Source organism: Cajanus cajan, chromosome 7, assembly GCF_000230855.2.
Source record: "Cajanus cajan strain Asha chromosome 7, NIPB_CcT2T_4, whole genome shotgun sequence".
Taxonomy (NCBI): Eukaryota; Viridiplantae; Streptophyta; class Magnoliopsida; order Fabales; family Fabaceae; genus Cajanus; species Cajanus cajan.
Window position 1 is genome coordinate 35,990,714 of NC_138523.1, and position 72,089 is coordinate 36,062,802.

A 72,089-nucleotide genomic window follows, 5' to 3' on the forward strand; every position below is an offset into this window, starting at 1 on the left:
AATGGATTCTATCTTTGTGGTAGTGGATCGTTTCAGTAAAATGGCTCATTTCATTCCATGCCACAAAGTAGATGATGCAAGCAATATTGCAAAACTCTTCTTTAGAGATGTGGTTAAACTCCATGGGCTTCCTAGGACTATAGTTTCAGATAGAGATACTAAGTTCCTAAGCGACTTTTGGCGTGTCTTATGGTCAAGACTAGGAACTAAACTCCTCTTTTCAACTACTTGTCATCCTCAAACAGATGGCCAAATTGAGGTAGTGAATAGATCTCTGTCTACTATGCTTAGGGCAGTCCTAAAGGGCAATCACAAATCTTGGGATGAGTTTTTGCCTCACATTGAATTTGCCTACAATAGGGTAGTTCACAAAACTACCAATATTTCTCCTTTTGAGGTTGTGTATGGGTTTAATCCTTTAACTCCTTTAGACTTGATACCTCTTCCTGATGTTGAACACTTCATTCATAAGGAAGGGGCTTCAAGAGCTGAGTTTGTTAAAAAACTTCATGAAAGGATTAAAACTCATATTCAACTCCAAAATGAGAAATATGCCAAACAAGGAAGTAAAGGCAAGAAATCTATGATCTTCGAGGAAGGTGATTGGGTTTGGCTTCACTTAAGAAAAGAACGTTTTCCAAATCAAAGGAAGTCCAAACTTAGTCCTAGAGGAGATGGTTCCTTTCAGGTCTTACAGCGTATCAATGATAACACTTATAGAATTGATTTACCCTCTGATTATGGAGTCAACACTACTTTTAATGTTAGTGATCTCAAAACTTTTGTAGGTGCTAGTGATGAAGAGGAAGAGTCTTCAGATTCGAGGACGAATCCTTCTCAAGAGGGAGGTAATGATGGAAGAGCATGGGCCAAAGGCCCAACCACTAGAGCTATGGCCAGGAGATTACTTGAAGACTTGTCTGCTTCAGAGCTTAGTGGACTCAATGGGCTTGGTGGGCCTAGGGTGCTTCTCACATGGACCTTACTTGAATAAACACCATGTTTTATTGCATTTTATTAGTATAGGAAATTACGTTGATTTTGGTCTTGTATTTTGACCATAGATTAGGTTTTATGTTCTTGGGCTTATAGTTGGGCTTCTTAGGCTTTGGGCTTTTGACACCCAATATTAGGCTCATTCTTCTTCTTGTAATTTTTCCTATTCATTGTATTTCTTAGGCCAATGTATTTCGGTCAATAGATTAGGTTTATATGAAGTATACATTAATAGGTGCATTAGGGTTCATTCATATGACATTTAGAAGTAATTTGAATTGAATTTGAGTCACATGGAATGCATGGAGAGGTTCCGGCCATGTGAGCTTCAAATTCAATCCAAATCACTCCCAAATGACATTAGAATGAGGTGCCTATCCGGATTTGTCTCTTGGTTAAGCCTAAGTTTGAATTTGAAATTCAAATTTTAAATTCAAACTTGGCGCCAACTAAGCTACACGGATTGGCGCCAATTTTGACCTAGTTTTCACTTATAAATGTATCTCTTCCACCTTGTACAAACACTTTTGAACATATATTGAATTTATGATTTCATATTCAGCAATTCTTCAAGAGTCACCGAAGTTGAGAGAAAACTAGAGAGAGTGCCTTCAAACACCATAGGAAACCTTCATTTCCTTCCCTTTGAAGTGAGCAATCTCTTGATTGTTAAGCTCGGATACTTCCTTCTAGGCTTAAGCCTCTTCAATCCGCGAGTTCTCATCCTTCTAAAGTGTGCAACACTTTGGACCTTTCTCCTTTGAAGAAGATCCGTGCTTAGGAGGAGTCCACTCTTCACTTCTTCTACTTCTTCTATCATTATATCTACCGTTTTAGTATTGAATTGATAACATGATGTGGCGAATGGTATATATGACTTAATTGTTCAATTAATTATGATGTGAGTATGTTGACATGAAATGAGATGTTGTGTTGAATGTGAATGTGATGTGATTGTGGTTCCTCACACTTATGTCAGGGATGGCACGACCTTGGGTAAGTGATGCTACAGGGATGGCGTGACCTTGGCATAGTGTGGGATGTGTGAGGCAATTAACATGTATCACTTATGTCAGGAGTGGCACGACCTTGGGCAAAGAGATGCTACAAGGGTGGCGTGACCTTAACATAGTGTTAATTATAAGATTTGTGATGATTATGAATAAATGTGATTGTGGTTCCTCACACTTATGTCAGGTGTGGCACGACCTTAAGCAAGAGATGCTACAGGGGTGGCGTGACCGACATAGTGTGGGATGTGTGAGGCAATTAACACGTATGTCAGGGGAGGCGCGACCTTGGCATAGTGTTAATTGCAAGATTTGGGATGGATGGGTATGATTGTGAATTGTAATGTGAATATGAGGCATGTTTGATAAAATTAGTGTATATATATATATATATCGAAATGGTTGTGAATATTTCATTAAGTAATAAGATTATGTGGTGGTTTTTCCTTGTGTGCTTTACATATAGATGTTTTCTTTTCTCACCGTACAATTTGTGGGTATTTAAGGTGAGGAAGATTTGGTTATGAGTGACATCTAGAATGCCAACAGTTGAATTGTGGGTATGCTTTGATATTGTGACATCGGGGCAGAGGATTTCTAGGACATGGATTTTTTATATGGATTTGAAGTTGTACTTATTATTTTGAAAACAATTTGTAAACTCTTAGGTTTTATTTTCCAAGTTTTATTTTCCATTATTTGGGATATTGAAGAACAATTATGAAGATTTTATGTGAACCCTTTTTACCAACGTTGAAAAATTTATTCGTTAGTTTTATTTACATTATTACAATATATGTGCAGGGATAGTAAGGGTGTCTCATCACGTGGTAGAAACCAAACATGGCAAGGGGGGACAAGTCCCTTCGAGTAAGAAAAAGAAAAGCAAGTTGGCACAGGGAAGGCGCCACTCTGTTACTGTGTATGTGGCACGTATTGAGTGTAGGTGACGCAGGGAGGGGAAAGCGTCATGTGGGTAGCGTAGGGGAGGGATGCGCCACTCAATCACTGTGCATGGCTGGTACAAGATGTGCAGCATTGAAGAAAGCACAAGGAGTTTGCTTAGACCTGCCCTTCATTCTCATTCTCCTTTTCCATGCTCCTTAACCTCTATATGACTTGATTCAAACAAAAGTTTTCAAGGTAACTTTGTTAATCAATTACCATTTAGGGTAATAGATTACCAACTCTGTTACTAGAAAAGGATATGTAAATGTCCTTTGAGTTAATAGATTACCACGTCTACTACTGAAAAGTGATTTTCAATGTGTTTTCTAAGGTAACAGATTACCAAAGTTAGTAATAGATTAAAATAGAGTCTCTTGGCTGAAGAATCAAAGTTTTCATCGTGTTAATCGATTACCACATTAGATAATCAATTATCACAAACTGAAAGAAAATCTTGGATCTTAGAAAGCTTGGGACAATTGATTACCATATCTCGTAATCGATTACCCTGGTGATTTTGTGTTTTTGGTTCATTTTTAAAGAGCTGATAACAGATTACCATATCAGGCAATAGATTACCTCTGTTATTACTCTTTATAACTGAATCATGTCTTGCACTTTAAATAACTAACTTTTATGAAATTAAAAAATAACTTTTAAGAGACCTTTTTGAAAATCTTTTAAAAGAAGAACATTTGAGAAAAAGATTACTTTCAGAAATATGAATCAAGGCTGATTAAAGAAATTTTCTGAAATATCAAGAAGTGCAAAGATTGAACATGACTTCTTGAAAGAAGAAAATCAAGAAGTATATTCAATTGTGAAAGATGAAAATCTACTCAAAATTAGGTGATATCTTTCTGATCTTTAAACTTGTATTTTCGTTTTGAATGGTATATCTCTTGAGATAGGGTGTCTCAACAAGAGCTTTTGAAATCTTGAGTAGGATTTCTCAAGTAATTTCTGTGGGGTACAAAAATTTTGTATGTTTTCAATCTTGTGGTGTCAAGGTTGATGTTTGTATGAATTCTTGTAATATTATATGTGCAAGGTGTTTGTAAACAATATTATAGTGAATGATCTTTGATTTAGTGGGGTGCTAAATCAGGGAAAACTGGATGTAGGCCAAGTGGATGGCTGAACCAGTATAAATTTCTGTGTTCTTTATCTTCTTACCCTTATCTTTAAGAATCTTGTTAATTTCTTGGTTAAAGGATTTAAAGATTTGTGAGATATGAAATTTCAATTGTTGTACAAATTCTAATCATTATTCTTGTAATTGAAATTGATTAAGAAGAAGGTAATATAAAATCAACCTTGATTACAAGTGATTATTTCACTGCATTAACTTTGATATTCGGATACTTTGGTAATAAACCTTCTACTGTACTGTTATTTGTTAAATCAAATTAAGTAAAGGTTGAGTTTTAGATATCTTGGTAGGTTTTTATCAAGAATTGTCGAAAGTTTAGTCATCTTAGGGTAGAATCTATTCAATCCCCCCTTTTAGATTCTAGTAAACTGGGACCAACAACCAATAGACGTGTCATGTGCACTACCATACCCATACTATATGACTCTCCATAGGGGGTTATTGTAGTGGGATAATATGTCCCTACAGGCAGCTCACTCGGAGGAACTGACATCTCTAAACCCTAGTGATCATCCTGTCTTCATTGACGACTTAGCCCTCTTCCTTCTCGTCGACCTGCCTCAATATGTTCCACTTCCATTGGATCAGGATGTGGTAATGCTACAGGTGGAGCCAGCGTAGAAGGGAACCTCACCCTAGACACCTCAACCTGCAGCTGCAAGCACTGGTCAATGCTCTCATGTATTGACGAAAAATCAAAGGAGTCCCAATGTTCCAAAACATCGATCTAAAAATAAGACAAAAAATATCATCAGAAAATTTAATTTATTAAAATTACTAAAGTAAATAGTTTAATATATGCAAAAACTTTTACTCACCACATATCCTTTTCTTGCACTTGAAGGAGATATCCATCATCTCATGTGCTTTGGAAACCACACCATGTATTCTGAGTTATTACTCAAGTGTGGTATATCAAACGCATCTTGTGTCCAAACGCATTCAAATCGTGATTGCCACTCCTACACAAAGTGACCATGCATGACTGACCAATCCGTGTAATCCTTAAATCGCAACAAAAGATCATGCAATTTCTCTGGATGAATAGGAGGCACAAGAATGTGCTGGACCATGTCAAATTGTTGCATGAAACAATCTGCATAATGATACTCGACGATGTAAAATTTAATCAGGGGGATAGTTAACCTCCAAACTCGTGAGTCCTCAACACAATAAGGAGGCAATGTAGGCAATAACTCCAAATATGATTGTCATACAAATTGCGATACAAAATAAGAAATAATTAGTAACCAACTATGAATTATTAATATAAATAACTTTTGATCAATTTTTTGTGTGTATCAAACTAAAAATTAACTCTTGCATCCCAACTCTTCATATGGTCAAGATATTTTGTATACTTAACAATTTTATCTTTTTTTTTTCATCTTTAGGTTTATGTAAGGCACTAGTCCACCTATTATAGAAAGAAAAAAAATATTAGTACTTCAATATACAAAAACAATTTTCATAATTAAAATGTTAAGTGTATCACACGTAATAAACTTACTAACCTTGCACTTAGAGGAACATGAAATGTAGATAAAGATGGATGAGGTGGTGCAAATACAGGTAACCAGTACCATGCCCGTAACTGTGCTAGAATAGTTGAACCACCAATTTCCTTGTGGTCGTATTTAGTGCACACGCACAACTCCCTGTACATGTTTTCCAACACGCATGAGCCCCAACTCATACAACCACAATCATCCAAGTCTTCAAGCATAACCAGGTATTTAAGAGATACAAACAAGCTTGAGTGATCAGTTAATAAATATATCCTGATGATTCGTAAAATGAATGCTCTAGTATAGCGTTCCAACCGTTCCTAGCTATAGACATGCTCAGAGAAATCAGAGAAGTGGCGGTCAATCCAGCTCATCCTCAATCGACCACCAACTAGCACCGAATCAAGGAGTGTAACGCCCAAAAGGCATTGCACAAGACCAACTCAATCCATAGTTGTATATCCAATAATGGGCACATTTGAGATCTTCAACCCAAGTAAGATAGCAATATTCTCCAACGTGATAGTACACTCACCTAAGGGCATGTAAAAGGTGTGGATCTCTGGTCTCCAATGCTTTACTAGGGTAGAAATCAAATGATTGTCGACTAGAAAGTAATTGATCTGAGCCACCCCCAAAAACCCAACCCTCTGTAATAAACCTCGAATATCATTTGGAATGTGACCATCATGCAACTCCATTTGCATTGCTCTCCTGACCTTCAAAACTCTATCTTTTACTCCATTCCATTTATACTCAGATATATGAAATGGTTGAAGCCTCAATAGAGAATCCTCAATAGGTCCTGGATGAACAATCTATCTAGACATCCTGAAACAAACAAACAAACAGATATATAATTATATTATAAACTTAATATTACACACCAATTTAAATAATAATTATACAACACAAAATCTATTATTACACTTAACTTTTTTAAATAAATCCTAAATTAAGAACAACACAAAATAAATATTTAATAAAACACTAATACATATTACACACAATTTCATCTAAAATGACCTCATAAATTAATTTATACTAATTTCTATAAAACAATATTCATTCTAATTATGAACAAGTTATTAATATTACTCGAATACAAACAACAAAGTTATTCAAACCAAAAAAAATTATTTACATAAATACAAAAATTGCATCAAAATAAATATTTTCAATAAGATAAACAAGTATTCATAATATTCTTATCCAAAATTAAAATATATAAATAAATATTATTATTATACATTTTAATCTAATTATTCAATTATTTTGTTTACAAAATTAATATTATTTAACTAATCCAAATAATTCAATAGTCCAACATTTATATTATAAATATTGTACAACTATTTTTAAAATAATTACAACATACAATATTTAAAGCAACTACACTTAAAATTATTTTAGTAACATTTTGATATTTTTACATATGATTTTGACATTTTATTTTTGAAACGTTAAAACACTTAATATTAAATATTAAATATTAAATATTAATTATTGTAGTAAATTATATGATATTTTTTTCAATTTATATTAAGTTATTTATAATTTTAAAACTTGATTAAAATATGTTTTATAAAAAATATCAAAAAATAAACGTTGGCTAATTATTATTAATTACATATGTTTTTCAATTATATTAAGTAATTAGTACTTTTACAAATATGTTTAAATAGTAGTTACATATATTAATTAATAATTAAAAATTAACACAAACATATGGTTAAAATATCCATTATAATAAATATAAAATGATAAACATTGAAAAATTATTATTAAGTATGTATTTTTCAATTTATGATTAAAAAATATATATTTTTATAAATATATTTAAATAGTACTTACATATATTCATTAATAATTATTAATTAAGACTAAAATTTAGTTTATATATAGGTTTTAATAAATATAATACACTAAACATTGGCCAATTATTATTAATTATATATTTTTTTTCAATTTCTATTAAGTAATTAGTAATTTTAAAATTATTTTTAAATAGTGCTTACATATATTAATAAATAATTAATACTGAACAAAATAATTTGGTAAATATATGTGTTATAATAAATATGAAACAATAAACCTTAAGTAATTATTATTATTTATATATTTTTTCAATTAATATTACATTTTTTTTATAATTATATTTAAATAAAACTTACATGTATTAATTAACAATTATTAATAATTGCAGAATTTTTGTAAACATTTCGATTATAATAAATTTTAAAAAAATAAACGTTGCCAAATTATTATGAATTATATATTTTTTCAATTTATGTTATGTAATTAATATTTTTTATAAATATGTTTAAATACTACTAATTAAATATATCAATTAATCGTTAATACTATAATTTGATTTATATATAGGTTTTAATAAATATAATACACTAAGTAATTAGTAATTTTAAAATTATCTTTAAATAGTACTTACATATATTAATTAATAATTAATACCGAACAAAATAATTTGGTAAATATATGCGTTATAATAAATAGAAAATAATAAACCTTCGATAATTATTATTATTTATATATTAAATATTTATTATTTTTATAAATATGTTGAAATAAATACATATAGTAATTATTAATTATTAGTTATTACCGAATTTTTGTTAAATTTCGATTATAATAAATACAAAACAATAAACGTTGCCACATTATTACTAATTATATATTATTTCAATTTATGTTATGTAATTAGTATTTTTATAAATATGTTTAATTACTAGTTATTAAATATATTAATTAATCATTAATATTAAAATTTGGTTTATATATGGGTTTTAATGTGACACCCTCTACCCTGCATACCATAACACATAGATAACAAAATTTGAATAACATAATTTTTCATAATTGAAATACCAAACGTGTTTAGATAGAGAGTACCACATCCATAAACTTAAACAAATAACTTAATCAGCGAAAATTACAAAGAAATGATGTTACGATTTCCAAAATAATTTAATAAAAAGAAACAACATCCTAATTTAATCCTATCTACGCCTCAATGTCACATGTCCTATCAGAGCAAAACCCAACATAGAAGCCTAAGCTTCATCACCAACATTCTTGGCCTCATGCTGATGATCACCTGTATAATAGTCAAAGGAAACAACACAAAAGAAAAGGGAGTGAGAAACATCTCACTTTGGCTCACGATGTAGGAATATACACCAGATAGTCAAACACAAACAAGACAGATATAACATAGATATATTAACAACAATATTACATCTCACTCATTTAAGACATAAAAAAAATATCAACTTATCATATAACATTAAAAATGCACATGTATGGACACGGACTACATATTATCATGCATGTGGCGCTAGTAAAACATCACATAGCATATTGCCGCTAGCAATACACGAAGAGTAGTCTAGGAGTACATGTCGTCTCACACCCTCTACACACTCTCACTAGAAGGACATACTATCAGGGTCTGGTCGGGATAGCTAAGCCTGTGCGAGATACATCCCATGCACACAATGGGCGAGACTAAGACTTCCAAACCGAGCTATCCCCAAGGACTAATCCCCAAAGCTTTTACACTAGGGGTCTTCCCTGGCGGTGTATTCCATATCGTACCCTTAAAAATATTTATGCAACTGATGCATGTCAATCAAGACTCTATGCATTCTCATATTACATTATCATATCTCATTGTCATATATTCACATTTCACATTATCATATTCACATAGTTTCCACATAGCACTTTAATTCATATCAAAACTTGTCTATTTTTAAAAATAAACACATATTTATACTCAACAAACATCACGGAATATAGAAAACTCAGAAGGTAAAATAGAAAATATTAAAAATTTATTATTTTTCATAGGGTTCCCATAGGAACCCACAGAACACTCTAATTCATACAATAAACATTTAAAACAGTACAACTAACTCATACAATTACCCCTTCAAACCATCTCCTCTTACAATCACCAATGCATTCCCTTAGGGTTTCCCATAGGAACCCATAGAGATCTCAGATCATACAATTAGTTACATATAAGAAAAAAAATAGGCGAAACAGATACAATTGGGGAAAACCCCTCATACATGAGCATACAAAAAATACAATAAACAGAGGATTGGGGGCCAATCCCACTACCCAACATAAATTCCCACACCCAAAGCGAGGTTTCTCACTCCCCCCTTACCTCGATAAGCAGGAGCTGAAACTGAAGCATGATCTTCCTGGTCTCCTCCTCTGGGTTCCCCTTGGTCTTCAGAGAATGTAGAAGAAAAGAAGTTAGAAATGAAAAATGTGCTTTTGGGAGTGTCAGAGCATTCTATTTATAAAAGTCACATCCGGAACGACCCGTTCTGGGGTTGAGTTTAACCCATAATGGCCATGTTTAGAACGACCCGTTCTTAAACTAGAACGGCTCGTTCCCAACTAGGGTTATAAGTCATTTTTGTAGTTTGGAACGACTTGTCCCAGTTTCGGAACGGCCTGTTCTAAGCTACTAAAATTCAAAATATTAAAAAATAATTTTCATAAATATTTATTATTAAAAACCTCTAAAATATTCTATAAAATCCATTTAATTAATTAAAATAATTATAAGAAACTTATCTCCATAAATATAACAATAAATAATAATTAACCATTGTATTAGTAGAAAATTTGGGATGTTACATTTAATAAGTATAATACACTAAACATTGGCTAATTATTATTAATTACATATTTTTTCAATTTTTATTAACTAATTTGTAATTTTATAATTATCTTTAAATAGTACTTATATATATATATATATATATATATATATATATATATATATATATTAATAAGTAATATACTGAAAAAAATAATTTGTTAAATATATGTATTATAATAAATATAAAACAATAAACCTTCACTAATTATTATTAATTATAAGAGAAAAAGTATATTTTGACCACAACATTAATGTGTCCTAATTTTAAATTCAATTAAAATTCTGCATATATATTATTAATTTTTAATTTAAATTTTATATTTGAGATAATTCTCAATTACACAAAATTAAAAAATATTATATTATTTAATATGAATGTCAATTAAAATTAATCATTATGTATTTCTTAAAATAATAATTTAAATTTTTAGTTATCATATTTAAAATAAATAAATATAAATATCTTATTTTGATACCTTATGATTTTTTTTATATTTTCAACAAATTAAAGTAGAAATATTTATTATTCAACAAATTCTATACTTACTTGTAAATACTTGTTAAAAATATATAGAGATGTTTTCTAACCTGCAAAATAATACACTAAAATAATAAACAAATAAATACATAATTAATTCATTTAATAACTAAATTATTTTTTCATATATTAATATATAAATAAATTAAAAAAAATAACTTACAAGACTCAATGGAGGAATGAATGAATTACAAATTACAGGAAATAGGAACAGCTGGAGAAGAAGCAATGACTCAATGAAGTAAACACCGACAACTAGAGAAGATCATTTGAGAGAATAGAAGGGGAGGGGTGGGAGGGATATAGCAACCAGAGAAGAAGAGAACGGGAAATGATGGGGGGATGGGTATTTATTAGGGATGGCAAAAATACCCGCATCTGCGGGTAAAATCCGCTACGGATAATAAATGGATAGACTAATTGGGTACCCGCAGATAATGGGGACGGATAATTTTTTACCCGTTTATAAATGAGGCGGGGGCGGGTATGATGATATCTATACCGCGGGTACCCGTTTAATAATATTTCTTAAATATCCTAATTATCCTTGTACTACATAACCCTAAAATACACTCTCTCTTCTTATTTTCTTACAAAAGTGAGGTTGATGAAGTTACCAACATGTGTTAAGCATGTTATAGAATTATGTTGGTTGTAATTTGATTAATTTTCTAGCTTTGATTGAACCAATAAATTTTGATGTATTTTAAGTTGTTTACTTTCGTTTGAAATTATGAGATTGAATTATTGTAGCTTTGTGATGAGACTTTAACTTACTTGTGAGATTGATGTATTTTAAATTATTGATTATCTTGCATTTTTATTATTATTTCAACAAAATTAACGTTAAATACAAGTTCAAAATTAACATTAATTTTTTATTTTTTAATATTTCAATGACATTAAATATAAACTTAAAATTATTTATAATATAATTTTTTTAATTTCTTACAAAATTTATAAATATCCATGGATATCCACGGATATCCGTGGGTATTCAAGAAATTCATGGATACCCGCGGATATGGGGTGGGTACAGGGCCGATTTTCATCTAGCGGGGCGGGGGCGGGTTTACTATTACCCACCCCCATGGGGCCCCATTGCCATCCCTAGTATTTATGTAGGGGAGGGGGAGGGAAGAGGAGTAGTTGCGAGACAGAGGGAAGCGCAAGGCGTAGGGGGCCCTATGCGCCACTTAGTCACACAAAATGCAGGCCCCCTGTGCCAATTGGTGGTCAACGTTGCTACCTCTGAATGTCTAATGCACGTCTAAGACATGTCTGTCCGCATGCAGGGGACAAATGGTGTGGTAAGGAAGGTGCATCCCCCATGTGCCAACTTTGCATGGTTTTGTCTTCTCTAAAGACTCCACCACCCCTCGCGTCTTCTGTTCTTACTGCCACGTGACAAAAACAACTTACATTAGTAAATTGTTTTATTTTTATATATTTATTTTGTGTATTTTTTTTATTCATTTATGTCAAAAAGCCAAATAAATTAAAAAGGAAAAAAATAAACAAAATAAATTTTAAAAAAAAACAATTTACCATTTTAGGTGATTTCTGCCACATGGCAAAATTGTTAAGTGGCTCAAGGGGGACATACGTTTTGTAAATGAACAAAACATGAATGCATGACGCACGGGCTCCCTACTCCATCTATTTTCTGATGCTTTGTCACACCTATCACGTCTGCGTTAGTTTTTGACTAACGTGATTGAGGGGCCCCTACGCTTTGCTTGCCTTTTATTTTAGATGGCATATGGGGCCCCTACTCCATCCATGTAACGTCAGAAAATATATGTAAATTTTATTGAGTTTAAATATATTAGTTAATATGATTTGATTGAATTTGTAGTAAGTTATGTAACAAAAAATAGATAAATTTTTTAAAAAATAAAGGCTATCTTATGTTTATATAAACTTAGGAATCCAACTTAGAAAAAATAATGTAGGCATGCATTATGAACATTATTTTCCAATTATAAATTTATATATAAAATAAATTATTTGATTTTTTGATCTGTAAATAAATTTTTTGATTGATATAAAATAGATTATTTTTAAAAACCATTCTTTTTTACGAGCTCTAATTGGTTTAGTGTAATTTTTTTTACAGTGTTAAAGCACCTCCAATGGAGGTTTCTTAACCAATTTCTTATATGTAAGCACTGTATCTAATAAGAAATGTCCATTGGAGTAGGCTTATGTGACACAAAAAGGAGAAAATTTTTTAGCTCTGTCCCTTGCTGAAGTAATAGAGCTTAGGTCTATGGATCTTTCACATGGAGTGTTGTGATTGGTTGGAGAAACATCTCCCCTCCATGTTGGAACGACAAGAAAAAACTAAAGATAAGTATGCCTTCACAAGAGCAAGCTTTCCAAGCGGCCACCACCCTCCGGTAGCCCAAATCCGACCTCCCCGCCACCCATAGCCACCCACACCCACACCACCCACCACCCTTCGCGACTCGAATCCAACCTTCTTGCCATCCATAGCCACAACTACCACCCTCCGACATCTTGAATCCGACCTCCTTGCCACCCACAACCATCACCCACACCCACAGCCACCCTCTGTGGCCCAAGAATGAGAGAGAAAGAGAGATGTTGAGAGGAAGAGATAAAACGAGAGAAAGAGAAAGAGAGAAGGCTGGGAGACTTTTTTTAAAAAAAAATTCAAAAAGTGTAGTGTGAGTTGTCAAAAAATATAGTATGAGTTATCAAAAAGTGGAAGTGCTTATAAGTAATTCTCATTGGAGCAAAAATTGTAAAAATATAGTATGAGTTGCTTAAGAGTGACGTGACACAATGGGACCCATTTAAAATGGATGGGAGTTGTTGATGCTCTGTAGATGCTCTGTATAAAGAAAATTAAATTCTATTAAAAGCATTTACAATGGGAGTTGCTTATAAGCAACTCCCAACCACTTTAAATAGGTCCCACTGTGCCACGTCACTCATAAGCAACTCATACTATATTTTTACAACTTTTGCTCCAATAGAAATTGCTTATAAGCACCTCAACTTTTTTACAACTCATATTACATTTTTTGACACCTCACATTATATTTTATGATAAATTTTTATAAAATTAATTATTATAAATAATATATAAATATGAATAACTAATAATTAAAATAATTTTCATAATTAAAAATTTCAATAATAAAAAAATACCAAAAATTACAATAATAAAAATAAATTTATTAATAAAAAGAAATACAAAAAATTACACTCTCTATTCACGTCTCACTCTCTCTACACTCTATCTTCACTCTCGGTTCACTCTCCCTTCACTCTATTCATTCTCTCTTCTCCCACCGCACTCTCTCTTCACTCTCTCTTCTCCGACGGGCACGCGGATGTGGTCTGGGCAGAGGGGTCGCGTAGGGTTCTGGCGGAGGTGGTCGCACGCGGAGCCGCGCGGTGGTTCTAGCGCACGCGGTGGTTCTGGCGCTCAAAGTGGCACGCGGTGGTTGCGGAGGTTCTGCTCGCGGCTGACGGGGTCGGTCAGGGGTTGCACGCGTGCAACTGGGGTGTTCGGTGGGGGGTTTTCGCGCGCGGCTGACGGGGTTGGTCGGGGTTTCCGCGCGGAAGAGGGGTTCCGGTCATGGGGTTTCGCGCGGTGGAGGTTTCCACCGGAGGGAGTCGACCAAGAGCAGTAACAGGTGAGGAAAGTTTTATCAGTTTTTTTGGTTTGCAAAACCGTTCCACCTTGGATGACCCTCATCCAATCAAATCTCTTCATTTTCAATTTTACAGGGTTAAGAACCGTTACTTCTGCAAGCAACAAAGAGAAAAATTTAAGAACCGTTGCTGCCACGTAGATTTACTCCAACGGGGATTTCTTGTAAGCACCGTTGCTTGCAACTAAGACACGCAACAAGCACCTCCCGCTGGAGGTGCTCTAATATTATTTGAATTACTCACATTTATAATATTAAGTAAAATAGTCACATTTATAATATTCAATTAAATACATATATTCAATTATTAAATTTAAACTATATATTTTTTACATTTAAGATTTTAAATTTTTTAAATTTAAAAGATAATTTAATTTCATAATGATTACTAAAATATCCACATTAATTTATAAAATTATCTTTCATCATTTTAAAAATTGAATCACTAAATCATATATACAGATTTTTAAGTAAAATAGGCACATTTTATAATATTCAACTAAATAGATATATTCAATTATTAAATTTAAACTATATAATTTTTATTTTTAAATTTTTTAAATTTAAAGATAATTTAATTTCATATGTTTTAACAATTATTTTTAAATTAACAGATAATTATTTACATATATTTTAAACACATATTATATTTCTTTAGTTTACAATATACAATGAATTTTAAAAAATAAAAATTATATATTTACTTGTAACCAATTTGTGACAACATATATAATTATATTTAGTTATTTAACCTATAAAATAACAAAAAAATATTCAAAATTATAAACAAAAAAAATTAACTTACAAGAATAAGGGAAGGAGGTTCGGAACAAGAGAGGAGGGTGAGAATGAATTTATAGAGGAGAAGGGGGAATAGGACGTGCAGAGGAGGATAAGGGACGTTATATGGATGGAGCAGGACCCTCATGCACCATCTAAAATGCAAGCAAAGTGCAGGGGGCCCTTGCGTCACGTTAGTCAAAAATTGACGCGGATGTGACAGATGCAACACAATGTTAGAAAATAAATGGAACAAGGGACCTGTGTGCCATTCATTCACGTCTTATCTGTTTACAAAATGATTGTCTCCTTGCACCATTTAACAATTCTGCCACGTGGTAGAAACTACCTAAAACGGTAAATTATTTTTTTTAATTTATTTTGTATATTTTTCTTTTTTTAATTTATTTAGGCCAAAAAGTCTTTTTGTGTAATTACATTCTATACTATTTTTTTATAAATATTTTTACCTTGTGAAATTTATTAAGCATGCATATGATACATACATTATAAAGTTTTATAATAAAGTTAGACAATGTTCCACTTGAAAATAATTAAGTTAACAAAATAAGTTATATTTAATACAAATTATTTTATGGAAGTCCAGTAAGTTATAATTTATTATTTTGATATTTTCTTACTTTTAGAATTTTATTTCAAGAGAATTATAATCTTTTTAACTCAATTAAATTACAAAATTTATTAAATCTAGACTAATAATAAAAACAAAATTATTTGGTGTTTTATACTCTAAACAATACATATACTTAGAAAATTGTACATGACTATGATGAAAAATATCCATTAACATAAATCACTACTATTCTTACTGGAAATCTGCTGTAGAGCTGATCCGCCAGGTAAGATCGGTGAGCCTCCTTCGCTGGTACGCTAGTGCTCCAAGATGGGGGTGGTACCTGCAAAAGAGACTCCGATGCTAAATTTAGGGTTTGTGTGAGTATGAATCTCGTATATGTAATGCATGTACCTTGGTGTGATTTAGGGTTGTTTTGGGCCTTGGGCCTAAGATAAGATATGATAAGATTAGATAGTGGACCTCGTCCGAAGTGAGATCCCTCGAGATTAGTTATGATCTGCTTAAATGCCGAGCTGATGTCACGTAGCGTGTGCCCGACCTCATCTTGTGCTGTGATGCCGAGCTCGGAGCTCGGCTTCGCGGTACGGACAGTACACTAGCCCCCCGAGCTCCGAAGACCGTAGGTCGAGGAGTTAAGACCGAGCTCGCTGGGGGGAAGTGACCTTTTGCGTACGTCGGCCTGTTGAGATGCCATGTGTCGTAACTGTTCATTTTCCGAAAACGTGCAAGTGGCGCATTAAGGGAAATGACGGTTATGCAATGATGGTCTTGCAATTAATGTGTCGTCAGTGTGCCCTTAGGTTGACACGTGGCATGGCCATTTTGAAACTTGGGGAAAAAAGCCCTTTTCTCTTTCTCTCCCGCGTCTCTCCTCATCTACTCTGCTTCCTTCCACTCTTTGGCTTATTGGGTACGATAGTCCTCTTTGCCTTCTCGTTCCTTGCCTTTTCGTTTCCGTTCGCTTTCCATCTCCATTTTCACAGTTCCTCTTCGAGTTTTACTACTCCTCTTGATGGCTGGTGGTCGTGGCGCCAGTTCTTCTGCACCTGCCAGGGGCAAGGCGCGCAGCAAGACGGTGGCTACCGGGAGGGGCGTTGCCGAGAGGAAAGACCCGCCTCCGCCCAAGGACCTGGAGTCGGTGTTCCTTGCTACGACTGGGTTAAGCGCGAAATGGGGGGGTCCAAAGTGTGTTCAGATCGCCTCTGGAGGTCAATGCGGTTTGGAAGACGCACTGGATTTGCGGCCCTTCCGTTTCCTGGATGATTCGACTTGAGCCCTGTCCGGCCGGTGAGGGTGTGTATATGGGGAGGTCTACCGACCCTCCTTATTTCTATGTCTATCAGTGTTTCTTCAAGGACCTGGGCGTTTGTCTTCCTTTCACTCAGTTTGAGTGTGATTTCTTGAACTACATCAACGCGGCTCCTTGCCAGCTACACCCCAATAGCTGGGGTTTTTTGAGGGCGTTTCAAGTCCTGTGTGCGGTCCTAGGGATAGAGTTGTCCCTCCGCGTTTTCCTTCACTTTTATCAGTTGAAGCTGGGTGTTCTACCTTATGGCGTTCTTTCTTTGAACGGGAGTAAAGAGGGGGGGTTTATTCACTCTTTACTCCCAGTCTTATAAAAATTTCAAAACCGAGTTCTTCTGGGTTGCCCTCATGGACGTTGACCCTTTAGAGGATGGGGGCTTCTACTTCGGTGGATTGCCGAAGTTCCCTTTCTACTGGTGTCCCAAACCGTCTAGGTTCCATGGGGTGGATCCTTCACAATTGACGGCCTTAGAGGCTGCCGCCATTGGGAATCTTTCGGCACTTCCTCGCCCGTTGGACTGCAAGTCAATCTTGTCGCTGGCGAACTCGGCGCATAGGGAGAGGGGCCTCGAGGGTGAGTATCTTATGTTTTGGTAGCTTGTTGAGATTTGTGTAATTCTTCTTTGCTGATGTGCCTTATTTTCTGTCTGTAGGCATTATAGGGGAGGATTTGTGGCTTGAACTGAAGCATTGCTTCAACGTGACCGAGCTCGAGGTCTCCAAGCCTCCAGAGGAGGAGGTTTCCCCCCTGAAAGTGAACCGAAAAAGAAAGAGGGGCAAGAGAGAGGTCGGGGGGACCTCTGCCCCTCATGGAATAGGGGAGGTTGCCTCCGAGGCTGCTGAAGTCGGCGTGGTGGACCTTGCTGGAAGTCCGCCGTCGGAAGGGGCCGTTCGTGTGGCCGCCGAAGAGGTGGCGTCGGCTATTGGGCCTGTCGCTTAGCCCGGCGAGGTGCTGGCCCGAGTTGCTGAGCGAGTTGTCCGGGCCGCCGTGGTGAGTACTTTTCTTTTCTTAGTCTCGTTTCTGTTTTCTTCATTTTATGTTGTTTTTCTCCGTTTTGACTTGAGGTTGTTTTCTATAGGCAGGGGATGCCACCGAGGAAGTGGTCCTTGCTGCCGGGCAGGCCACCTCGGCTGCCAAGGAGATGATCCGGGGTGCTGTACCTGCTGCTCCAGTTGGCGACGTAAGCGGTTGGCCCTTCTGTGACGTTGATGTTTTACCCTTCTGTTTACCTTTTGTTCTCAGAAGAGTATCCTCGTTTCTTGCAGGCGGGGAACGACACCTGGGTTTCGGGTCCCCCGAGTTCCGGGGCGTCGGAAGGGAATCCTTCCGTGGTCGCCCAGGGGGTGCCTGCGTCTACTTCTGCCGAGGCTCGTAGGGAGGGATTGAGCTTTGGGCTCCCTACCTCCGGTCCAGTGCCGAAGCCGAAGCGGCCGTATCTTGCGTACCGCTATGCGCAAGAGGGCACGCCCATGCGGTTAGAGCATTTGAGTGCGTCGGAGGAGGTCGACTCTTTATGGAGTGCCGCGGTGACTCCGGAGAAGTTTTTCCCAAAGGGGTCGCTGAGCACGGCTGATCAAGCGATGATCGAGTTGGCCGGGCCGATGGGGAGTTTCGATGCCGCCCAGATCTTCCTGTAGAGGGGCACGACCATTGTGGATTACTGGAAACACAAGTGGTCGAGGCAGCAAGAGGACATGGCGAAGCTGAGGAGCCTTGTTCAGTCTCTGAAGGATGAGAATAGAGTCTTGAGGGAGGAGAACGGGGTTCTGACTGCCGCCCTTGGCGAAGCGAATATGCAGGGAGCCGAGCTCCGGGCGGCGAGGGGGGGCCTCGCCAGGGCCCATAAGTCATTGGAGATCGCCTTGCGCTCCAATGAAAACTATGCCTCCCGAGTGGGTGAGTTGCGGGGACTTGTTACCTCGTCCCGAGGCGAGGTGATGTCTTCTCGGGAGCAGGTTCGCTCTTTGGAAGATGAGGTCGCATTTTTGAAGAGCGAACTGGTGTTTGTAATCGAGGAGCGTCTTCGCGATGAGGTCATCATTGGTAGCAAAAAGGAGGAGATTACTGCCCAGAGAGTAGACCTTTCGTCGCTGGAGGCCGAGAAGGCAGCGCTGGAGAGGAGACTTGAGGAGGTAGAGCGCTCCATCGTGGTGGAGCATAAGAGGGGCTTCCTCAAGGCTGCTCGCCAGGCCAGGCTCCTTGCGCCCGGGTTTGACTTCTCCGACATGCACGTGGAGAAGGTCGTTCACTTTGGGAAGCTGGTCAAGGAGGATGATGTCGAGGACAACTCCAGCGAGAATGCATTCATTTTGTATTTTTCTAGTGTTTGTATATTGATTTCAAGGTAGGTTACTTGGAGAGTTTAACTCTATTTAACCTCCCTAGTTGATACATTCATTTTGTATTTTTTTCAGTAGAGAAAAGGGGGTGACAATTAGCAAAGCTAGGGAGTGTGACTAGTAATTGGGCCAGAACTGGGCCTAGGCAAAATTTTGCATATTGGACTCATTTTGCTCCTAATTTTTCATAGATTTGATTTAGCTAGGTCTCATCATCATATGATGAACCTAACTAAACCAAATCAAATATTTTTGAATTAATTCATGGAGCAATTTTGAGCCAAGGCCGCCTAGCCTTTCTTCCTTGTTCATGGCCGAAATTCACTTAGTCTTCCTTCTAGTTTTGAAGCTTCTCCTCCAAGTTTCTAAACCTTGGTAGGTTAGGTTGACCTTACCATGGTTCTTAAGTGAACCATGGTCAAGGCTAGCTTCTCCTACAAGTTTTAGAAACCATGGATGGTTAGCTTCACCTTACCATGGTTCCTAGTGAACCATGGTTAAGGTTAGCTTCTCCTAGAAGCTACCTCTCCCTATATATTTGTTTTCTCTACACTTGTACTCACTTTTGAACAATTTGAGAAATGAAATCAGATTTTCTCTCTCACTCAAGAGTCACCAAACCGTAGAGAATTCTCTCCTAGGTTTCCTATCCAAGGTTTTCAACCTTAACTTTGGTTCCTTAAGCTTCTACACAAAGCTAGAAGTAACCGAATCACCTTGAAGACTTCTCCTCCATGGAAGGTTTCTTCGTGGAGCTTCAAAGTCTCTAAGAACACCTCAAGAGTTCACGGTCCTAAGCATGGAACTAATGAAGAACTTCAATCTTCTTCAACCTAGCTCCATCATTTTTGGTATCAGAGCCTAGTGCTCTTGAGGTTTGTCTCTAATTTTTTCTACTTGAATCCGTGTTGTATCTTCCTTGTATATGTCTAAACTTGTGTTTGCTGCAAGGATCTAGTTCTAATATGATTTTTGATGGATCCTATATGTCTAATATGAAGTAATTGATTCATGTTTTCTTGTTCCTATTCTTATGAATCAATTTCGGTTTTGTGCTTTAGGAACTCTTGAACTTGTGCGTTTTTTATTTGAATATCTCCATTCATTCACACGTGTCCGTGATTGGACAACATGCATTGAGTTTAGATTTTGTTTTGAATCAATTGTTTTGTCTTAGAAAGTCATGTGTAGTCCTTTGTATGTTAAAACTTCCTAGACTAGCTTGTTTGACCTAATTTTTGTTTTGTGTTGTTATATCCGAATTTGTTGTGTCTTTGCTTATTAAATCTGTACCTTACTATATGTGCTTTTGCTTTACATGATTGAGTTCCTAATTTTCTATTAGTTCTAGCAAGTTTCCTAGAGTTAGGTTTCTATTATGTCTTATTAAAAGTTTTGTCAAAAAAATTGTTAAACACTTTTCCTATTAGGTTTCCTTGAGTCTTGTGTTGTGGCTGAAACCTTGTGCAATTTTTTTTGCCTTAAAACAGAGACAAAACAGAGGTGTGAGTGTCCTAAATGCATGAGAAAAACAAAAGAATGAGTGCTTAAAAATTTGACCTAAAAACAATATAAAATAGTGAAGCACTAGCTACAAAATGCATGTGAACACCTCTTGTTTTGTGTAAAAATTTTACTGCAGTAATTTTACATTAAAACCGAGACATATTATTGTTCAAAAGGCATTAAAACTCCTGAAAATTAAAAGAATAACAAGTGAAAAATAATTTGCCAAAAAGAAAAGAAAGAAAAAGCCAAAGGAGTGAAAAACCTAGTAAACATTGCTCTCGGTTTTGGTGTGTATTTGCCTACATATTTTGTTGGTCCATCCACATATTTGTGTCTTTTTTTTGTTTATAATCTTAGCTTTTGATTTTGTAATCCATTCTAGTGCCTTTCCTAGGTTACTCTTTGTGTGCTAGCTTTCAAAATTCACCTTAATTTTTTGCTTGTCAATTTTGTGGAATTCTTTCTAATCTTGTCTTAATTTTCTTCTACCAATTGGTGTAGCTTTTCTAAATTGTTCCTTTTCAGTTTTAAACTAATATTCAGTCTTGAAGGTGGTTGAGTGCTTCTTAAAAGGTGTAGGAGGCCAAGGCAAAGGACATCCACTTGAAGGCTTTGGTGGTTGCTTAGGGAGTTTGTTCTCTCTTGGTGGCTAGGCTCTTGAAAACACCTAGAAGTGACTAAAGTCAAAGTTGCTTCTAAAGAGGAGTGAAAACACCTTGTGAGGCTGCAACTTGGTGGCTGGATTGAAGCAAGAAGGAGCTACATCATTTGTGAAAATTTAGAGACTAATTTAGTGACGGAATTTTTGGTTTCTAAAACTAGTTTTCCTTACAAAATCCGTCTCTAAATTTGTTTCTAGATTAGTGGTTAATTTGTTTTCTTTGAAATTAAGTGCAGCCACTAATTTCATTTGAAAGTGAATTTACATTTCATTTGGAGTGTGAATTTACTTTTCATTTGAAGAAAATTTGAATTTTAATTTTCTTGTAATTTTTTTTTTGTTTTCCAAATTTTTGTACAAGGCCTTTATTAAGGAGTGTCTTGGAGTGCCTTTGGTATATCTCCATCTCTCCTTAAGAGTTCTTATAGTAAATTTCGTTTAGTACTTGTGAGAGTGGTCCTTGAAGGTCTTTGGTACCTTTCAAGCTCTCACCTAGGTTTAAATTGCTTACCACGCCTAGTTTATGTTTTCTTGTCTTTAAGTTTTCAAGTCATTTATGTTTTAAGCAATTTATGTTTTCAGTCATTTAAGTTTTCAAGCAATTTATGTTTTCTTGCTCTTTATGATTTCAAGCATCATATAAATTGTACACTTAGGCACTTGATTGTTATTTTTCTTTGAGAAAAGAACTTTGTGAAAATTGATTTGTGCAAGGCAAAAGTACAAGGGGTTTAGAGATTTTTACTTGAAGAGGCTTGGTTATTAAGTGGCTCTTTAGTAGCTCACCTCCCTCCAAAGTTCAATTTGTACTCTTAGACCTCCAAGTGCCAAGTCTAAAGCACTTCAAAAAAAAAATTTATTTTCATAAAAACTATTTTTGTGTGAAAATATTTTCTTGAATTAAAATGTCTCAAGATTCCTCCCATAGTGAAAGTGATGGCTCTCCAAAAAGTCTTTCATATATCACTAAAGAGCTAAAATCACTTAAACTATGGAAAAAGCAAGAGTCCATTCAAAGAGAGAAGGAAAAGATTGAAAGAGAAGGACAACTTTCTTATTTAGAGGAAGAGTTGAGGATTTTAAGACAAGAAGAAGAAAAATTGAAAGAAGATATGAAGAAACATAGGAAAAAGAGTAGGAGCTCACATTCCCAATATACATCCCCTAATGAAAGCATGAATCAAGGGAATCACTACCAACACACTCCTAGAAGGTCCATAAGACCTAGGGAAGTCAAATTTGACCTTCCACAATTCTTTAGTAAAGATGATGTGGAAGTATACTTAGATTGAGAGATGAAGGTTGAGCAACTCTTTGCTTGCCACAGGGTAGGTGAAGAGAGAAAAGTCCCTCTGGCTACCCTTAGCTTCCAAGGGCATGCCATGTATTGGTGGACTGCTCTAGAAAGAGAGAGACGCCTCCACAATGATCCTCCTATCCAATATTGGAATGATCTTAGGAGTGCATTGAGGAGGAGACACATTCCCTCTTACTATGGCAGGGAGCTTATGAATAAGCTCCAAAGGCTCCAACAAAAAGATATGTCTGTAGAACAGTACAGGCAACAAATGGAGCTTTACATGATGAGGGCTTGTATAAGGGAAGAGGAAGCCACCACAGTAGCCAAATTCATGAGTGGTCTTAACTTAGAGATTAGAGACCAAGTGGAGCTACTACCCTACAGGAACCTAAATGACTTGGTCCAACTTTGTGTAAGGGTGGAACAACAAATATTGAGAAAATCTTCTAAAAGAGAAAGCTCCCACTCTAGATCTCTTAAGAAAGACTACATGGAGGAAGAAAAACCTTTTGAAAAGAAAATTATTTCAGAACCCTCCAAAGAATTGGCTAAGAGGAAAGAGAAAAACAAAGATAAGGATAAAGATCTCATCACTCCACACACTAGCACAAAGACTAGTGATATTAAATGTTTCAAGTGTCTAGGGAGAGGCCACATTGTTTCTCAATGCCCTACAAAGAAAGTCATGATCTTAACGGGGCATGACACTTATAGTAGTCAAGAAGAGACTACTACCTCCTCTTCTAGTGAGAGTGAGGTTGAAACAAAGCTTCAAAGGTCCAAAGTGGAGCCAATTTATCCTTATGAAGGAGAGCTCCTAATGCTTAGGAGAATCCTTCATAATCAACCTAGTGGTACCCTATCACAAAGAGAGAACCTCTTTCATACAAGATGTAATGTTTTAAATAATGCTTGTTCTCTCATTGTTGATAGTGGTTCATGGTGCAACTGTTGTAGCACTAGGTTGGTTAAAAAGTTGAGTCTAATTACTATGCCACATCCTCAACCTTATCATTTACAATGGCTTAATAAGGATGGTGACATAGTAGTTGACCAACAAGTGAAGGTCAAGTTTTCCATTGGGAAGTATGAGGACCAAGCTTTATGTGATATAGTACCAATGAAAGCTTGTCATATTTTGTTAGGAAGACCATGGCAATTTGAAAAGAAAACTGTACATGATGGTCTTACTAATGAAATTACCTTCACTCACAAGGAAAAGAAACTTGTACTTTATCCTCTCTCACCTCAACAAGTGGTTGAGGATCAAGCACAAATGAAAAACAAAAGAAAAAGAGAAAAGGTAGGGAAGAGTAAAGAGGAAGAAATATCCTCTAAGGTAATTATGCCTAAAGAGAATTGCTTTATCACTAAAGAACCTATGAAAACTATTCTCTTTATTCATAAAGACCTTAACTCTTACCCTCACGCTGCCACTAGTCTTGAAGAAAAGATTCACAAATCCATTATTTTTAAAGAAAAAGAATCTCAACTTGATGGAGGACCATCCTTGGTACTTCACTTCATGTGAGACCCATCACATGGTTCATGGCTATGACCAATTTGAGTAGTATAGAATTTATTGCTTTATTCCAATTTTACCCTTGTATTTTGGGGTATTTTAGTCATAGGATTTATTTCTTTGTATTTCCCATTTTACCCTTGTATTATGGGGTGCTTTAGGTGATTAGGGTTTTAATTTTGGGCTAGGGTATTTCACTAGAAGGGTGACGCATTTTGGTGACCATTGGACCTATTTTTTGGTGATAGAAAGGCTTAGGCCCAAGTGGAGGGTAAAGGTTGCATGATCATATCATGCACCTTGATGTAGCCAATCTAGACCCATAGATTCCAAACTTGGTCACCAAGTAGCATCTAGGGTTCATTTGGCATGTCATTTGGAGTGCATTTGCCATATGAATTTCGGCCATGCATATCTCAAATGAAACCCTAGATGCCTCCCCTCCTATAAATACCCAACACCCCACCACTTGTAAATACTTTGGATTATATGAATTTGAGAGAGCATTTTCTTGCCTCAAATCCTATCCTTAGTCCCTAGGTTAGTTTCGGCTAGCTTCCTTCATTCTCCACCCTTGGAGAGTGAAACCCTAGAGTGGCCTCCACCTACACTTGGAGTGAGCCAACTTGAGCAACCATTCACCAAACACTTCCGCCACCCTACATCCCTTCACGCCTAAAATCCTTTGTCCACCATAAACCTTCCTTTTATCCAACCTTTGGTGAGCCTAGATCAAGGGCAAAGCCTTCTCCTTCATTCTCTACGTCAATCATGGAAGGAGGAAGCCATCACAACTTCAAGATTATGTGAAGGAGAAGTGGACTTCATTTAGTTCTACTTCTCATACTACTTCCTTGGTGGTGCCCAAGGTAGATAGTCTTCCTACCTTAGTTGTGTCAATAATGCACCCAATTTATAGAATATATTATTTGTTGGATATAACATCTGAACCTTCAAGGTTCCTTGTGACAAATTCTTTTCATAACTATCCAACAAATAATATAATCCAAAATTGTTTAGGGAATTTCTTGGTAGTATTTTCATTATTTTCTAGGAAATGCCTAGCTTACCACATAAGGTACTTTAGGCAAGATATTTTAGTTTTTAGGATTAAGTCTTTAGTGTGCTATAGTTTTAGCTTTAGCACATTTTTAGGATTTAGAAATATACCTAGTCTATGTTTAGGAGAGGATCCTATTCATTATATTAGTAGGTCTAGTGTCAAAGATTTCTTTAGGTTCCGTGAAAGGATTCCTTCTAGGATCTTCCTTTCACATTTATTTGTTGAAAATATCACCTCTGATGAATTTTATTATATATTTGTAGGTATGGCCAATAATCATGAGGACCCTCGAGATTTGAGGTCAAATCCTTTTCAAGAGGGAGGGGATGATAGACTATGGCCAAGGCCAAGGAATCCAAGAGGTGATATACTAAAAGAACCAAGAGGAATGGGATGATCTTAAAGACCTTTTTCTTATGTTTGTACATATAGTAGTTCTTTTGTATAGGTTATTTTTGCCTTTGTATTTGTGAGGCACTTTACTTGCTTTTTCTAGTGTTTGTATATTGATTTCAAGGTAGGTTACTTGGAGAGTTTAACTCCATTTAACCTCCCTAGTTGATACATTCATTTTGTATTTTTTTCAGTTGAGAAAAGGGGGGTGACAATTAGCAAAGCTAGGGAGTGTGACTAGTAATTGGGCCAGAACTGGGCCTAGGCAAAATTTTGCATATTGGACTCATTTTGCTCCTAATTTTTCATAGATTTGATTTAGCTAGGTCTCATCATCATATGATGAACCTAACTAAACCAAATCAAATATTTTTGAATTAATTCATGGAGCAATTTTGAGCCAAGGCCGCCTAGCCTTTCTTCCTTGTTCATGGCCGAAATTCACTTAGTCTTCCTTCTAGTTTTGAAGCTTCTCCTCCAAGTTTCTAAACCTTGGTAGGTTAGGTTGACCTTACCATGGTTCTTAAGTGAACCATGGTCAAGGCTAGCTTCTCCTACAAGTTTTAGAAACCATGGATGGTTAGCTTCACCTTACCATGGTTCCTAGTGAACCATGGTTAAGGTTAACTTCTCCTAGAAGCTACCTCTCCCTATATATTTGTTTTCTCTACACTTGTACTCACTTTTGAACAATTTGAGAAATGAAATCAGATTTTCTCTCTCACTCAAGAGTCACCAAACTGTAGAGAATTCTCTCCTAGGTTTCCTATCCAAGGTTTTCAACCTTAACTTTGGTTCCTCAAGCTTCTACACAAAGCTAGAAGTAACCGAATCACCTTGAAGACTTCTCCTCCATGGAAGGTTTCTTCGTGGAGCTTCAAAGTCTCTAAGAACACCTCAAGAGTTCACGGTCCTAAGCATGGAACTAATGAAGAACTTCAATCTTCTTCAACCTAGCTCCATCACATTCCAAGTCCGCGGTATGGGCTTCCCGCTGAGTTCTTCCAGCCTATACGTTCCATTTTCCAAGTCTTCTGTAACTCGGAATGGGCCACCCCAAGTAGGTGCAAGCTTCCCATCCGACATGTCTTTTCGGGGTTCGCCTAGCAATCGCCACACCAAGTCACCAGCTCGGAAAGAACAAGGTCGTACTCGGGTATTGTATCTTCGGGAAGCTCGGAGCTTGCATGCTTCTTCGTGGATTTGAGCTTTGTCTCTAAGCTCGTCCACCAAGTCGAGGTCAGCTGCCAACTCTTGAGCGTTCTGCTCGGTATCGAAAACCTGCCGTTGGTGGGACGTCTCTCCAACTTCTACTGGGATCATTGCATCGACTTCGTAAGTTAGCCTGTAGCGTGTTTCCTGCGTGGTTGATTGGGGGGTGCAATGATACGCCCAGAGGATGCTGGGAAGTTCGTCGGGCCACTGTCCCTTGGCGTTTCCCAGCCATTTCTTGAGTTCCTGGAGGATGACTTTGTTGGCTGCTTCGGCTTGGCCGTTGGTTTGGGGGTGTTCCACCGAGGTCGGGAGATGCTTGATACCGAGCTCTCGGAGGAAATTCTCGAATCCCTGCGCGATAAACTGTCGGCCGTTATCGGTTACGAGAGTGTGAGGGATTCCAAACCTGCAAATGATGTTCTTCCATGTGAATTTTTGCACCTTCTCAGTGGTAATTTTGGCGAGTGGGCATGCTTCAATCCACTTGGTGAAATAATTGATTGCCACCAGGAGGAATTTCAGTTGATCTTTCGCAGAGGGGAATTGTCCATTCCCCACTGGGAGAAAGGCCATGCCGACATCATGTGGTGGAGAGCTTCGGGTGGTTGCCGGTGTGTGTCGCCGAATTGCTGGCACTCTTTACATTTTTGAATGTAGTTTTGGCAGTCCGACTTCAGAGTGGGCCAGTAGTACCCAGCTCGAAGTACCCTGGTCGCCATTGAGCGCGCCCCGGAGTGCATGCCGCATATCCTCTGGTGAATTTCCCTGATGACATAGGCTGCTTGAGATGCAGTCAAGCATTTGAGCAGTGGAGAGGAAACTCCACGTTTGAATAACTCATCTCCGATGATGATGAACTTGGCCGATCTCATCCTTATCTTCCGAGCTTCGTCTTTGTCCTCAAGCAGGGTTCCTTCTTTCAAGTAGCTCTAGATGCCTGCCATCCATCCCAGGTCTTCATTGTCACTGACGTTGACGACTTTGTCATCTAAGCTGGGTGAGTGCAAGGTTTCTTGAATAATGGTTCGGTGCTGTCCAGGCCTTTTGGTGCTGGCGAGCTTTGATAGGAGGTCAGCTCGGGCGTTTTGTTCTCGCGGCACATGCTTTATGGTGAATTCGTCGAAGGACGAGATCTGGTGGGACGCAGTGTGAAAATACCGCTGCAGTAGAGTGTCTTTTGCTTGGTACGTTTCGCTGAGCTGCTCCACCATGAGTTTTGAGTCGCTGTTGCAACTTACCTTTTGGGCTCCGAGGTCGCGGGCTAGCCTTAATCCCGTGAGAAGTGCCTCGTACTCCGCCTGGTTGTTTGTCACTTTGAAGCCAAACTTAAGGGATTGTTCCAGAGTGACTTGGTTTGGTCCCTCCAATATGATGCCTGCACCACCACCCTTAGAGTTGGAGGATCCATCCACATGTAGGGTCCACACCTGAGGTTCCTCGGCAGTGGTAGGTGTGAGCTCGGCTACGAAGTCGGCTAGGCACTGGGCTTTTAGGGGTCCGCGACTTTCGTACTGGATTCCGAACTCAGATAATTCTACTGACCACGCAATCATCCGTCCGGCGAGCTCGGGCTTTCGTAGAATTTGCTTGATGGGGTAGTCAATTTTGACTACCACCTGGTGACTTTGGAAGTAGGGTCGGAGGCGCCGAGCTGCGGTGACGAGTGCTAGTGCCAGCTTCTCGATCATCTGGTATCACTTCTCCACATCTTGGAGGACTCGGCTGATGAAATAGATTGGTGTCTGCACTTTCTGGTGCTCTTGTACTATTACTACGCTGATAGCGCCTTCTGCTACGGCCAAGTAAAGGAGGAGGTCGGTTTTGTGATCTGGCCTCTGTAGGATCGGCGGGGTTGTGAGGAAGGTTTTAAAGCTTCGGAAAGCTTCTTCGCACCGATCCGTCCATTGGAAGTCTTTTGGTTTTCGCAGCAGGGTGAAAATGGGTCCTGCCTTTTCCGCGAGTTTGGGGATGAAACGGGATAATGAGACCAGCCGTCCAGCTAGGCGTTGGACCTCTTTCACCATTTGTGGGCTTTGCATCTGTATGATTGCTTTAAACTTCTCGGGATTGGCCTCGATTCCTCTACTAGTGATCATGAAGCCGAGGAACTTGCCTCCCTGGACGTCGAAGACACATTTTTCCAGGTTGAGGCGCATGTTGTGCCTCCTGACCTGGGCGAATACTTCGGCGAGGTCGGCAGCATGGTCTGCTGCCGAGGTGGTCTTGACCACCATGTCGTCGACGTAGACTTCCATGTTCCTCCCGATCTGTTGTTGGAAAACCTTATACATCAGCCGCTGGTAGGTTGCGCCTGCATTTTTTAGGCCGAAGGGCATCACCCGGTAGCAGTAGTTGGCGTGGTCGGTGATGAAGGATGTATGCACTTTGTCAGGCGGGTGCATCATTATCTGGTTGTACCCGGAGTAGGCATCGAGGAAGCTGAGTAGGGCGTTACCGGAGGCTCCATCGACCAACCTGTCAATGCTCGGCAAGGGGTATGAGTCCTTGGGGCATGCTTTGTTCAGATCGGTGTAGTCGACGCACATCCATCACTTTCCCGAGTTCTTTTTTACCAGGACCACATTCGCCAGTCATGTGGTGTATCTGACCTCACGGATGAAGCTGGCATTCAGCAGTTTCTGCATTTCGGCGATGATGGCCTCCCTCCTTTCGCCGCCTACCTTCCTCTTCCGCTGGGCGACTGGTTTTTCCTCCTTGTGTATTGCTAACTTGTGGCAGATGAAATCAGCGTCTATGTCCGGCATATCAGTGCTGGACCAGGCGAAGAGGTCGGCGTTTTTTAGGATTTCCGCTTCGAGTTGCTGTCGCAACTCTGGGGTCAACTGTCTGCTGATCTTCGTGGATTGCCCGGGGAGTTTCCCGATCTGAAGGTCATCAAGCTCGTCAATGGGGCTAGGCCGTTCGTCGTGAGAGTCGGATCTTGGATCGAGATCGGTGATTTCTTCGTGGTTGGCATGAGCCATGGAGGTGGGGTCGCTCTTGCACTGTTCACCGAGTGAGGCGATTTCCAGGCTTTCGACGTAGCATTGTCGTGCCGTCTTCTGGTTCGCCTTGACGGAGATAACTTTCTCATCATGCCCTGGGAATTTCATGGTGAGGTGTGGGGTGGATACCACCGCTCCGAGTTGGTTCAAGGTTGGCCTCCCGATGATGATGTTACAGGAGGTGTCGGCTTCCACGAGGAGGTATCGAACCATGATCCGTCTTGTATTCGGAGGTGCTCCGAAAGTTGTCAGTAGGTCCACATACCCCGCGTGTTAACGCTTCTTCCTGCAAAACCGACTAGGGGCTCTGTGTGAGGTTGTATGAGAGAGTGGGGGATGTCTAACCTGAGGAACGTTGGCCAATACAGGATGTCAGCCGAGCTCCCTTGGTCGATAAGCGTTTTGTGAACCTCCCAATTGGCTACCGCTACGGCTATAACCATGGGATCTTCCTGGTTGGGGTTAACCCCGACATAGTCGTCATTTGTGAAAGTAATCGTTGGTGCACTCTGGTGCGAAGCTGAGGTGGTGAAGTGTATGTGGTTGACGTTGCGCAGGTGTCTTTTCCAAGCCGAGCTGCTTGCGCCCCCTCCTGCGAAACCACCCGCGATTGTACTGATTACTCCCTGTAGGGGAGTTGGTACTTTTTCCTGGCTTACCTCGGCTCGCATTGCTCTGCCGGGGTTGAGTTGGGAGGCAGAGGGCTGTTCCGTGCGAGCTCCTAAATCATGACCTCTGTCTCGTCCTTGTCCTTTTCCTCGACCTTGGTCGGGGGGAGTGGAGTGTTCCTCTTCCTCATTGCGGTTGCTTGTATGAGGGGAGTGATCAAAGTGTCGCTGCGGGAGTTGAGCGCGGATCCTTTTGTTTTCCGCACGTAGAGTTGCTAGGTCAACCTCATTGACGGTCCGCATCGCGGCTAGGTCGGTTTCGTGCTTGGCACGCATACTTTGTAGATCTGTGGCGTGTTGCTGCCGCATCTGCTCGACCTGCTCGATCAGTTGTCTTAATGTTGCTTCGTTTTCCATGTTAGTGGTGTGATCTAGGTCGTCTTTTACGCGTCTACTATGGCTTCCGGTGAAAACCATAAGCGTGGCCGATAAGAGCTGTCTTGATCGACCCCACGGTGGGCGCCAAATGTTATTACCGGAAATCTGCTGTAGAGCTGATCTGCCAGGTAAGATCGGTGAGCCTCCTTCGCTGGTACGCTGGTGCTCCAAGATGGGGGTGGTACCTGCAAAAGAGACTCCGATACTAAAGTTAGGGTTTGTATGAGTATGAATCTCGTATATGTAATGCACGTACCTTGGTGTGATTTAGGGTTGCTTTGGGCCTTGGGCCTGAGATAAGATATGATAAGATTAGATAGTGGACCTCGTCCAAAGTGAGATCCCTCGAGATCAGTTATGATCTGCTTAAATGCCGAGCTGACGTCGCGTAGCGTGTGCCCGACCTCATCTTGTGCTGTGATGCCGAGCTCGGAGCTCGGCTTCACGGTACGGATAGTACAACTACCATTTGAATGTTGTTGTTTTTAGGAGTTTTTTTTTAATGAAAGAGAATTTTACAAATTCTTTTAATTAATTTTAAATATGGAAAAACAAACTCTGACTGAAGAGTCAACCCGTTAGCCCGCAAAAAATTAATGGACCGGGTTGGACATTTTGGCTCGTCAGCCCACCTGACTCGCCCTGTCTAACCTGCCAATTCGACAATGCAAATGGCAAGTCAGGACGATTGGCTCGCCTAATTTATTATTATTATTATTATTATTATTATTATTATTATTATTATTATCTTATATTTAATGTTAAGTTTAAATAATTTACATGAGATTTATTGTGTGAGTAATTTGTAATTTGTTGTACAACAAATATCTTATACATATGTTTTATTTTATTATATATAATTTGAGTTTTTTTATTTAGCAATTTTTTTTGGAAGAATTATTATTATAATTACATATTTATTTTATTATGTAACAAATTTGATATTTGTTATGTAGCAAATCAAATCAAATATGTTGTAATTTGATATTTATTTTATTATTTAGACTATGTGGGTCTTTTAGATATTTAAAAATAAATATGTTAGAAGAAGTATCTAAAAGAAATATGGCGAGGTAGGTTAAGACTTCCAGCTCGTTTTCCCTTGGCTGACTAGCTCAACCTAGCTCATTTTTGGTAGTTCAATGGTAATGTGGGCCTAAATGAGGCCGAGCTACCCCATTTTATCATATAGGAAAGCTTCCTTTATATGTAGATAAAATAAGAAGATTAGCATTGACAAGTTCAAAATCTAAATTTCCCAATCTTTCCCAAAAAAAAATATCCCAATTTTGAAATTGAAAACGAAAAGAAGAGATTGATTTTGCATTTCCCCCATCTCTAGCGTTGTCATAAAGGAATTACTGCAACAAGCCTTCTTCCTTCCATTTCTTTCTTTTTCTTTGTTTGTGTTTTCATAGTTTAATGCGTTCGTGTAAAAGACATGACCTGAACTAGTAAGATTAGGGTTTGATTTTTAAGACAACATTAACTCAAGGAAGAAGTTTGATTTAAAGCTAGAAAGGCTTAATAAGCACATCTCCATTATACTGGCCTTATAGGGATGGAAAGTAAACTTGTACATGTGGATAATGCTCAAACTCACCCCAACTTTAATGGGGAATACGTGGCTTGACTGAACATAGACATAAATACAGGTAATACCCAATTTATTAAATTCAGTATGAGGATGAGTATATACATACTTGCCCTATACTCGTACTCGCTTTAAATTTCTAGAAACTTAATTTATTATTTTTTGGAATTTATTGGCATTTATGTAATTCTTACACTATTTTAAATTTATTTCAAATCAAATTTAATTATTATAATTTTGTAATTGTTATTTTATGTTGAATTTTTTTTATAACTTTTGCAAAAAAATTAAATAAAGTTGAATGGATACGGAATAAGTACATGTATACTTGATACTTGACAAGGATAGGGATGATGATGCAAATTTGATACCCTATGGATATAGGAACAGGGATGAGTATAGGATATGCAAACAAGAACAAATATGGGAATACTGAAATTCGTACTCACTCCGCCTTATTATCATCCCTATGAAATTACACCTTTTTTTTTCTCTTAATTTTCAACATATTTCTATGAACTTTATTATTTATTATATTTTCATAAGTAGTGAAAATTTACAACTAGGGTTTTCCCATACCATACATGTAAACATAAAAAAGAAAACCAAACAAAGATAGTTAGTATAGATAAAAGTCTATCTCCAATAAACATCCAAAGTAAATCTTTTTTTTTTCATTTCTTTAGATGTTCCTCATCTTTGTTAACTCAGATTCAAAAAAAAAGTCTAAAAACACTACAAAAAAGTACGTAGTTAGTAAGGGTTTTTTTTTTTTGCGGTTTCAAAAAATCGCTAAAAAATGTTGTAATTCCAGCGATTATTATAACTTCCACAAAATAGATATTTAACAATGACATTGACAGTCAGGTCTCTTTAAATTATTTGGTTGAAAGTACTTTGGTTTTAAATGTCATTTTTTGTGGTTAATTATTGTTTTGAACTATTCATTTCCGGACATAATTTCCTTGAATTTATTCTTGAATGTTGATTAGGATTCTATGGATTGTAGAGACTGCTGGACGGAACTATTTGATGTTGTGATTGCTAAGGCCGATAAACCACAGTTTTATACATCTGAGCATCCATTCCGGTTTGTATCCTTCAAACTTCCGGTAGCAGAAACTGAATATTTTCTCTCATGTGACTGCATTTGTATATTGTTATGGTGTTGATTAGCTGCAAGTGATTGATTACAAAGCGCTATCAAATTCCTTTTTAAAACTATTAATCACAAAATTCCTTTTAAAAATTATCTTTTTCTTTTTTTTCTCCTTCCAAGTTCCATACTTGGGTATACATTTACTGTTAGGCATGGGTTAGTTTTGGACAAAGTTACTAAAAACTCTCGAGTTTTGTTGCGGTTTAAAACCGTCAGAAACTGTAAAACAAATAACATTAAAATGCATTTTGTGGCGGTTTAAAACTGCCACAAAGTGATTGAATTTTCTGACGCTCAAAACCAGCGTTTACAAAATCTATGCCACAAACCGTTTTTGGCGATTGTGAACCCGGTGATTATTAATGACATTGGTAATTCCATTTGTGGCGGTTTTTAACCGCCAGAAACTGCCAAAATAACCCCCACAAATCACACATTTTTTTGTAGTGAAGTAGCTAAAAATATTCAATACTCCTCTTTTATTTTAAGCAAAAGATAAATAGACAAGTTTATAGACTTGGCTTTGCATCTGACTTCCTTGCAAATAGCTAATAATCCCTCATACTAATAGCATAATCCTAAAAGTGGGTAACTGAACAACAATGATAAAAAAAAATGCAAATAAAAGACAAATAAACCAAAACTAAAAAAGTCAAATTATCAATCTAAAATCTTTGACTCATTCAACAATCCATCCCTTAAATTGTATGTTCATTGCAAAAGTTTATCTCATAATCCTCAAGCATACTCAAAACACTTCGTGGTTGTTGGAAATCTTCAACTTTAAGTGGTTTTGTCATTGATAGGTCAAATGGCAATCTTAAATCTACTGATCTTAGGCTTAAATGTTAACAAACATAGAGGTTTTTAATCAATAATATAAAGTTTTCGAAATAACTAAGACGAATCTATCATTAAGACACAACTCGATAGTAAGACGGATCACGGTATAAGACAATAGATGCATTAAAAGAAAGTTGTTAATGAGTAAGAAAAACCTTTAGTCATAAAAAGAGATATGCATTAATTCTTTATCATTTACGACCTCTAAACAAGAAACTGACTACATCTAAATGTTTCTTTAACAAATCAAATTTAAAAAATACTTCCTCGGCAACGTTCTACAAAAAGGGAAGAAAGATATGTTTTGCATTAGAAAAGGACAAGCAAATCTTTGCAAATACAGAAAGCTACATTCAAAAGTTGTTCATCATTGCAACATCTTGACACACGCATGATTCTATCTACTTGGTGCCAAAAGGTGATAAGTTTGATCAAATAAGAAGTAGCAATTTGGTGAAAGCATTTAATACAAGTATTTATTATACCAACGGACACTTCTCTTCAAGAAGCACATCATGAAGATAGACAAAGAAAGCCATGAGAAAGGAACTCAAAGATTTGCAACGATCATCTTCATTAAAGTCTTATAAAAGGAAGCTTAAAGCTTAGAAAGAATGTGATGATAATTTAGAAACAACAATCTAAAACGAAATACTACTTCTTCACTCTTTCTGTAATCACCTTTGTAATTAACCTTTTGTATCACATCTTGAAAAGAAAAGAAAAACTTTGTAAGTCTGAGTAACTTTAAGTTATTGGGTTTGATCCTAGAGAGGTTTAATTGTAAAAGAATACTTGTTATTTGAGCTTGGAGATGTTTGACCATTAAAGAATACTTGGTTTTGAAGTCTAAAGAGATTTTGTGTAAAAAGAATACTTGGGTATATTGCTTGAAAAGACAATTTAAATAATACTTAGGGTTGAGATAGAAGTGACTTGTTGAAGAATACTTGTACCTTTGATAAGATATTGGAACTTGATCTGGTTAGATCAATAGATAGGCATAGTCTTGGTGGTTGAAACAAATCAATATAAATTTATGAGTTCATTATTTGCTTTGTCTATCCTCTCATATTTGTTATGATTACTATTTCATTACACTATGAAACGTGAACGTTTTTTAATAACATTATTCAACCCTCCTCTAATATTTTTCTTTTCTCCACAGTCATGATGCTTGCCAATTGATCTCTTGTATTGCACTAATTTAGCTCAATGACACCATCATCACATCGATTTCTTAGAAAATGAAACTTAACATCAATATGCTTACTTTTTCCATGCTAAATAGGGTTTTTGGATAATTTAATTGTTGTGACATTATTATAAAACATCAGAGTAGCACCTTCCTAACAATGATCTAAATGCTCTAAAATTCTTCTCGGTCATACACATTGACAAACACATAAAGAAACTGTTATAAACTTTGCTTCAGTGTTGGATAAGCTAACCACAGGTTGTTTCTTTGACACCCAAGAAACCACACCTCCTCCCAACAAGAAAGCATAACCGAATGTGCCCTTCCTATCTTCAAGATCATTTTACATAATCATTGTTGGTATAAGCAAGTAATTCTTCATTTCGTCCAATCTTGTAGAAAATTCCTAGATTTTGAGTGCCTTGTAAATATCTTAAAATCCACTATGTTGCTAAGAAGTGACTCTCTTTTGGATGCTCCATAAAGCAACTTATCACACTAACCAAGTGTGCAATGTCTCATCATGTAGTTGTAAGATACATAAGATGATGGAACTACTTGGAGATGGTTGATGTTTCTTCAAGTTGAACCAAATAAATTCGTTCTTCTCTTGATGGTCTTCACGGCAAGGTAAGAATGAAGGAGTTTCAAGCTTCATAAAGCTTGAAGAAGCAACAATGGTGGTTCGATTTCTCTAGAAGGAGAGAAACTTGAGGAAACAAGCACAAAGGAGAAGTTCCTTTGTGAAACTTCTAGGAGAAGGAGATTCTCCACAAAATTAGACTCTTGAAAATGAGAAAGAATTCTGAATTCTATTTCTCAAAATATGTCAAAAGTGATTACAAGAATAGAAATTACAAATATATAGAGGTAGGTAGCTTAAGGAGCAAGCTAACCTTAACCATGGTTCACTAGGAACCATGGTAAGGTTAGTTGACCTTCTAGGTGAGTTTAGAAACTTGTGGAGAAAGCTTTTCACTTAGCTTGCTTGGAAAGCAAGCTAAGGCTACAAGCTTCTCAACTTCTTGAGAATTAGAGAAGCAATTCGGCCAAAGAGGAAGTTAGGCAAGGTGGGCGGCTAACTCAAGTTTTGCTCACTTTGATTATTTCAAAAATGTTTGATTTGGTTTAGTTAGGTTCATCCAATGATGATGAAACCTAGCTAAATCAAATCTATGAAAAATTAAGAGCAAAATGAGTCAAATATGTAAAATTTTGCCTCGGCCCAATTCTGGCCCAATTACTAGTCACACCCTCAAGCATTGCTAAATACCACCTCTTTTTTCTTACTAAAAAAATAGAAAATGAGTGTATCAAAAAAGGAGGTTAAATGGAGTCAAACTCTCCAAGTAACCTACCCTAGAATCAATATACAATGACTAATAATAGAAACTAAAGTGTCTCACAAATATAAAGGCAAAAATAAGTCTATACAAGAGAACTATGTACAAGATATTTACAACTAGAATTATGTCATCTCTTCATGATAGAGTGGTCCAAAATGAAGAGTACCTTGGGCTTGGAAAGCCCACTGGTCTTCAAGGTGTCCGCTGGTCTTCAAGGTGGTCATAGCTCTAGTGATTGGGCTCCTGACTCATGGTCCATCATCTCATTCCTCTTAGTTTCTTCAATGTATCACCTCTTGGATTCCTTAACCTTGACTATAGTCTATCATAAGACTTCCTACAAGTTGCTTAAATAGACTGTTGTCAACCCCTGCTTTCATTAATTTGCTACCTAGAACTATATGATTCTTCATTAGATTGTAGTTAGACACACTAAATTTGTTTAACATATGTATTTTTTTTGTCCAATAAAAACACCATTACAGTTTTGCAAAACTTCAATGTCCAAAAAAAAATTCGCATTTTGCCTAAATCAATTATTACAAACTCATTCAACATCGTAATTTTAAACTCAAAAATCAATTTATCATTACTAGTATATATAAAATCATCTACATAAAAAATACACAATTAAAATCTCACCTCCATCCTTTTTTTTCACAAATTTGAAAAATAAAGTATGTTCATGTGGACATTTCAACACATCATTAGCTGCAGGAAATACATATGTATCACCCAAAAAAAAAACTTCATAAACAACTATTCTTAAACATTCTTCATGATTTTTATTTATTTTTTAGTTCGAAGAGAATGACTTATCGAGTGCGTTCTTGAACTTCGTGGTTAATATTTGGATTACAATTGAACCAAGCCCACTGGAGGAGTTGGTTTTGGGACAGTCGACACATAATTGGGCCTTGATAAGAAGGGAATTTTGTTTGTTTCTGATCTTGAGAGAGGAGAATGTTATCCTTTGTGAAAAACTCCAATATAATACAAACAGCCCAAATAAAGAGGGTAGTTGGGCCTCTTTTTCATCTGTAACACTTTTTTATATCAAATGTTGACTAAGGGATAAAAAGGGTCAAGTATTGACTTATGTTGAAAAGCAAACCATAGAGAATATAAAATTTTATGTTGTGCACTGTTCAACACAAATACAATACCCCTCAGGCTTTATAAAGAAAGAAAAAAGGCATGGGAGAATTATTGTTAGGTAACAAAGTTGTTGAAAGTTCAAAGAGATTGCTAGGCCCGACTCAGTTCTCAAAAAGCTGATGATGACAAATACCAATAAAAAGTGGAAATCTTATTAGGCTCATGAGCTCTCTTTATGTGCATTTTAAAGAATCCTTTTGCTGCACCCTAGCTAGGGCCTACACTGTGTATAGTATAGTAATAACACAAATAATTGGCCGTTGGACTTGGACAATCTCTCTTACAAGGACTTCCTTTTAATGAAGATAAAAAATATTCAATATTTTTTTAATGCACACTGTTATGACAGTTACCAAGATTTCTTTTTTTTTTTTTTTTTTTTTTATACTTTTGACATTTTGTTCTATATTTTCTGAAGATATATTGCGGGGCAAAGCAACAACGTGTAGCTTTACCATCAAATTTTAAGACGTTACATTAGGAGCGACAGGGTGCATCGTGCATGCAATCTCTTCATCAACCAATAAATATTAAGGACTAAGGATCATATCCCCAAAGACATTGTCCAAGAAAAAAAAATGAAAGCATTACTCTTTCCTAGGTTTCCTTTTCTTGTGGCATTGGCTGAGGAAACATCGTTCAGCTGGGTGGGATTTTGTGTTCTCTACGTTCCACATCTCATGTTTGGTTATATATTTTAAAATATCAAGGAACAAATGGGGGAAGAAAAAGAAGAGCAATTTACACACTACTACTTTTGCAAAACGTGGACCACTGCAGAAGTCAAAACACAGGAAAACAAATGGCTAGGGCTACACTACGTACCCTAACTTTAAATGCCATTCGAGTTTTGCAAATATTTTAACATGTGGCATAGAAATTTTGAAATTCATAATTCATAAATAAGTGTATAATACTAATAAATGTATGACTTTAAAAATTCATGACTTTTCTTTAAATAGAGGTTGTAATATATATATATATATATATATATATATATATATATATATATATATATATATATATATATATATATATATAAAGAGTGATCTATTTATTCTAGAAGTAAGTCTATTTAGACTTATTCTATTTAATAGTTTATATTCTATATCAAATTTCAACGATCGAACTATTAAATTTAAAGTTCTTAATACATATATTAAGTATGCAAATTTATATATATATGAGGGGGGTTTAAACGACACCGGTGTAACTTTTACTAAGTGTTACACCGCTCAATAACTTTATATTAAATGTGAATTTTGAAAATCCAACCGTTAAAACACTTTAAGGTTGTAATATGAACACTTTGATTACCTTCAAGTTGTTGTTCAATTTTAACAAAATTTGTAATATGAACACTTTGATTACCTTCAAGTTGTTGTTCAATTTTAACAAAATTTGATATATATGATCTAAGAGATATGAACTTTCAATCTAACGGTTGAATTTTTAAAATTCACATTTAATATAAAGTTATTAAGCGGTGTAACACTTAGTAAAAGTTACACCGGTGTCATTTGAACCCTCATATATATATATATATATATATAAAGGTTTGACTCAAAATATAAATGCATCTTAACTAATTTTGTAACAATTCAAATTGTTTATACACTTACTACAACTTAGTGAATAAGCAGTAAAAAATATTAGTATGCATCAATTAAGTCTACATGAAATTAACTCGTCGACTATCTTCCAAATATTGTATACCTTTTCAGCAATCAATTAAGAATTTTATCCTTTAATTTCATGCCTTACTCGATTTGTTTACTTCTAAATCAATATGGTTCAACCTACCCCTATATGTTATCAACTAAGGACATAAAGGGAGATACAACACTTCACTTCATTCAAGTCAGCTAACTTTAGAAAAAAATTTTAACATCTGGACTCTTAGAACACCACAACACATATCCGCACAATACGATATTTGAACTTAAAAAAAATACATCTCCTTTAACCCTAAGTCCACAGCACATCTCCATAGCATAACTCAATCTACTTTCTTTCTCAACTTTATACATGATTCATCAATCTTAACAACATATTGCAACCCAACTTCACAGCAATTCATCTTCTCATCTTAATAATATTATAAGAAAAGAATTAAATTAAAAGTCACAAAATAGGACTCTCATTGGGCTAGAGTACTGCTAGCTGAGCTAAGTTCTTTGGAGCTTATCATTAGGCAACAATACCCTTTCTAATTAAGTGAGGAAAACACTCACTTTTTTCGTCACTCAGCGACCAGGATTTTGTATGAGTCCTCTTGTCAAGCGCAGTATGTCTCACAGGTTGGGATAACTCTTGTCGAATGAGCTTAGCTGTAGAATCATTTAATTCTCTCGCTAGACAACACATTTGTCTCTAAGCACAAGTATGATTAAGGAAAAATGCTCATCAGTTCTTGTATCTATGTTAGGCGCCATGAGTACTTGTTGGATGGGAACAAAGTTCTCACCCGATAATCCAACTTCTCTCTGCACATTCAATAACCAATCCATACCAAAACAACATCCAATCTTCAATTCAATCTTTATACATCTTAAACAACCATAATCACTAAGATAAATAACATGCAACAATAACAATGTTACAAATTTCACCTTAATTAGTAAAATCGTCTCAAAAATAATATTCATTTAATCTAATGGCTAAATTTTCTATTTCTAGATATCAAATTTCAACGACGTTAGCTTAGAAAAAAAGTATTTAAATGGGATTAGTAATAGTAAATTATGATATTTTTCAATGAAGGGTCAATGACTGTTATGATACCATAAACGAGATTAGTCTATGATTTAGTTGATCTAGATATCTGTGACAGGATCAAAAATAAATTATATCAATTAACATTTTTAAATTGTGTTAAATATTTGAAGGAAGAGTTTTATTATCCATAATAATCTTATCTAACTCAAGCACAATCGTCCTTAATAAAAATACCACAAAAAATTAACCATTTTAATTGGCACAAATTTGCTTATATTTTAGATCAAAGAGAGTATATTATTGGAGACTTGGAGGAGTGTTAGTAACATTTTTTTAACATACTATTTTGAACATATTTTCTCTTATTAGTTGAAATTTTTAGAAATAATAAAATAATAATATAGAATCATTAAATAAGTTGGATTTAATTTTAAATATGACATTAAAAGAAATAACCTTAATACAATATTAAAGTTTTGAGGGGGACTAATTTCTGACGAAGTTGATAAATACTCCTTCCAATACCATGATAAAAATAAAAATAAAAAGTTGCAAGCCCCAAAGAATTTTGTAACTTTTGATCAATATATTTCAACTAATAAAAAAATTATGTTGGAGAATGTATTGCTTATATTTCTCATATTATTAATATGCTTACGAATGCATTTAGTTGATAGGAAAACATGAGTGTCTTGTGTCTTCACAATAAATTAAAGATATAATTTTTTAATAATTAATAATTTTAAAAATAAATCAGTGTTTCTTATTATTATGATAAAAAAATGCACCAATATTTTTTTATATAAAAAGGAAAGGTTTGTAGGAATAATTATTATAAGATATAACGTTACTAGTTATTGTTTAAAGATAAATAGTAAAGGAGGAACAATCAAATTAGTCCATGAGAACTCTTGAAAAAGTTACTTTATTTAATAAGCTTTTTTTCATATGAAATTTTATTAATTCAATTATTATTTAAAACTCAAGCTCCATTTCACTAAGGCAGAGCTAATAATCTGAAGGTGGAATTCTTAGCTTTATTGTTTGGACTTCAACTTGCGTGGAGGAAGAGATACTTCTCAATTTTATGTATTTTTGATTCTACGCATGAGTTGGATTTGATTAAGTAGGATGTTCGGAACAATCATAGATATGTGACAATCATTCACCACATAAAGGAGCTTTTAGCTAAGCCTTGGAATATTAGGCTTCTTCATTTGTTGAGAGAAGATGATAAGTGTGCTGATTTTCTTGCTAAATTGGGTTCAAATTCGATTTTGATTTAGTAGAGTTATAAGATCACCCGATGAAAGTTAGAGCCTCAACTCTTAGTTGACGTGAGTAGCATTCCGATTTTAAGGGTGTAATATATTTTGGTGTCTATTTCATTTTGTTTTCAATACATTTCCAGAAACAAAAAAAAAAAAAAAAAGAGAGTTAAGGCTAGTTAAGCCAACCACAAGTTTTTATGAGGGTTGCAATCTAGGAGTGGGAAAAAAAATGAACTGAATTGAATTGGTAATAGACAGAACTCTACTATAAAAAATTAAATTATTTGTGAAAAAAAAATGAGCTGAACTGGTCTAAAAAATGTGAACTGCACTAAATTGTTTAAAAATTGAATTAAACCAAATTATAAAAATTAAACTATTTTTATAAAAAAAAAGTAAAAATTAAATCTATCTAAAATGGTTCGTCTTAATGGATTAGTCGAATAATCTAACAGAATAGGCTTCAAAAAATTTATCTAAAAAGGTCCTGTCAATTTGGTCAAATTCGATAGGTCAATTGAACCATGTTGGACCATTAATTTTTAGGTTTAAAACCCAAAAAAATTTATTTGGTTTGATATTTTTTTTGTATTTTTTTTAAAATTTAAATAAAATAGAAAATAAAATAAAGTTGGTGAATTGCTTAATAGTTTACGTAGTTTGAATTTAAAGTATCATAACAGTTCAATTTAAAGTATCATAACAGTCTAGTGTAATTCGAATTGCAGATTAATTCAAATTTTCATCATGTAATTCAGTTTAATTTAATAAAATAAAAGAACAATTCAATTCAGTTTGTTTAAACTAATAGTGCAATTCAATTCAAACGAACTAATGTTAAGTTTAGTGTAAATTCTGTTTAGTTCAATTCATTTTGTTCACTCCTATTGCAATCTATAATGGGTTGGACAACAAAACTCAATTTTTATTTGGGCTTCTTAAATAAATTTAAGCTTATGAAAACTTAGTTTTCATGACTCATTTGTGAGCTAAATTTAAATCGGTCCATAGTCACATCCTACTTAAAAATGGCTTAAATTTAAACCCTAGCCAAAGTTGAAAGAATATATAAATCCTATATTTCACTGGGTATGTTTAAATCGAGCAAGTCGCGAAATATTGGGATTCAACTAAAAGTTGTAATTTTTATTCAAGCTTCTAAAATGAGATATAATTAAGTATAATGAAGTCTCAATTTTTATGGGATTTTATGGACTATTCCTAAACAATAATAGAGGTGTCAAATAAGTCGAGTTAGTCAGATCCAACCTGACTTACACGAGACAAATGTTATTTTAAGTTAGGTTAACCTGACCTATATTTTTTTTAGGTTTTTTTTTACCTAATTTAGTCCATGTCAAGTTATCGAGCCGTTGAGCCAAATTAGCCAAATTAAAAAAATATATTTTAAAAAATCAAATATATTTTTTTACAATGAAAAAAAAAATTATAACATGATAAATTTATACTATCATGAAACACCTAATATCGTTACGTGTATACAATTTTTTACAATCATTGCATTTGCATTTATTCATCCATTCAACTAAACCAACTTTTTCATAATAATTTCGTAGCTCAAATATATTAGACTTAATTTTCTTAACCTTTTTAGTATCTTGATCTTTATCATTAATACTTATACTCTTTTTTTTTTGTGCTTTCGTGAGCATAAGCACGAATGTAATTACGTTTTCATTTTCTTTGCAAAACGAAATAGATGAAGTCATCAAGGACACAATGAAAGAGGTATAACTCTCATAACGAATAATCTTAACTCTAAGCTTGTAATCATAACTCTGTAAGCGAATGTAAAAGAGTAAAAGCCTATTACTTTGTTATATTTTATTTTATTCTATCATTTTATAATACATTTACAAATTAATAATAGTTCAAATTATGAGTCTATAAGTCTGCGAGTCAACCCAACTAGAAACTATTTAGACTATTAGACTTGATTAAAATGACTAGATTCTGTTTAGATCATCTTTATTAAGACCTTATTTATAAGTTGACTAAATTGATACATCAAACTGATTGAGTTCAAATTGATAACTCTACTAAATAAAAAAAAATGCCAAATTTAATTCAGGGGCAAGTTTAAATTTTGTCGAATTCACTTTCACCAAACAACCAATTACAATGTCTTCCCCTTTACAACTCCCCCTCTCCATTTTCTTTTGCTCTATTTCATTACACGAAATACAAGTTTTTCAATATAGTTAAAATCAATACCATTCATTATATTTTCTTTCTCCATCATTGGTCAGTACTTTTTGAGAGAAATTTTTTGATGAAGGGACACTACGTGGTTATAGTCCTGACCTTTTTTATATGACACAATAATATGAAGAAATGTCTTAATAATCAAATATTAGAGAAAATAGATTATCATTTCGTTGTTTGAATATTTTTATAACGAAAAAAAGAACCACTTTGTCTCCTACATCCAAACTAAAAGGCAAGAAAATAATATAACAAAATGAAATGCATCTCATCACTAATTTACATAGCATAAACCAAGATTTGACTGCGTTTCCATTGTATTCCATGAATCCAATTCCGCGAGGGACAGAAGACAAGAAAATTTATTACTCCGTTAGTCATGCCGGGTTGAATAATACGTAACACACACATATATATATGGTTCGGTGAAGCACGAAAAATCCTTGGTTTTACACCAAGATTGCATCGTTTTCGGACACAGATCCAAATTGGAAGCAGTCAAGGACCTACTTTACAGTTACTGTACAACAACCACGAACTGTCAAGCAATGAAATGTCAATCCATATTCCATTTACATAGGGAGTCAACACAAGTTTGACCACCCACTACCCATTTCTATGCATTTCCTTCTAATCACTGGGACATACTTGCATTAAGCCATAGCCACTTGCACCGGATGCTAAATTTCACTGTTTAACCCTGCGTAGCTGGAGCCTTCACTTTGTCATAGTTATCAGGGTCTACCAAAAAGCTAGTCTGCCACCTAGATTCTCGCTACGTAACAAGTACTGTGCTGGCTGCACTTCATATCTACCAAAAGGTTCACTCCCCTCAATTATTTTTATTATTATTAAAATTAAAACTAAAATCCTTGTGAAACATGTCCAAAGGAATCAAATTGGTGAAGCATGAGGGTCGGTGCAATGGCGAGAGTTGAGATAACACACATATTTTTATGTTCAAATCCTGATAGTCATTCGAATAAAAGAGAAGGAATCAAATTGGTTAGCTAGGTAATCTGTGGATTGACTAGTGGTTAGAGATCATCATAAACTCATACTTTAGATGATTTATTTAACAAAAAGTCTGTAGTGTTGAATCTCCATTGTGTACAAAAAACCACTAGACCAGTGAAAGTTATATATAGAATTACGAACCGAATTAGTCTATGTCTCAGCAGCATGCTGGTGTCTCCTTGGTGGGAAAAAATAAAATTGGTTAGCTAGCTTAGCATTGCAACTAATAGTATTAATATCTAATCTCTTTCTGTTTTGACGGTCAACAACAATAGTACGTAACTCGTAGTTTTCAGCGTTTCACTAAGAATTCTTTGCATTATTTTATGCCTCCCTTCATTGCTCTCAAGGAAGAGAAGCCAAAAACGATAACATGGTTAAGACAGAAGATAAAACAACAATAACAATAGGGAGAACATGCACGACTCGTGGTGTTCGATATTCCTTTCGTTCGATCAAGAAGTGGGTCCCCCACTCACAACATCATCATCAATCTCTCACAAGTGCTAGCTACACTCTAACTCATCCCCCAAACCTTCAAGTTTGATACATGCTATCTCACAAGCTCATCAGAAACGAAACGAGTTCATTGGTTACTCGTGAATTGGCTCAACCCCATTGGCGAGCCCATGGAAGCAAACTTCGCAAGTTCTTGGGGTAGGAACTGAGGGCCAGCTCCTCCTCCTCCTCCACTCACGCCGAGAAAATCCCTTGTCAAATTATGCTCCACGGCGTTAGAATGAAGCTTCAGTTTCACTGGCTCGCTTTGTAACTGCCCATTGGTCTGCATCACGAGTTGGTCAAAACTGTTTGATGAATGCGTCAAAGAGCTATAGTCAGTTCCAGCAGTAGTAGCAGCTGCATTATTATTGCTTCCCAGCATCACGGCGTTGTTGTTATTGAGAGTGGTAGTTTGCGAGGAAGGTGAGTTCACCGCTCCAAAACTACCACTGAAAATGGAAGGGTTGGTGCTTCTGGTGGAACCCATCTGAGCTGCTTTCTGCAGAAGCGCAGTGGCTGACATGGGTGAAGCAGGCTTTGATTGCTTGTTTTGACCCTCACAATTATAAATAGTCGCCAAGTCCACCACTGTTTCTCCTCTTTTCCCAATAGGTAGTGACGAAAGAGAAAGATTTGCAGCACTGGTTGAATTAGAACCCACAGGCACTCCAAAATTGGACACCATCGATGATGAACCCATCAAGGCATTGGCCTGAGCCATTTGCACAATCTCAGGCAACCCTGAAGAGCATGATGACATGTAATTGGGCCCCACATCGGGAGCACCGTTGTTACTAATATTATTATTGTTATTCATATGGGGATTCCCCTGGTTCAACCATAGTGACAAACTTGGCCTTTGTTGTTGCTCCATTCCATTAAAATCCAAACGAAAACCATGTGGACCAAATTGAGGAATGCCACCTACGTTTTGAAGACCCTGCGCTGCAATTAAACCATGCCCCAAACCGTGCTGCGAGTTCATCACATTACTGCCCTCTTCACTCTTGAAATTTAGATTTGTTGTGGTAACTGAGGTGAGCCTCGCACTCTCTTCAGCCAAAGCATCGCAAAATGCTCTATGAGTAATGAAGCTGTCCTTCCTGTTCAAGTGTTCGAAATATCCAAAGAAACCCCATTAATTACCTCATCTCATCGATCCTTCAAAATATACATAAATTCAGGAAGCATTAAATTCTAAACTTAATGCCACGCACCAATGATAAAACCTCGGACATGTTACCTATATAAACATGCATTTATTTCATCTAGACACGCACATATATATGTGTGTATGTATTAATTAATTACCTGGAGAAGAGGGTGCCACAGTCGCATTTGTATTCTCTAGTGCCACAGGTTTTGGTGTGTGCTTTCCAATCTGATTGGACTGCGTATTTCTTGGAGCACTTTTCACACTTCCACTTCTTCTCGCCGTGCTTTCTGCTGAAGTGCTTTTTGATGCCAGTGAGGTCGCCGAGTGCCCTTGAAGGGTCGTGGTGGACGCAGGTTTGTTCAGGGCAGATATAAACCTTCTTCCTTACCTCTTTGTTGGACCTTTGGCGTAGCTTCCACGGAAGGTTGTGACCCCTTCGGTGGAGCTGAAGGTTTTGGTCTCTCTGGAACCCTTTGTTGCATATTTCGCATATGAAACGGTTCGTGGCCATGAGGGTCTTCGGGGAGAGAGCGATGACCTCGGCATCTGGATCTGTAATGAAAATTTTCAAAACACGTTTGAAAGGAGTGAATTAATATAATAGTGTCATGTGAAGTGCTTTGATCAATGAGTGAAGAAGATGATGGTGATGACCTGGTGTGCCTGGAAGGTTTCTCTTCTTCTTGGGAGGGGGGTTAGGTTTAGGGTTAGGGTTTGTGTTTTGCTCTTGATTGAAGGCTCCGATGGAAGTGGATAGGGAAAAGGGGTCACCGGGCATCATTTGCATATTAGAAAAAAGGGGAAAAGTGAAGTTTTAGGCTATATTGGAAAGGGTGGCAAAGCAGTGAGCAGAAGCAAACAGCGAAGTTTCAAAGGTTTCAGACAGTACAAGGAAGAAAACAATGGTTTTGGAGTAGCAAAAGCCAAGAAACGAACATAAATTCTTTTGGAGGGTACCCAAATTCTTTAAAGAGAGTGGATGGCTTTATATATATCGTTCTGCCAAAAGACAAGAAAAAGCCATAAACGAAAACTTGAATCGAACCAAAAATATTTAAAGCCTGAAAAAGAAACTATATTATACTAATGCATAGGCATGAGCTTCCAACTGGTGCTGATCTGGTTTCTAGCTCGTTTGTTTGATTTCATTTCTTTGAAGATAAAACCAAAAGCCCATATAAACCATAAGATGGCTGTAGATAACACTTCACCTCTTTTATCTCTCTTCTCTCTCTCTCTCTTGCTGTCTTTGGTCTTGAGACTAGTCTCTTTCTCATCTTATTTACTTGTATCCTCAAAGACGGTGAGCCATATGTTAGATGGGCCACCACACGCACATTACACACTCTCTCTCTCCCTCTCACACAGTCACACACAGGGACATACAAAAACAGACACAAACCACACGCACAATCGTGGGATAGTGTGTCTTGTGTTTGAGGGAGGTTTCTTTTGCCTTTTTGCCTAGTAAACCAGAAATTTGAATGTGAGGAAGTAGGAGGGTTGTGTCTTTGTAGTAGAGCACAAACTCCAATTGTTTGCTTTAAAAGCCGAAAATATTTTGAAAAGGCCTTCCAAGTACTATTAGCTTTTCGTTGAAGTGAATAAAAAAATAAATATATATTGTGATGAACATCTCGAGAGGCAAATAGTACGACTACAACCACTGCTAGTAGCAGTAGACTAATAGATATAGTTGGGAGGGTTGTTTGTTGACTGCTTGTGTTGTTGTGCATGCAGTAGATATAGGAAATCAAGGTTAAAAAATAAAAATGTTGCTAGCGGTTCTTGAGAACGAGCGAGGGGTAACAGAAAAAAAAGTGGTTTACCTTTATTAGAGGCTTTATCAGGTGTAGAATGATTAAGCCATAATTACAGAGATGAAGAGCACCCTTTTTTAGCATGCGAGAGATTAAATCAGATCAGAGGGTCAGAGAGTGATTCACGTTCACGTTCACATTCATATTCACATTCACTCACATAGACAACACGGACACTGATGAGATTGTAGTATCTGTATGTGAGAGAGTGTTTGGTTTGGTTTCACATGTGGGGTCCACTACAATATAGTGGGCCTGTGGGGGAGGGTTCTCTTTTCCCAATGCAAGGTGATAGGACCGTCCGTGATACCTCTGTCTCTGTCAGTGTGGGACCCAAAGATTGGACCGTGGGGGACCCTTCATGCACCGTCCAATTCCAAAAAGTGCGAGTGATCAATACTTGTGCATTATGTTTCATCACAAGAGTTTATTGCTTATGACTTCAATTTTTTATTTTTTAATTATGGTATTCAATACGAAATATCTCTATTATTATTGCTACTAGTCATTAATCTCTGTTAGAAATTATAAGTATATACAAGATTATTTATATAACAATGAAGAACATATTACTCATTGCTCATAGTTGTAGATAAGTCAGATCGAATCCATATGTATTTACAATTAATACGTGATTGATGATGAGTGATGAGTAAGTATTATTTTTAACATTGATTTTGAAATTATTGTGTGAACTTGTATCATAATTATTAGACTAAGAGACATAATTTAAGTAAGACTAAGAGTACACTACTTACATATATAGATTGAGTTGTTACTCGTTGACGTTGGTACGTACGAGTATACGCGTACGTATTTACGTTAGAATGGCACGAACATGTCTGGGAATGTGAACGTGTTGGTTTGGTCATCACGACGACGATGTTACCTCATAAAGGCTTAGGTTTGATGGGCTGGCCCTGCCTAGTTTGTTGCTCGCAGCAGTATCCTTGATGTGATCGCCAAAGTTTGTTTGGTGAGTGAGATCAACTCTGTTATTTCTTCGTTTCAAAAGCTGTTAGACTTGTTTCTTTCACAATAAATCATGTTTTATTGTGAACTGTTGTGTGTTGTAGAGAAAAGGACCCCACGAGAAATTCGCCCAAGAATAACTGAAATTGATGTTTTATGGATGGATAAAGATTTATTACCTAATACACTAAATCGTTGATTAATTGTAGAAGAAGGTTAACAACTAACAAGTCCAACATAATTAGACTTTTTAAATAGGTAGATTATGATTTATTTTTTAGTCTTTTATACAATTTTTGTTGTTGAAAGAAATAAAACAATATACAATAGTTACTGTTCTCCAAAGATATTGGTCTTCAATTATCAACTAAATGCATGATTAATGAACCAACCAAATTTAAACCATTTCATTCCATACTGTTAAAGAAATTTGACTCTTGACTAATAAAGTTTAAAAATTTAATTAGCACACATTGTTACACTATTACCTAATCATAGATGGACATCCATAATAATAAATTTCTCGACTTTTTGAAATAGTTATTTCAAAGGTTACGTATAAGGTAAAATCTATTTTATTGATGATGTAAAAATCTTTACACTTACATATATGAGAATTAAACCCTTAAATTAAATATATACAGTTACACACACTTCAAATTAATTTTAAAAACAAAAACATAGTGAAAATACTTAACATGTTCTAATATATTTAAAATATAAATACATAATAAAAATTTATAATCACAACTTCAAAACATATATGTTTAATAATAACCATTATTAATAGAATATGTCATAACCATTATTATAAGCTTACAATGTATAATACAAGTATGTCCAATAAATCAAAATTGTGTTCAATTTGAAATTTCTAATTTTCCATAAAATAAATTTGAAATTTATCCATTTCTTATGTTAATCTACTTGTGGTTGTGGAGCAAGCTGATCTAATCTATACTTAACAATTATGGCTTAAAAGAATATAAATTATATGGGGAAACCAAAAAAGAGAGTATAAATTGTACAAGTAATATTCCTAACCAAACGCAAACTCAAGGACAGATCTGAGGATTACTTGAGAGACAAAGACACCTCACCTTACAGTCACACTACCATAATTAATGAGATAATTACTTGATGATGACCGAGGCAAGACAATCATTTAACAATCTCTTTCTTTTGTTGGATAAAATTCTTATAATTGATCCAATTCAAAATAAGTAGATACCCTATATTTCTAACTACACTATATCTAATAATTATCACACCTTCAACATTTTTGAAAAAAAAAAAAAAAAAGTCATCCAGAAATCGATCGTACCAATGCACTACACGCACATGCACACACAGTTGCACAATCCCTCAATTCATACTCCTTTTCTATTTCAGATGAACAATAACTATTTAAGGAAGCCAATAATCTGCAGGTTATATATGTAATATTAGCCCAGTTCCTGCTCTACCATATGTAGTCCACGTGATTAAAGATTACTGAGTTTTGAAAAATTATATATTCCGATTCCTCGTCATAACTCCTTCTGTCTATTTCCAACAACCCTACATGTCTCGTGTGAGAACAAATATTGCCATCACAAGTAACAATGTTGGCCTTTTTCATTTCCATCTCAACTAAACCACAACCACTAAGGTTAATATGAGGATCACTGTTCCATATAGAGGGCACCGACTGTCTCAGAGAGATGCTCATTTTCTTCTCTAAATGGTTTTTTAGAGCCTTTGTACACGCATCATGATGGTCCATGTAAGCATAGACTAGTTGACTTTCACTTCAAAGGGTTAGATAGGGAGAGGGTGAAGAACCTTTACGTTTCCTAAGTAATTAATTATGCACTTAATAGGAGGACCATCCTACGTTATTCATACTCCTTTTTGAATCCATATGCATATAGTGGAAGAATAAGATCACATATATAGCTTAGCCTGTTAAAAGTAAAATGCTTAGATTGGAAAAATCCCTTTCTTAGGGCCATCATATCCAACAGCCATAGTTAATTAGATTTCTAAGCTCTTACCTCATTTGGTCTCAGCATTTAAAATATGGTAGTTAATGGTTTACAAACAGATGGGCCACTCCAATTTGCGTCTCCTCCTTCCACAATTATTTTGCGTGCACATATAACTAGAAATTAATTCCTCAATCAACATATTTCTTAATTAAGACTTTTTTCATACAAATAGTCACAAAACAAATCCTAAGTAACATAATTAAGAGTCTCAATTATCTATTATTGAAATTATTAGAAATTTCACATCAACTAAAAATAAAATTATAATAATGTATATAATTAAGAAGTAATATTTACCTTCAAAACCTATTTTCTAAGATTAAATTATGTCTAAATTTCATTTTGATGATATTATAGTTTATATATATCTTAATAAATATTATTAATCAATTGTTGTTGGACATATTGTGTAATTCACTATTAAAATAGTAATAAGATCATAATAATGCATATAAGTAAAGAATAATATTTATTGAATTTCACATTTATAATAGAAATGTCATTGATTTTAATTCCAAATTTAGTATAATATATTTGAAGCCAGATTATCTCCTTTAGATAATTTGTCTTAATGAAGAAAGGATTTCACTTTCTCAATTTCAACTTTGGCGTATTAAAGATTTACTAAGTGATTAAGATTGCATCATGGGCTAGCTAGTGTAATTGGTAAGGAAGAGAATTAGGTGGAAACTAGCTAGCAATCAAACCAAGAATTAGTAATGAAATAGAAAGATTAATTAGAGAATAGACTATAGTAGAAGGTGTGGGGGCCAAGGTTTTGACAATATTGTATTGAGGAACTGAATGAGCAGGATCGGCGCCAAGGGGTTACATCTTTTGAATTTTCACATTATTATAAATTGATGGAAATATAATAATTGAATTATAATAATTTGGGGAAAACGTAATGTGTTGTGTTATAAAAATATGAGACAACTCAACTGCTTTTGGCTTCTTGCATTCGGAGCTTCCCTTCCAATCTATATTATTTGTTTAATTTCCTCATCCTCATTTTGGTATCCTATGATCAATTCCCCCATAGTCACTCAGAAGCCCACGTGGACAGACATTCAAAGCCCCATGTGATAATTAATAATTTAATAATTAGAAAATATATACCAGAGAGACAGTGAAAAATTTTACTCATTTAAAATAAACATGCACGACCATGAAAAAGTATAGTGTCTTGTTCTTATTTCTTTAGTTTCAGTACAAGTGGTAGTATTTTTATTTACAAATTAATTAGTTTTATATGTGGATTAACAAGATCTCTAATTTGATTTGCATGTAGGTCCAATTAAAGGAATGAAACTCACAGGTATTATATAAAAATACATATATTATGTCCATTCAGATAACGACATCCCTCACATACATCCATTCCATGGATTTCCCATCTTCCCTATAGAGATCGACGGCCCCATATATCATTCTTGCTTATAAATTATAATCTCTTTCGGTGTATGCATGCTTAATTGGTCTTCGCTTGCAAATTTTAAACAGATATTCTGTTGTTGATTTCTAAATTAAATTATTATGATTTATTATCCATAAACGCGTTTTAGTGCTAGATTTTCAAAGCCTCTAATGATTTCTTACGTGTTGGTATATATATATTTGCTGAAGGTAGAAATCATAAATATATGGAAAAATGTGCATATGCATTACCAAGCATTAATATTTCGCAAGTGGATCTACTTTCTTGATTAGAAATCGATTAAATATATCAAAGCCAAAATCTTTATTTTATATATAGTAACATTTTAGTATTTTAGTACCCGTTTTGTTAGCATGAGTTAATATGGCTGGTTTAACCTAGCAAAACAGTGTAACACAAAGTTGTAATTAAGTATTTGGCTAAGGTATAATTAAAAACTCTCACTAATTAAGAATGGGAATTAATTTGACTTGTGAGGAGGCGGCTAGAGTTAGTTTGGATAAGGTTTAGGGCTCTTTAAAAATGATTTAGCTCCTCGCTCTCAGATAAATAAGATATATAAATAATTATATATATATATATATATATATATATATATATATATATATTCAAGGTTAAGGAAAAATGGATTAAATTAAAGATTAGATATTCAATATGTCACACAATAACTTTAGAATCTTGTATTTGATTTCGCATAAATAACTATTCAAACCAGTGACGTTTTCAATATCCCAAATAAAATTAGTTTTTATTCATTAAGTTAGAAAAGTGTGATCAGTGTCAGTTCAAAAGTGAGATCAACAAAACTCTTGTTTTAAATCTTAAAAAAAAAAAAAAAAAAAAGAATTATATTAATATTATATAATTTTTTTAGAGGTTTCATAATTTAAAAATCACTTTTTACATTTTTAAAAATTTATTTTACGATATTTATCTCTAAAAATATATAAATATAATTATATTTTTTAAAGAATTATCTCTAAATGTTTTTATTTTTTTATTGAAATATATTATTATTAATTTTAAAATTTTCACTTTAAAATATGGTTTAAACTATAATAATATATTGGTACAGCTTGACTGTGACTAACCAGATTACCCAGAAAGTCAATCATTTTGCATATAAATATTGCATTGAATAGTGATTATTCAATGTTTAACTCAGTGTTTTAAAATCCGGACCGACCCGGCCGGTCGGACCGGGAACTGGTGGTCCAGCCGGTCCGAATTTGAAGTTGGATCATTTATGCAGTCGACTCGTTTTAAACCGGATTGAACCGGTCAATTTTCCGGTTCAACCGGTGAACCGGTGGGTCAAATCAGTTCAACCACTTTTTTTTTTATAAATTTTTTTAAGGAACCATAAATCACAAAAATAATAATGAAAATTGAATCTCTTAATGAAAAAGCAAGGAGTCTTATTAAATATAACAATGACTACTTGTTCTAATATATTTGTTTGCAATATATACAACTTAAATAACTTTTATAGTATATTATTAATTTTAAATTATATATTTAATAATACAATATCTATGTAAATATTACATATATTATTTTCTGATATTAATTGCAAGCATATTATATATGTACATATTATTTATATTTTTAATTTGTATTAATATACCGTTTAACATGTAATTTTTTTATGTATTTTTTTACAAAATAAAAATAAAAATAATTTTAAATAAGATAGAAAAATTAAAATTTAAAATAAGATATGAATTTATTAAAATTTATAAGTATAAAATATATTTAATATGAATACTTTTTAATAAAAATAAATAAAAATCGAGTCATGCGGTTCAACTATAGTGACCCACCAGTTCAACCTTTGACTCACTGGCCCAGTACCTTAACCGGTTCGATGACCGGTCCGGTTTTTTAAACTATGATTTCACTTCATACATAATGTTAGTTATATATATAATTATACTGAATTACTGTTGTTCATAGTTGAGTTTATCATAATAAATGTCACCTTGGAATTGAACTTTTTATTTACATTGCACTTTGTGGATGCATAAAACTCTCAGTAAATCAATTTATTAGACAAAAATTATATCAATAAGAGTAAGTTTAATGATTTTATATATAAAAAAATCTTCTGTGTAACTATATACATGATCACTACAAAATGAGGAGGGTTCAAACGACACCGGTGTAACTTTTACTAAGTGTTACATCGCTTAATAACTTTATATTAAATGTGAATTTTGAAAATCCAACCGTTAAATTGAAAGTTCATATCTCTTATATCATATATGTCAAATTTTGTTAAAATTGAACAACAACTTGAAGGTAATTAAAGTGTTTATATTTTAGTATATTTTGAAATATATATATTACATCAATTTTGTTTTATGAGAATGAGATATCAAATCATCTTAGATTAATATAAAATTTGATATATATATATATATATATATATATATGATCTAAGAGATATGAACTTTCAATCTAACGGTTGTATTTTCAAAATTCACATTTAATATAAAGTTATTGAGCGATGTAACACTTAGTAAAAGTTATACCTGTTTGAACCCTCCTCTCTCTCTCTCTATATATATATATGAGGAGGGTTCAAACGACACCGGTGTAACTTTTACTAAGTGTTACACCGCTTAATAACTTTATATTAAATATTAATTTTAAAAATCCAACCGTTAGATTGAAAGTTCATATATCTTAGATCATATATGTCAAATTTTGTTAAAATTGAACAACAACTTGAAGGTAATCAAAGTGTTCATATTTTAGTATATTTTGAAATGTATATATTACGTCAATTTTGTTTTATGAGAATGAAATATCAAATCATCTTATATTAATATAAAATTTGATATATATATATATAGAGAGAGAGAGAGGAGGGTTCAAACAGGTATAACTTTTACTAAGTGTTACATCGCTCAATAACTTTATATTAAATGTGAATTTTGAAAATACAACCGTTAGATTGAAAGTTCATATCTCTTAGATCACATATATATATATATCAAATTTTATATTAATCTAAGATGATTTGATATCTCATTCTCATAAAACAAAATTGACGTAATATATACATTTCAAAATATACTAAAATATAAACACTTTAATTACCTTCAAGTTGTTGTTCAATTTTAACAAAATTTGACATATATGATATAAGAGATATGAACTTTCAATTTAACGGTTGAATTTTCAAAATTCACATTTAATATAAAGTTATTAAGCGGTGTAACACTTAGTAAAAGTTACACCGGTGCCGTTTGAACCCTCCTCATTTTGTAGTGATCATGTATATAGTTACACAGAAGATTTTTTTACTTCAGTATTTATTATTTTGGTTTCTTTTAAATTACCTGTTAAAGTATTTACAGATAAATATTAACAGAAATTATAAATATTTCTCACTTTTTAATTATGATTATCCTCAAATACTTATTATGATGTAATTGTAATTTATTTTTAATATTAAATCCTATATATTAAATGTAAACATCTATCACGCACGAGAATATTTTTAGGAATTTTTTTCCAAACAAAAAAATTTACAGAATTTTTAAATATTTTTTATTTAATTTAATTTTTATTTACCATAATTACTTATAAATTAAATATTCATATTTAAAATAAATTATTAATAAATAAAATAAATTTTTTTACAATACAAATTATTTATTATAAATATAAAATATAGTTTATATGTTTAAAAATATTTATGCATGTTAATTATAAATATAGTTTATATATTCAAATATAATATTTATTTATATATGATTTATTATAAAATTGAGTTATATAATAAGCATGCATGTGTAATCACATGCTAAAATATTAAAATATTAGTTATATATAAAAATGAAATATAAATTGATAGACACATACTACCAATTAGTTATACATAAAGGCACCTTTTTAAAAAAAAGAAAAAACAATCTTTTACATCTGAGTCAGTTGCATAACTTATTTAGGGCAATCCCAATCCAAGGCATTGGCAAGGTGAGCAGATAGGAAAAGATTTCTGTCTTCGTTTTCTCTGTACAGGATAAATAAAATAAGGGGGGTGTATTGGTTTAGGATTTCGTAGGATTTTAAAAGATTTTTTTTGAGTAAAAAAGTTCATTGGTATTCAATCAGGATTTTATGTCACTTAAAAACAATCCAGTGGTATTCAATCTGGATTTTTAGGATTTTTTAAAGAGTCCATTAAAATCCACTGGTATTCATTTGAGATTTTTTACAACTTAAAAACAATTCATTGGTATTCAAAAATTTAAGGATTTTAAAGGATTGTTGTGTGAGAGGGATTTTGAAAGACTTTCTAGTGTTATCTATAAATACCAGATTCATAAAACAATCCCATCCAAACCCATCGGATTTTGAAGGATTGTTTGAAATGATTTTTCAAGTGTTTTAAGAATTTTCAAGTGAGTTTTTCATCTTTTTTTTCTATGCTCCTGTCTTCTCCATTTTTTCTCTACTAATAATACTACACTATTGTTCATTGCTCATATATAATACTATTCTCATACCATTCTCCTATTTTGTGAAACTCTAATATGTAAATGATAGTGTCATTGACTTGTTTTATTTTTCTGTTCGTTCTCTTTAATTGACTTACTTTATTTTATTCTATGTAGTTGAATTTGTTCCTTTATATAACACAAAAAAATACTTGAAATTTTAACTTTTAAGTGGTAATTTTTTTTATGACACACGTTAAGAAAAGAAAAAGGTGAAAGATGAAATTGATATCATAATCTCAACAATATATATATATATATATATATATATATATATATAATATGAATTTGTTAGGGTTTTTGTGAGTAGAATGAGATAAAAATGGATCTTAGTAGGGGGAAGAACCCTCTTAGCATAAAAATTGCGAATTCTCTCTTTCCCTTGAATTTGTTACTCTTATCCCTCCTCCTTTTATGACTCAACAATTATTTTATTTTTTTTACTATGAATTTTTCTTTTTTATTTTTATATTATGAAATTAAGATTTTTTATATTTTTAAAAAAGAAAATTAACATAAGACATTGCAATATCTAATTTTTTAGGGTTTAGGATTTATGCCTTCATTAACTTATTTTTTAAAAAATAAAATATTGTTAAAATATTTGTTAGAATAATTAATATTTATAAATATCGTTAAAAATTATCATATATATATATATATTCTCTATATCTAAATACTTCTGTTTATATAAAAAAAATTATATATCTAAATATTTTTTCAGTATCGAATATACTAATTTTTTTATATAAAAAATTATCTTATGTTTCTATATTTTCGTTTTTACATTTTTTTTATAATAACTGAGGTATTTGATCCATTTGGATAACAAAAATATATTCGATCTTGTATGATGGTGTGCTTCTAAAAATAATAATATAATTTTATTGATTTTGTCTATTATCCGTAATTATTTATATAACTATTTTTTAACATATATTGTTTTAGTAATTCAAATGGGAGATTCACAAGGAAATAATAAAGAAAAATGAAAAGAGAAAGAAAACTATGAAGCTTGGATTAAGGATGATTCCGATGAATTGTTACAATTGATAGTTGATGCTATAAAAAGAGGATAGAATATTATAGAGAATTATTATTATTATTTATCTAGACATTATTTTTTTTATTTATTATTTTTATCTTTGACTTTTTTTAAATTTGAATGTATAATTTTTTTTAAATCTTATCAAATGTCAAAACTCCACAAAATCCCACAGAATCCATTAAAATCCTAATTTAAAAGTCTTGCAGAATCCATTAAAATCCTGATTTTAAGTCTTGTAGAATCTTGCAAAATCTTAAAAGTCATGAAAATCCTGCAAAGTCTTTTAAAATCCGCAGGATTTTTTTAAACTAAAAAAGTCCTTTAAAATCCTAATCCAATACACCCCCCTAAGTCTTTCAATTGTCAAACTTTAAAGAAACATAATTTTATTATGTTGAAATGCATAATGTGAACTGACAAATAATTTTTTTTTCTTTTATCAAATTAGCAGGTGAGAAAAAATTTAAGTATACAGGTAGAAAACATTATTTACTAAGTAATCTTTAGCGATTTGTGTTAGGGGTGTTAATTGAATGACTTGGAAAATTTTCTAGCTAAATTATAACCAATGGATAATTAAACACAACTCGTAAATTAAATCATTTATTATCTATTAAATTAAAAGTATATTAAATAAATTTAACTCCTTGTAATTTATTCAATTAAAAGCATCAAACTCATCGAGTAACATGACTTTTCAAATATTATTCGATATTTTTTTAAGACGAACCAGCATATTATTAAAACAAAGATGACATATTCAAGATCAGGTGACTTATTATTATCATTATTATTATTATTTTAAATAACTGTTATCCCATCTATTTAAAAGTATGTTATATTTTAAAATTTTAGTGTAAATTACACTCTCATATAAATGAGAGATACAAATATTATATTATATATATATATATATATATATATATATATATATATTTTATGTTGTTACAAGTTTTTTTTCTCCACAATTCTAATATATGACAGTTTATTATTTTTTAAATTTTTCATTCAATTCCATTAACTTTTGTCATCAAATATGTTATTAACAAAACACTTTTTACACTAATATCTCCTTAGAGTAAATAGTATATCACGACCTTTCTTCTTATGTTAAAATAAACATTTCTCCTATTTACAAGTTTAAATTTACACTTTAATAATTCATTTCTTAATTTAAATATTTAATAAATAAATTAAAAATTATTATAATTTTTGATAAATTAATTATATATATTTAAAAAAAAACATATTTTTCAATATTATCTTTATAATATACTTTTAAAGTCATATATCAAAATAAAAATTATAAAAGTATAATAAAATTAAATATAAATATTATAATATTATTTAATCAATAATTCAATATAGTTAATGTAATATTTTTATAAATATTAAAATAAAATAGTATTTTTATTACATAGTATTAATTATATATATTGAAAGTAATATATAAGTATTAAGATATTGTTTAATTGATATTACTAATATAATGTTTTAATAATATCTTAATAAACTAGTATTTTATGATAAGTTATTATTAATTATATTTAATTAATGTAATACTAAAATATGTGTATTAAATATGTGCACGTGTGTTATTATATTATATTTATAATGTATGTATAAAAGTATACATATATAATTTATCATATAGTTTCTATTTTATTTATTATTTTAATCAATTAATTTAAATTTAATTATATATTTTAAAAAAAATTAATCAAGTGAATAAATGATAATTAATTAAAAATATTTTAAAATATATTTTAATTAAAATATATTTTTATAAAAATTAAATTAAAAATATTTTTAAAATTTAATAATGATTATTCTTTAGTGATGTTAAGTTAATATAATAGAAAAGTGATAATGTACTTGTATCTCTAATGAATAAAATTATAATTTATTTGTTATTTTAATATATAAAATATAAATAGTATAGTGTTTATATCTCTTGGAAAATAAAAATATAATTTACATTAACAATATTAAGTTAAATAGAATAAATTATATATTTTAACAAAAAGGATAATATAATTTATTCAAATTTATTTTCAATAATATTATTGTCAGGTGAATGGCATAATGATGGAGAAAGTAGGAGAAAGAAGGAGAAATGGAATTTCATTTCAATAAAATGACGACTCACTAGATCTAATTTTAATATATAATTTAATAAAATGTAATAGGTTGAAGTTGAAGGGGAAAAATGAGTCATTAGAAGTCCATTAATCACAACATTTATTCCATTCATTTCATTTCTTTTGTAAAATATATTTATATAGATCAAACTAATGTAGATAAGTAACTTTTCCACCTATACTTAACAAGTACTATTTTAATAGAAACTTCCTTCAATAATATTTCTTTGCAATGAAGGTGACATCAAACTAAGCTGATAAAAGTTAATTAAAATGTATTGATAGTACGTGTAATTTTTTTATATGTATTATCAATATATTGTCATGGAAGAATAGATGGATAATTTTGTAATAATCATTTTTAAAATTTTATTTAGTGATTTTTACACCTTAAATTCAATAAAAAAATTACTACAATATACTTGAAATGGTAAAATAAAATTCAATTCAATTAATACAGAACTTTTATTACCAAACACATTTTGCATATATTGTTTTTACAAGTGAAATGTTTGAACGGCGGATTTAAGATGAAGTAATTCATTTTTTTTAAAAGACTTTTAAATGATTTAGTATGAAATATTTTGTTTGGATAGAAAATTTATTAAAAAAAAATTTAATTTAAATATTTATAAAATTTCTTAAAATGGTATAATTTCAAATTCTCACAAAAAAATAAGAAATTATAATTATTTTTTCTATTTTTTTTCTTATTTTCATCTTCTCTTTCAAAGTCAACATAAAAAGTCAATAATTTTGTTAATATTGAATATTCAAATGTGTTTATTAAATTATTAAATATTATTTAATATTATTTTTAAAAAATTATTAAATATTTAAAAATTTGTTAATATTTAGTTTTATAAATTTAAATCTTAAAATCTCAATATATATATATATATATATAATCAATTTTATCCATGGTGAAAATTAAAATTTTTTATCAAAATTAAGAATTTAAAATTTTAAAAAATTGAATAGATTTGTCCAAACAAGAGATTTAAGAAAATAATAATAATCAAAATTAAAGTAATTCAAATTCTAAAAATTTTAAATTCTTTAAATTTTTGAAATTTCTCATTCAAACACAAAGTTTCACGATAATTTTAAGCATAAACAAGAATATAGGGTCTCCCTAACTCTACCTAAGAGCACCAATTAAGGAACTAATTATTATATATAAAAAAAACTATATTGAAATTTACATTAATTATGAATCCCAAGCATGTGGTTAGGGGTTGATTCACGTTTAAGAAAAGTCAGAGGTTTGAATTCTGCCTTGTGTATACAGCCGCGTTAAATCTTGGGGCCCGCTATCCCACCCTCTGAAGTGCCTCTAACGTAGATATTAGTCACTGCTATCAGCGGTACGAACAAAAAAAAGAGTATGCAATTATATTCTTTTAAAAAAATTGATTTTAATTCTCTAACTAATTTTCTTAGGAAATTGGTTAGCAAATTTTGTTAATTAAGAACATAAATTTAATTACCTGCTACGCCGCGGGGAAGGACATGAAAGCATGCTTTGTTTGAAAATTGACCTCTTTAACTGTTTTTCTTCATCGTGTAATTATTCATCGGGAGTGAATATTTTCGATTCGCTTTTGCTTTTTGGTTTGTTTTGAGTTTTGACTCTGATTGGGTATACGACGAATTGAAACAAAACATTGCTCATCGGTAAAATCGATTCTCTCTGTTATTTTTTGTTTCCAAAATTGAACCAAACAATTCACTGTCGTCTAATCTCTTTTTCATCATCACTAGTTTGTTGCATAAGTTTATTTCATGTAAGCAGCGTAAAGTGCGGAACCATAGCATAACAGTCCAAAAACAAACACTATTCAAATACCAATCTAATAACTGGGAGGAGGTACTACGTGCAGAAACAAAAGCATATTATAAAGCTGCTCATTCATCTACGAATCAATTCAAAAATAAATAAATAAAAAGTTGCGGGGTGTGAATCTCCAAACACAAACACATGATATCTCGTGTGTTTATGTGTTATTGTGAATTTAATTATTGGACATTTATTCTATAACCAAACATATAGGAGTATGTGGAATCTTCACCAACCGGTCCCATTCAAGGAATGACTGTTCTTACCTGTTCCCTCTCATGCACCCTCTTCTCTTCTCACTTGATTGACCATACAATAGCCATGGTACGATCATACATATATTTTCTCAATTCATACACTATATATTATGACTTTAATTTTCATAGGGCAAGTTATCAATTTATCATCTATATGTATGATCTAACTATAAAGTTTGGTATGTTGTTAATTAGATGCGATTGATTATTAATCAATAAGAGCTGCTTCAACTAACAAAATCTAACACTGTCGAGGCAGAAATCTTGTGTTTGATTCTTGTCTAATAATACTTCCTAGTTATATTTAGATTCATATGGAAGTAAGTATATTATACAATACAATACTCGTGTTCGTGATTGGGATCCAGCAGGTGCATTTGATAAGATTATATGTTTGGATGTTTAAATTGGTTAGGACATGTAAAAAAAAAATGTGCTCTCAATTTAGACTCAATTAATTTGCTATGTGTGTGGGCGATGGCCCCTCTACCCAACCCTAATTTGTCTTAGTTTGTGTGTTTTTGCATTGATCTTGTTTTTTTTTTTTTTATATGAAGCCACGTAAGAAGGATAAGATATGTATGAATCTATGCCTCACCGTGAGCGTTTAGTTATGTCGTGAAAGTATAAATTGGTCTTTCTTTTGTTTGACCTTTGTTTCTATTGGTGAATGGTGATGTCAAATCATTTTCAATCATGGCAAAGCAATGGGTTAAAGGAATAGCATGGCATGTAATTATGGGAATTGATTTGAGTAAATCGTGATTTCGTTGATAAATCGAACCAATTTCTAAAAAGTTGCGTTTTAAGCATACTCAAAATATTCAACGTGCGAAGAAAAACCGGTTCCATCGTAAGATAATTTGGCGTGGCTCCACTCGCAAAAGTATAAAACCAATTTGCTTGCAAATTAATTAAGATGAATTTCAATGAGTTCACATTGGAAGGAAGTTGAAGTTTTCAGGCTTGTTGTAGGCATGAAATGACTTGAAAGCTAAACACGTATCAACATCAATGACGAATTTCAATTTGCCATGACCCTAGTATACGTATACACAACACCAAACAAGTTGCGTAATTTGTTGGTATTTATATAATTATATCATTTGTTTTCATGACAACTTTAAAAGTTGGCCTCCAATTGGACACCATTAACGTATATACACAAGACAAATCGGATGCCTTGGTTTGAAATTATGTAATGCAAGAACTAAGGAAAACATATTGCCTTTTTTTTTTTAATTTTTATTCCCAATCAGAATGTTCTTTTAATTAATACCCATTCCCATGTGACTCTTAGCAGTCATTTTCAACTTGAATATCATTATCTTTGTAAAAGATATTTGTGATCTATATAAAAATAAATATTCATTTTAACACAAACAATATAAAATAACTGATAAATTTCTAACTTTATAGTTCCTAACTTTTAGTTTATGAACTTTTAGTCTGCTAATAAACTAATTTTACCAAATAAGATTGTAGTAGAAGTGTTTGCAAATATTTTGGTTCTAAATCCGATTATATGATGACTCTTGAGTTTTGACTTCATTATCTGACATTTTTGAGAGGGAAAAAAGGATGCAAAGAAAGAGCAGTGGGAAGTGGGGCTGCTTGATGGACCAATGATTCAGTGATAGAAATGTTGAGGCATATAGTTGTAAGGCAGTAGTGTCAAAACAGGCTGTCCATTAAGGTGATAAAGAAAATGGATTATTAAGATGATTAGTTCCAAGAAGAAGAGACCAAATAACAGAATCAACTTGGTCTTATTATGTCTCTTCATCTTGCATTCATGCATGTTCTGTTTCTTGGAGTTTTGTGCAATAGGACTATGGTATTAGTATGGTAGGAATAACGCCAAATGCAAAACATCTCTAGACATCCTTCGCCCATGCCCATCTTTCTCCAAATCAAACTGCTCAATAATTTATTTTTTGATGTAAATTTCGTAACATATGGTGAGGAATGCGCATGTAACCAAAGTTTTATGTTTTGACGTTTGCTCAAACGAAGTGCATAAATACTTTTATAAAAAAAATGGAGAAAGTAGGGAAGTACATCGATCTTTTTTGTTTTGAAACTTGAATCCACTTCAATGCAAATAGACCAATTATATGTAATGTCATATAATGCAGGGAATTTTTTAGCTTTTCAAATTATGAATCATGTATACCTATATTCACATATAGTAGACTGTAAAGATGATAACCAGAATGTGGTGCACTCTGGCCAAGAACAAGTAATCCGGTTTTCAATAATTAAAGTTCATATTGGGACCGGAAATAGAATATATTAATCAGCATGGTGGGATCCAGTATAATTCTGTGTAGAGCTTCATGAATATATGTTCACAATGTTTGTCTTACTTTGCAGATGACAATAACTCCATCAGAAAAGGAAAAGATTGGGAAAAATGAACACTTAATTCAGTTTAAATGCTGTAAAGTACACACATAATAATGAATGTTGTAAGGTCTTGTAATGTTGGAATAGGTGGATTTGGTCATAATATTGAAGGTCCAATCCATCCAATTGTTGAAATCCATGCATGCATTAAAAGACAATTGCCATGTAACCCATGTCCAATATTCAACATTTCAATTGAACAAGATTCCTTGTCAGACAAAAGCTACACTGCATTACCCCATCATTTGTAGCTTCATGTCCACTTTCAAATGTTTTTTTAACCATGTGAACTTATGAAAACAGTAGCATCTGAATTTTTATACACCATCCGTGGGGCACAAGCTCATTAAACAAACACATTAATTTGCCTAGCACTGATCATCAATCCATAATAGCTGCATCTAGCAAGTACATTTTTCTTCTGTGAGTGAAAACTAAGATGGCTTATCAGAGTGCAAGAAGCTACCGACATTGTGCATCCCTTAATTACAAGACACTATCCTTAACTTTGCTGCGATGAATCTCTGTAAGGAAAAAGTTGAATTAGGGTCATTATGCATATTTGTAATTTTATCTTAATGTTGGTTGACAAGAGGAGCACGAGTTTCTTGTAGTGAAATTTTATACCTTTTTTTAACATTTTAAGCTTAACGTTTTCTCTTAATATCTCGGTCAAATGTTTTTTTTTTTATCATGTGTTAAATTTTATTCTCTCACAATTTTTTATAGTTTTGTCCCAGCATATGGATGTTGTTGAAAAGTCAACATCATCTATATTTTAGTATTATTAAAACTACGTAGTTTCTAATTACGTTACATGATTACAATTTATTTTTACTATTTAATTTGTATAGAGAGTTTTACTATGATGTAAAATATAAATATTTCTTGTACCTATAAGTAGTAATCATGGAAAAGCATGTTATATGAATAAGAGTTACTATAAGTTCTCTTGAAGTTCTTTTGGACAGTAGTATATAATATAATTATGGATTTGTGTGCATTAATATTCAACATTTGGAATTAGAGCTTGATGATATGGGATCGAATTTTGGGTGAGCTTTTTTTTATTTTTTATTTTTGGCGTTTCAATTTAGTTGAAGTCTTTTATATCCAATAGGTGAGCTTCAGATAGTTGGAGGAATCAAGAAGCTCAATAACCAAAATTACTACATGTGAGTGACGTGAATAGAGTCTTATCTACAAGGTCAAGCAAGACCTTTGAAAAATTATTGGTGGTAGTGATGTCACACCACCTATTCAATATAATCTACCTAATATTATATTACTTGATAATTAATTGTACATCTTTGCATGATCTAGCAGCATGTAATATGTAATATATAAATATAAGACTAAATTGTATTTTTTTTCTACTATAATTTTTTATCCACAATTCTGTTCACTTAATTTCTAATTTTATAAAACTTAACAATTTTAATTCAAGTATTAAATCTTCATTGTTGACAATTAAAATTGCAAGGTGGATTTTTTTTATTAGTGAAAAAAAAAAGCTTAAAAAAGCAAAACAAACAACTAGTTATTCATCTGCTTCTAAGAAAGAAAGTTATCGTGGAATCAATACAAACAAGTAAAAATAAATCAAGGAGGCATGCAAGTCAAATAACTAGACTATTAGCCGATGAAACACCTTCCTTAAGCAATTAATCAGCATACCAATTTTCTTCTAAGTATGAATAAAGACAATATTTCAACTACGATATACATAACCTTAATTTTGTGTACGATTGTTGCATGATGATGAATTAGAGACACACCATCCTTAATGAGGGAGAGGGCATTTTTAGAGCTTGGTTCACATATGATAGTTTGATAACCACTTGACCAAGCAAAAGTTATGCTATGAAAAATTACCAAAGAAAAATGGCAAATGGCAACATGGATTGTGACTTATAAGTAAGTAATGTGAAAATTTATATATAATAATATTATTCTATTAAATTGTATTTTTAGTTTGCAACTTTACTCCGGTAAAAGTAAAGATTAAAAATATATTTTAATAAAAAATTTAAATTTTTATTATCAAATCATCTACTTGATACCAGATCATGTTCAATATTACAATTTTAACAATCAATAAACAAATATTTAATAGTTAGATTAAAGCTATAAATTATATAAAATTAAGAAACTAAAATTACAAAATTAAAGATAAAAATACCAAAATTTGACGGATAGTCTCACTTAGGCTAAATATAAATATAACTCATGTTGGGTGGTTTCAAGATTAAAAATATTTGTGATGAATATTATTCATGAAAAGTACTAATAACACATTTTCTAATTCACTCCCTTAATATACTTATTTTTATTAATTAAAATTTATTAAAAATTAAAAAATCAAAAAAAGTCATTAAATAAAATATAGAACTCGCCAAATTTTATTTTATTTTTATAAATCTTAGTTAATTAAATAAAATGTATTTAAAAGAGCATATTAAAAAATGTGTTGATATCATTTCTCCATGATTGACAGATACCTCCCCAAGGCCCAAGGTTCGTCCGTAGGCTATAACTTTTCATTGCATGGACAAATATTCCAATTTAAAAATCCAACTCTCTCATGGATTTAGATTCAACCCTTCTGGTGGAATCATGGAACTCATTCATTCAAGAAATACATCTATAAAAATATAATCTATGGGAGTTCCCGAGTCTGTGTAGAGTGTAGACAATAGCATTGCTTAGATGTTGCCTTGAAGGAACGTTACCAAAGGAATGCTAGCTTTCCATTTTGACATGAAGGGACACCAACTTACATGTCACTGCTACATTTACAATTCTCTTACTCATTCTCCCATGTATTACTTGATAGGTTATGTCATTCTGAAACGTTTTGCTGGAAAATTTTCGTGCTAAGTAGTGTCTTTACATGTATTTTATTTAATTGAAACAGGCAACGTCTTCAGGAACGTGTTTCAAAAAACTAGACCTGAATAAACTTCAAAATTGAAGAATAACAGAAAATTAATAATTAAAGTGCATGTTTGTCTGAATAAACATAGTACCATACTACTACTATGTTAATGAATTACTATGCGACGTGTAATATTTTCGGGAATAGTATCCCTCTTGTTGTAGGGGACATAAATCAAAACAATGTTTTGGAACTTGAACTTGCTTCAGTCCCTGACATACGTGGTCAAAAAGCTTGGAACAAAGATGCATAGTAGTTTAAACTAGGAAGCTAGGAATATTTATGAATTAGCAAAGGAATTTTAAAATTTCTACGCCTAAATTGACTTTGTGTATACTGCAAGTTCATCGGGAATTTCAGTATATTACAAATACAATACAGAAGCCTACAAACCTTCTCGATTGACATACTGAGAACACGAGACACCCATTAAGCAGTTCCACGAGCAGAACTCTATCTATTTTAATAAAACAAGTTATGAACCATTTTACTAACCTTGCCTACCAAAATTATCAGCCAAGATTGGCTCACCTCGAGCCCTAGGAGAGGCCCAACGTTGACGCCTTTTACAATTTTTTTTAATAAATACATCTCCTTTTCCTTTTTTTCTTTTGTTTAAAGTAAATTCTTAAAATATTCTTATTTTTTCAATTTTACATCTTTAACATTAAAATTAGAATTTCCTCTTTCTTTTCCATACACTTTCTTCCCTCACTTTTTCAATTTTCTTACATACACCTCCTTGCTTTTCTTCCCACCTCTATCTATTTTGATAGATAGTTTTAGTTTTTTTAAATTTTACATTATCCTTTTTTTCTTTTTCAATTTTCACATGCATTTAAACCGTAGAACTAGTGTTCGTAAGCATGTCCGTAGATATACTTTTAAAAAAAAAATACTTTTCAAAATATTAATTTTAATTTCACTATTCTGAAAAATATTTTTCTAAAAGAAGGAGGAAGGGGTGAATGAAAAAGATAATTTTAAAAATTAAAATTTAATTAGAAGGACATTTTAAAAATTTTCCTTATAAAATAATAAAGGGAAAAAAGAGAGATATGAGATGTATTTATAAAAGACAGGAGGTGTATATATCATAAACCTTCAAATAGCTTTAAACAGAGACCGAGCATTGTCAATTGGATTTGGGCTACAAGCCAGACTAAGTGTTTGTAGCCACATGGAGCCCAGACTTATGAGAAAGTATTATTAACTGATATTCCTTTTACTAATCACAACTGAATCCTAATCAGAAGATGCTTTGACTGTGTTTTATTGGTTTTAAATCTCTCTGCCTTGCAGGCTTGAATGTAATACCCACCCACTACTTGTATTGCCTTTTTGATCACCCAAGAGGTGCTTTAGTTTTAGGATAGGATTAATCATAGCGTCACTAAAGCCACAATATGATTAACGGAAAGAACGACAATTCCATTACAGATAATGGGATCTATACATCACATTTCACCACAAATAATTTCGTTGATGTCTCCAAACTCATAAACATATGATTAGTATTTTAATCTTTCCCGGTTTAAATGTTAATTATATATAATTAAAATTTATATTCCGATGCAATTATTTTTATCTACCGATAATTTATTTTAAAAATTATAAAACTTAATCTAAATACTATATGAAATTGAAATATAAAATTGAATTTAATAAGTTAAAAAATACCTAAAAATCCTCTTATAGCAAAATAATCCCTAAAAACATTCTCATTTGATACAGGCGTTTGCAATTACTATCATGTAATCAACTAATCATATAACATTATTAAAGGAACGAAGGAATTCGTCACTAAAAGTCACAAGAGTTTAAAACAAACAATTCTGCGTGTCAAGACAAAACGAAAAATTAGTTGAATAATTTCATTTTTAAGCGGTTACCCACAATTTTTTTTTCGTCGTGTTTGTAGCTAACTCCAGCTAGAATTACACACCAAGCAAAGCATCGTTCCTAATTTATCAGCATCAATAATATAATATAACATACCTAAACAAGTATAAAGAGTACGAGACAACTATTTAACATCCTAATGGGATGTGACATAACTGCATACACAAGACTGCTTATAAAGCACAAGCGCACATCTCTCCAGTACCGGGGAATTTTCACAATGGTAGAAATAAAATAAAAAATATTAAAAGAAAATCAGACACAATATTCTCAAAATACAAGAAATAAAGGCAAACCCTTCGAGAACATCCATCAGCCTTGTGTACATATCATTTCTTTAGTACACTGCAAAATGAGCACCGCAAGTAAGAAAGGTGTCTCAAAAACAGATAAAGCGTGCGAAACTAGTAAACACCATAAAACACATCCTATGATATTAAGATCCCAGCAATAAGGAAGTAACAAGGAACGGCCATCTTTAGTTAATAAGCAGAATAGATAACAATATTAAAATTTTTAGATAGAGCATAATTTATTTCAACACCGTTGAACAACAAATTTGGCTCATACAGTAGTTTTTGTTTATATCATTATATGTTTCAACGAAAACATATTAGGGAAGAGGGACGAAAATGCTAGAGAGGGAATAAAACAAGATTATGTTCTACAGCAAAAGGTGCATATACATCCTAGGAATATGAGACAAATGCTTTACTAACAAACCACATGCCCAACAATTCAAGAAACAATTTATACAACATTATTTTCTTGTTTATCTTTCTCCACCTCATCATTTATTACATTTCAAATTCATTTCTCTTTTCTCACTTTCTCTCGCTGAGTTGTAAAATTTGTTGTACAATAATCATTTCCCAAATAAAAAATTGAACCTTAAATTTCTCCCACAAGACCACGTTAATAAATACACCAAAATTTTCATCATTCAAATCAATAAGCAAATTGAACAGTACTACATCACAAGCAGAGTTGAAATTCATGAGCAAAAGAGAAGTGCTAGGCGTTTTCAAGTTCATAAAAAGAGATAGGAGCCTTACTTGTATAAGTAGGCAGCAATTCCCAAAATTATGATCAACAAAACAATATCGATACAGAAGTTTCGACTGGATCGAAGCTGGATGAGAAAAAAACCATAATATTCAGCAAGAAATCTAACACAGGTACAAATACTAACTGATGGAAATCTATACAGATAGAATTGTGGTCAAATAACCTGGTTCACTGTGTCTTTAAGTCTAACATTTGTATTCTTAAGGTCAGAGGATGCCTTGTCCACCTATAAAGATGACAAATTGTG

At 33.4% G+C, this 72,089-nt stretch overlaps 5 protein-coding genes across 8 annotated transcripts in view; all 5 read right to left on the reverse strand.

Annotated features, from left to right (window-relative positions):
* Positions 1–26,963: 26,963 nt before the first annotated feature.
* LOC145949980 (uncharacterized) lies at positions 26,964–27,338 on the reverse strand. Its single transcript, XM_083060888.1, has one exon. The coding sequence runs from the start codon at positions 27,336–27,338 to the stop codon at positions 26,964–26,966; it is 375 nt and encodes a 124-aa protein (XP_082917014.1).
* A 410-nt stretch (positions 27,339–27,748) lies between these two features.
* LOC145949981 (uncharacterized) lies at positions 27,749–28,102 on the reverse strand. Its single transcript, XM_083060889.1, has one exon. The coding sequence runs from the start codon at positions 28,100–28,102 to the stop codon at positions 27,749–27,751; it is 354 nt and encodes a 117-aa protein (XP_082917015.1).
* Positions 28,103–28,159: 57 nt separating this feature from the next.
* LOC145949982 (uncharacterized) lies at positions 28,160–28,918 on the reverse strand. Its single transcript, XM_083060890.1, has one exon. It carries the CDS (start codon positions 28,916–28,918, stop codon positions 28,160–28,162), a length of 759 nt encoding a protein of 252 aa, XP_082917016.1.
* A 17,182-nt stretch (positions 28,919–46,100) lies between these two features.
* On the reverse strand, positions 46,101–49,450 carry LOC109819003 (zinc finger protein JACKDAW). 4 transcript variants are annotated; one of them, XM_020384574.3, is made up of 4 exons: positions 49,298–49,450; positions 48,123–48,467; positions 47,624–48,020; positions 46,101–47,415 (listed from the first exon to the last, which is right to left on the reverse strand). In XM_020384574.3, the coding sequence occupies exons 2-4, from the start codon at positions 48,253–48,255 to the stop codon at positions 46,398–46,400; spliced, it is 1,548 nt and encodes a 515-aa protein (XP_020240163.1). In that variant the 5' UTR covers positions 48,256–48,467; positions 49,298–49,450; the 3' UTR covers positions 46,101–46,397. The 4 variants fall into 4 exon arrangements, with proteins under 4 accessions (XP_020240163.1, XP_020240165.1, XP_020240162.1 ...); XM_020384576.3 differs by lacking the exon at positions 49,298–49,450 and adding an exon at positions 48,680–49,245; XM_020384573.3 differs by lacking the exon at positions 49,298–49,450 and adding an exon at positions 48,553–49,245.
* Positions 49,451–70,809: 21,359 nt separating this feature from the next.
* LOC109819001 (syntaxin-71) overlaps positions 70,810–72,089 on the reverse strand; it is a 3,683-nt gene continuing 2,403 nt past the window's right edge. The window contains exons 8-10 of the mRNA XM_020384569.3: positions 72,006–72,068; positions 71,830–71,906; positions 70,810–71,119 (exon numbers count right to left, since the gene is read on the reverse strand). Coding sequence (XP_020240158.1) covers positions 71,104–71,119; positions 71,830–71,906; positions 72,006–72,068 — 156 coding nt within the window. The 3' untranslated portion in view covers positions 70,810–71,103. The remainder of the gene's footprint in view (positions 71,120–71,829; positions 71,907–72,005; positions 72,069–72,089) is intronic.

What these genes read in the sequence shown, in the direction of transcription:
- LOC145949980 (XM_083060888.1), bottom strand. Translation starts at nt 27,338, where the DNA reads ATGATCCCAGTAGAAGTTGGAGAGACGTCCCACCAACGGCAGGTTTTC.
- LOC145949982 (XM_083060890.1), bottom strand. Translation starts at nt 28,918, where the DNA reads ATGATCGAGAAGCTGGCACTAGCACTCGTCACCGCAGCTCGGCGCCTC.
- LOC145949981 (XM_083060889.1), bottom strand. Translation starts at nt 28,102, where the DNA reads ATGAGATCGGCCAAGTTCATCATCATCGGAGATGAGTTATTCAAACGT.
- LOC109819003 (XM_020384574.3), bottom strand. Translation starts at nt 48,255, where the DNA reads ATGCAAATGATGCCCGGTGACCCCTTTTCCCTATCCACTTCCATCGGA. An exon ending in AAACCTTCCAGGCACACCAG is followed by an intron (nt 48,021 to 48,122) that starts GTCATCACCATC and finishes TTTTCATTACAG; the next exon opens with ATCCAGATGCCGAGGTCATC. An exon ending in TGTGGCACCCTCTTCTCCAG is followed by an intron (nt 47,416 to 47,623) that starts GTAATTAATTAA and finishes ACACTTGAACAG; the next exon opens with GAAGGACAGCTTCATTACTC.